The sequence below is a fragment of the Salmo salar genome, chromosome 27 (assembly GCF_965601325.2).
Source record: "Salmo salar chromosome 27, fSalSal1, whole genome shotgun sequence".
Taxonomy (NCBI): domain Eukaryota; kingdom Metazoa; phylum Chordata; class Actinopteri; order Salmoniformes; family Salmonidae; genus Salmo; species Salmo salar.
The window spans coordinates 2,992,011-3,062,507 of NC_138317.1; the positions used below are offsets into that span (position 1 = coordinate 2,992,011).

At 42.6% G+C, this 70,497-nt stretch overlaps 5 protein-coding genes across 9 annotated transcripts; 2 read left to right on the plus strand and 3 right to left on the minus strand.

Annotated features, from left to right (window-relative positions):
• The first annotated feature begins 1,900 nt into the window (after nt 1–1,900).
• On the plus strand, nt 1,901–20,627 carry LOC106588190 (histone-lysine N-methyltransferase SETDB1-B). Of its 2 annotated transcripts, none has more exons than XM_014176932.3 (20): nt 1,901–2,023; nt 3,116–3,370; nt 8,988–9,151; nt 9,276–9,334; nt 9,442–9,937; nt 10,087–10,266; nt 10,531–10,732; nt 11,154–11,227; nt 11,557–11,747; nt 11,936–12,053; nt 12,202–12,361; nt 13,978–14,191; nt 14,626–14,978; nt 15,485–15,601; nt 15,786–15,955; nt 18,871–18,999; nt 19,218–19,496; nt 19,747–19,916; nt 20,043–20,131; nt 20,327–20,627. In XM_014176932.3, exons 2-20 carry the CDS (start codon nt 3,186–3,188, stop codon nt 20,439–20,441), a joined length of 3,465 nt encoding a protein of 1,154 aa, XP_014032407.1. In that variant the 5' UTR covers nt 1,901–2,023; nt 3,116–3,185; the 3' UTR covers nt 20,442–20,627. The 2 variants fall into 2 exon arrangements, with proteins under 2 accessions (XP_014032407.1, XP_014032406.1); XM_014176931.3 differs by lacking the exon at nt 1,901–2,023 and adding an exon at nt 2,031–2,395.
• Nucleotides 20,628–20,890: 263 nt separating this feature from the next.
• Nucleotides 20,891–32,969, plus strand: LOC106588191 (dual specificity protein kinase CLK2). Of its 3 annotated transcripts, XM_045709323.2 has the most exons (14): nt 20,899–21,044; nt 22,435–23,004; nt 23,939–24,138; nt 24,367–24,655; nt 25,491–25,581; nt 26,687–26,753; nt 27,504–27,620; nt 28,289–28,455; nt 29,005–29,099; nt 29,598–29,727; nt 30,463–30,545; nt 31,033–31,112; nt 31,404–31,494; nt 31,698–32,969. In XM_045709323.2, exons 2-14 carry the CDS (start codon nt 22,924–22,926, stop codon nt 31,884–31,886), a joined length of 1,680 nt encoding a protein of 559 aa, XP_045565279.1. In that variant the 5' UTR covers nt 20,899–21,044; nt 22,435–22,923; the 3' UTR covers nt 31,887–32,969. The 3 variants fall into 3 exon arrangements, with proteins under 3 accessions (XP_082826440.1, XP_045565279.1, XP_014032411.1); XM_082970314.1 differs by lacking the exon at nt 22,435–23,004 and having other exon boundaries at nt 20,891–21,044; XM_014176936.3 differs by lacking the exons at nt 20,899–21,044; nt 22,435–23,004; nt 23,939–24,138; nt 25,491–25,581 and having other exon boundaries at nt 24,457–24,655.
• A 5,981-nt stretch (nt 32,970–38,950) lies between these two features.
• Nucleotides 38,951–43,605, minus strand: dnjc8 (DnaJ homolog subfamily C member 8). Its single transcript, NM_001141199.1, is given in 9 exon segments — nt 38,951–39,483; nt 39,834–39,909; nt 40,139–40,230; nt 40,337–40,408; nt 40,624–40,718; nt 40,813–40,879; nt 41,592–41,648; nt 42,205–42,306; nt 43,516–43,605. Coding segments are annotated over 9 exon segments (774 nt in total). The 5' UTR covers nt 43,603–43,605; the 3' UTR covers nt 38,951–39,357.
• Nucleotides 43,606–47,956: 4,351 nt separating this feature from the next.
• LOC106588192 (heterogeneous nuclear ribonucleoprotein R) lies at nt 47,957–66,692 on the minus strand. 2 transcript variants are annotated; one of them, XM_014176938.2, is made up of 11 exons: nt 66,467–66,692; nt 65,543–65,735; nt 65,299–65,417; nt 65,035–65,142; nt 51,069–51,182; nt 50,669–50,845; nt 50,268–50,403; nt 49,952–50,157; nt 49,680–49,829; nt 49,463–49,584; nt 47,957–49,353 (listed from the first exon to the last, which is right to left on the minus strand). In XM_014176938.2, exons 2-11 carry the CDS (start codon nt 65,703–65,705, stop codon nt 48,753–48,755), a joined length of 1,896 nt encoding a protein of 631 aa, XP_014032413.1. In that variant the 5' UTR covers nt 65,706–65,735; nt 66,467–66,692; the 3' UTR covers nt 47,957–48,752. The 2 variants fall into 2 exon arrangements, with proteins under 2 accessions (XP_014032413.1, XP_014032412.1); XM_014176937.2 differs by having other exon boundaries at nt 65,543–65,708; nt 66,467–66,631.
• Nucleotides 66,693–67,080: 388 nt separating this feature from the next.
• On the minus strand, nt 67,081–68,568 carry atp5if1a (ATP synthase inhibitory factor subunit 1a). The gene is made up of 3 exons (XM_014176940.3): nt 68,399–68,568; nt 67,772–67,884; nt 67,081–67,348 (listed from the first exon to the last, which is right to left on the minus strand). The coding sequence occupies exons 1-3, from the start codon at nt 68,468–68,470 to the stop codon at nt 67,207–67,209; spliced, it is 327 nt and encodes a 108-aa protein (XP_014032415.2). The 5' UTR covers nt 68,471–68,568; the 3' UTR covers nt 67,081–67,206.
• Between the last annotated feature and the right edge of the window lie 1,929 nt (nt 68,569–70,497).

The window sequence follows — 70,497 nt, forward strand, 5'->3', positions numbered from 1 at the left end:
TGCTTGCTTTCAACTGCAGCTAATCTTTTTTTACAATCTCAAGGTTGAATCACTCTACTCATCTTTTAACCTTGTATTGAATCCTCAGTTTTTCAAATTACTAAAATATTGCATCGTTAGAGTGCTATAAAAAGGTACTAATAACATATTACCATTCACATACTGTCAACACTCATCACGTTTACATCAATCCTCCTTAATATATCAGCCAATTCTTAATCAATTCAAAACATTTATTTTCCAAATGACTAGTCTACATCTCTTCCCTTAAATTAATCAGAGTTTGTTCTGACACTAGAATAGGGAGTATTGCTGATCTGCCATCAGCTGTTAAACGAACTGGGCAGTCACTGGAATTAGCTGTGTTTGTCCTGAGAATCCTATAGTTTTGGCATATTTGCCAGACATGGGGAGATGAGAGGCATAATTTGGACTTACACATGTGTAAGTGGCTCCAGTATCTATCATCATGGGTGTGCCTCTGTTCTCTATTTGAACCTGCAGCATAGGTTCTTGATTAGCTCTCGTGGATATCATTGAAAACTGACCCTCCTCTGTAGGATTCTCTGGGCATCCCTAATATCCCTGATTAGGCCCCACCCATGGGTTCAAAGGGCCCTGTGGTTGTCTCTGATTGTTTTGCCAACAATCACAATGTTCATAAACTAACTAAAACATTTTAAAGTTCATTTTAGGTTTAGTAACCTCTTTGCTAATTCTTTTACCCCTCTCTTCTATAATCCACTCCTACTATAAACTATTTTCCAAGGTAGGGCTATCCACTTCCCAGGGCAATAATTAATTAGTCATGACACTTAATACCTTGTATTAGAACCAATACTATAATGTCTGCAAATGTATTACTGGATAATACAGATGACTTAATGTCTTATTCCAGTATAGCGCCTCAAATATCACTATTATTGATAACCCACATTACCAAAACCATTCACTCTTGTCTTCCTATTTCCACATAATCTTTCATAACAGTTAAACTTTTCTGGGTTCCTTACTGCACCTTGCTCTGTCTCCCCTGTCCTTTCCAGGTCCTTTTCTTTTACCTAAGAGGGCAGAGTCTCCTTATCATCTTTCACCTCTAATTCTATCTTTATTTCCACAACTCCAAACACCAGGGGGTATTACCCCATACAGAGAAACTATAATTTCTAAAACCTCTGTCCTCCACGATCAAAAATGGCTGGAAATCGGTGGCAATAATTTTATCCAATGCAATATCAATTTGGTCTTGTTTTGCTACATAGACTTTGGCATAAACTGGTCCATAGAAGACTGCGTTGCTGTTGGTCGCGGTGTAGGCCTACTTGACTGGGTGGATACATCTCCACGTGTGGAGGTGCTGGCTCCACCACTTTCACTAGCAGGCTCGCTAGTTTCTCGAAATTCCGCTACAGCTAGCTTCACAGTTGGGTGCACAGTTCGCATATGCCGATGCAGGTTGTGCATATAACCGGCTTTATATGAGATTTTGTTTTGGCAAGTTCTACACTATGCTCTAACATGCTACTGTGCTTCCGACTCATTTTCCAGCTGTTGTTTTCACAGCTGTCCTTCCTCTCTCTCCTCGGCTGCTAAGTGTGTGACTGAGTGAGTTGGCTCAGTCCTCCTTCACTCATCTTTGGTTGACTCTGCGTGTCTGATCACAGTCAGAACGAATGTGTGCTTGAGCCTTTAGGTCTATATTATTTTATCGTTCTTTGAATTAGTTCATTCTACTCATTTAAATCTTTTGATTATTAATATCTTAATGTTTTTATATTTTTATAAATAGATTCGGCTCTTTGATATGTGAGCCAGCTCTTAGAGCCGACTCATCACTATTAACTAGATACATTAAACCAAATATATTACAGTAGATCTTTGCTCTAGCTTCGCATTCTACACTCTGTCTGCAGTGCACACATCTATCCATCGTAGAACACACCGGGGTAACGTTACCACCCACTGCCCAGTTTGCAAGCGTCTTCCAATTCATCATGGCGCCATCGTAGGAGAGCACACGGGGGTAACGTTACACTCCACTAACTACCCTGTTTGCAAGCGTCTTCCAATTCATCATGGCGGTGGGGGTAGTAATAGTTAGTTAGCCTGCACTCTCTGGTGCTTTTACTTCGACCAAAGAGAATGCACGGGAAATTGGACAAAGCTAACGTTATATACTACCTGCGTTTAAAACACAAAGGTCTAAGAACTGCAGCATGTTGAAAAAAATAGGCTAAAACGGAACACTGTGACATACCCTCCCCCTTGCCTTGGTTGCTAAAGCTAACGTTCACGTAGCTAGCTGACTGGCTAAAACTAACGTTAATTTAGCTAGCTGACTGGGCCAACGTCGTTCGCGGAAGTGGACAGTGAATGTTTTTGCGGGAAGCTTCAGGTGAGAAAATGTTTTTTTTTGCAACACAATTTGGTTAACCGAAGAAATTGAGTTATTCGGCCATAGTTAGCTAGACATGTAGCTAGCTAGCTATACTAGTTTAAAGGACATTTGGATTAGCTAGCATAGTACTAGTAAATAGCTACTAACGCTAGCTAAATATCGAGTTGAGTTTAATTTTGCTAAGCTAGCTAGCGTTACTTACTGTCTCATTAGATCCGCCAACGTCAATCTGATTAATCAGGCAATATACGCTAGCGTTTGTCTGATTAACCAGGCTGTAATACACAATTCGCGTTAATTGGTATACAAATAATAGTTTATTACACAGCCTGCTTAATCAGACTACGCTAACGTTAGCTCGCTAACGTTACCTCATAACATACAATTTATTATTCGCCGTCGTTGTGCAGTTTGGACCTTTTCATTACAGTAAAATAAGAATTCGTTTATTAATAGCTTACACTTAATACATATTTGAACTAATGAAAGGCGTTGTGTTGTTTTATCAACAACTGTGTAACAGTTCACGTGCCAAATGTGTTGATTTGTTGAGCACGCGCATATGCCATTGGCGATCTGTTGTTCAGTCAAATCGCTCAATGTTTACATTACAATGCCAATAATTAATATCTAAACAAATAATGAAAACATTTAACTGCAGGCTATGCTATGAGCTCTCAGAAAAGCGGAAGGAAATTGTCAATGTTTTGTCAACAGGACCAGATCACAGACCTTCTGTTGAAAACCTGAGAGCACCCATTAGAAAGGTGTCACAGTCTCCCAAGTGATGGAGAGTGGGGATGATGAGATGGAGATGACCGTGGGGGAGCTTCAGGGCTGGATACAGGAGGAGGTGGAGAATCAAGACTTGGTGAAACTCAGGCGGACCCAGCTGGCCCAGATGCAGAACCTAGTGCAGCGGAAGGAGAAGCAGGCCCTCTGCACCCGCACCCTTTTCAACACTGCCTGCGAGTGAGTGTTTTTCAGCCTGTTGGCTTAAGTGTTTAGCCTGGTCTCAGATCTGCTGTCATGTCGACTTTTTGTCAGTTTCTCATGCCATATAGAAATGTTTGGCTTGACCGTGAGCAGTGGCATTGGTAAGAGCACAAACAAGAGCACAAACAGATCTGGGATCAGCCTATAAGTGTTGTTTTCTTGGTCTGCAATGCTTGCATCTTATTTTTATTGCAGCTTATTGGATGACTGTCATTCATATTCCATTAACCCAGCTCAATGTAAGTTTTAGACTACTACATGATACTCTAGTTTTCCCTATACCCATCATGAGGTTGCTACAACCTAGCCTATGAATGAAAGTTTATAACGTAAGTGCACACGTCAGAGAGAAAGACAAATTGGAGTAATCAATGCGACAGTGACATTCAATACTGCCATGCACACTCTTTCCTACATCTAGCTGATCTAGGGTGTAATCATTTGTCCAAAAAGTTGCAAACGAGTTTCTATTGGAAAAATTCAGGTAGGTCTAAAAAATAAAAATAAAAAAATAGGTTCTGCAGATTGAATACTAGGGGTGTGTCGAGTACTCGGACAAAACAAGTATTGTAACGGTGTTGTAATTATCTGTGATCGGAATAATTAATTCACTCGCATTCAGTCACTCGTAACATGGCACAGGTTTCCCCTTCTCCAAACATCATGTATGAGTCAGAATCCGTAGCTAGTCGTTGTTGTTCAATACAGTGGGGGGGGAAAGTATTTGATCCCCTGCTGATTTTGTACGTTTGCCCACTGATAAAGAAAGGATCAGTCTATAATTTTAATGGTAGGTTTATTTGAACAGTGAGAGACAGAATAACAACAAAAATATCCAGAAAAACGCATGTTAAAAATTTTATAAATTGATTTGCATTTTAATGAGGGAAATAAGTATTTGACCCCCTCTCAATTAGAAAGATTTCTGGCTCCCAGGTGTCTTTTATACAGGTAACGAGCTGAGATTAGGAGTACACTCTTAAAGGGAGTGCTCCTAACCACAGCTTGTTACCTGTAAAAAAGACACCTGTCCACAGAAGCAATCAATCAATCAGATTCCAAACTCTCCACCATGGCCAAGACCAAAGAGCTCTCCAAGGATGTCAGGGACAAGATTGTAGACCTACACAAGGCTGGAATGGGCTACAAGACCATCGCCAAGCAGCTTGGTGAGAAGGTGACAAGATTTGGTGCGATTATTCGCAAATGGAAGAAACACAAAAGAACTGTCAATATCCCTCGGCCTGGGGCTCCATGCAAGATCTCACCTCGTGGAGTTGCAATGATCATGAGAACGGTGAGGAATCAGCCCAGAACTACACGGGAGGATCTTGTCAATGATCTCAAGACAGCTGGGACCATAGTCACCAAGAAAACAATTGGTAACACACTATGCCGTGAAGGACTGAAATCCTGCAGCGCCAGCAAGGTCCCCCTGCTCAAGAATACATATACATGCCCGTCTAAAGTTTGCCAAAGAACATCTGAATGATTCAGAGGACAACTGGGTGAAAGTGTTGTGGTCAGATGAGACCAAAATGGAGCTCTTTGGCATCAACTCAACTCGCCGTGTTTGGAGGAGGAGGAATGCTTACTATGACCCCAAGAACACCATCTCCACCGTCAAACATGGAGGTGGAAACATTATGCTTTGGGGGTGTTCTTCTGCTAAGGGGACAGGACAACTTCACCACATCAAAGGGACGATGGACAGGGCCATGTACCGTCAAATCTTGGGTGAGAACATCCTTCCCTCAGCCAGGGCATTGAAAATGGGTCGTGGATGGGTATTCCAGCATGACAATGACCCAAAACACACGGCCAAGGCAACAAAGGAGTTGCTCAAGAAGGAGCACATTAAGGTCCTGGAGTGGCCTAGCCAGTCTCCAGACCTTAATCCCATAGGAAATCTGTGGAGGGAGCTGAAGGTTCGAGTTGCCAAACGTCAGCCTCAACCTTAATGACTTGGAGAAGATCTGCAAAGAGGAGTGGGACAAAATCCCTCCTGAGATGTGTGCAAACCTAGTGGCCAACTACAAGAAACGTCTGACCTCTGTGATTGCCAACAAGGGTTTTGCCACCAAGCACTAAGTCATGTTTTGCAGAGGGGTCAAATACTTATTTCCCTCATTAAAATGCAAATCATTTTATAACATTTTTGATATGCGTTTTTCTGGATTTTTGTTGTTATTCTGTCTCTCACTGTTCAAATAAACCTACCATTTAAATTATAGACTGATCATTTCTTTGTAAGTGGGCAAACGTACAAAATCAGCAGGGGATCAAATACTTTTGTCCCCCACTGTATACCTATTTTCTGTCTACTTTGCTGGGGTTATATGGTTGATTTTGTCTGTCTCCTTGGCGTTGTTTAGTAGGCCTACTTTGTCTGTCTGTATAATTATTCCGTTGCTGACGACGTCTGTCATTATGCTGTGATCCAAGCCCATGCTTCCTTGCTATTATTTATTCTCGCCCAGGCATGTTTACAGAGCGACAGATCAAAATTACAAATTTAGATATTTTATTTTGGTTGTACAAATGTTGTGGCATAAGTGTCAGGAGAGAAGTTTTGCTCCTCTCGAAAGTGAAACAATATATGGGACAAGCGAATTAGCCAAGCTTCATCTAAATCTGTGTCGAATAAATTCAGGCAGTAGTAGACAGCAGTGCATTAGGGTATTTATTAGCCTATTTCAATTGCTAATTGAATAGGACTAAGTTAATAGCCTAATGTGCGTTTCACCTGCCAGGGTCGTTTACCTTTGAACAATGTGTGTGAATGAGTGAAGGAACATAGCGATGCGCTCTGAGTGATAGCGCGCTCTTAGTGATAGCGCACTTGAGGTATAGTCTTTAACGGCATTTGAAAGTGCACTTCCGGGTTTTCCGATCACAAGTAGATCCAATTATGAGTACCAACTGTGATCAAACTGATATGAGTGTGACGATCGGCACACCTCTAATGAATACATCCCTGATCACCCGCACACACAGTTCACTTTCATAGCAGCCACATACAAACTGCATCAACACTTTGCTCTGTTGAGGAAAACTCGTTACAGTGAACAGGCAGAACTTATTTATCACCAATGATAGTTTATTCAAGCACTTGCAGGGAAGATCACTCTCCGGATAAACCGGAGAGGAACTCCAAAAGTTTACAGAATCACACTTTCATTTATATACTTAATCTACACAGAGAGCTGTTTATCCCTCCAAAGGGGAGGCAAGCTTACATGAGGGATACAATTTCCCCATGCTGGGCGCTCCTTTTGGGCTCCCGAGTGGCGCAGCGGTCTAAGGCACTGCATCTCAGTGCAAGAGGCGTCACTACAGTCCCTGGTTCGAATCCAGGCTGTATCAAATCTGGCTGTGATTGGGAGTCCCATAGAGTGGCGCACAATTGGCCCAGTGTCGTCCGCGTTTGGCCGGGGTAGGCCATCATTGTAGGTAGGCCATCATTGTAAATAAGAATTTGTTCTTAACTGACTTGCCTAGTTAAATAAAGGTTAAATATTTATCTTTTTTAAAGGTATTTGGTTCTGCTTTCTTAAAGCATTGATAAAACAAGAACAGGTTCTCACCAGTTCTCACAGTCTATGGGTCTAAGGGGAGTGATAAGATCTTTAGAGCCTCAACAGATGGAACAAGAATTCAGCCTGTCTGGGTCTTTAGGAGCCAGTAATAAATCACTCCTTTGTGCGGTGTGTGAGGAGGGTACTGGACAGTTGTGGAAAATTACCAGTGACATAGTACTATAAAACCAAAAGCTTACCTTGACTCAGAGTTTGTGTTGGATAGCCTTAGCCAGCTAGCCAACATAAATATCATTCCTCTCTGTTTGAGTAGGCTAAATTAGCTAGCTGCATTAGCTAGTAAGTGAAAGAAAATATTAAATACATTATTTTGTTAAAACCTGTTAAACTATTGGCTAGTCAACTACTCACCACATTTTATGTACTGCAGTGCTAGCTAGCTGTAGAGTATGCTTTCAGTACAAGGTTCATTCTCTGATCATTTGATTGGGTGGACAACATATCAGTTTGTGCTGCAAGAGCTCTGATAGATTGGAGGACGTCCTCCGGATGTTGTTATAATTACTGTGTAAGTCTAAGGAAGGGGATGAGAACCATGAGCCTCCTAGGACTTCTATTGAAGTTAATGTACTCAGAGGAGGATGGAAAATAGTTGTCCTGCAGCTACACCATGATGCTACCCCAGAGAGGGCTGTTAAGGCCCAATTTCGTGGTTTCCAATTGGTAGTTTACAGTCTAGTCCCATCGCTGCAACTCCCGTACAGACTCGGGAAGGTCGAGAGCCGTGCGTCCTCCGAAACACAACCCAGCCAAGCTGCACTGCTTCTTGACGCAATGCCCGCTAAACCCGGGGAGCCAACCGCACCAATGTGTCAGAGGAAACACTGTAAACCTGGCGACCATGTCAGCGTGCATTGCGCCCGGCCCGCCACAGTAGTCGCTAGTGCGCGATGGCACAAGAACATCCCTGCCTGCCAAACCCTCCCCTAACCCGGACGATGCTGGGCCAATTGTGCGCCTCCCCATGGGTCTCCCGGTCGCGGCCGGCTGCGACAGAGCCTGGACTCGAACCAGGATCTCTAGTGGCACAGCTAGCACTGTGATGCAGTGCCTTAGACCACTGTGCCACTCGGGAGATAAAAGCGTTTTAATCAGTTATTTGATGACGTGAATATATTTAGTATAGTTTTATCTAAAAAGGATACCTTTTTAATATTTCACTTTTCATTTTTCAGAAATTCACTGAGTAGGATGATCCTCCCTTTCCTCCTCTGAGGAGCCTCCACTGCAGCATATACATGTGAGACTGTTGTCTGCAGCAGTGCTATTGGACTCGTGGCTGTGGATTTGTTGTGCACTGATTTGACTGACATTCCAAAGGCTGCTGTTTCCGAATTCTTCGATAGCTAAGGATCCGAAGCTTCTGTGCATGTGTCTCTACTTTATGCACAGTCTCTGCTCTACTCGTTCGGCTGCCCAGAGAACAGGCTACTCTGACAATTAAAATAAAAATAAAGTTAGGTCAAATCTAAATCAATGTCTGCAAGATCACATAATGATTGATTCTACACAGAACCGACTATAATAGCATAGTATAACATTACTGTAAAACAAACACAACCTCACTTCTCTCATGTGGATAACTCAACAGCGCTAAGCACTAGGCAAAATGTGCTTTGATTGAAACACAGGTATGCTACAGTTTGTTAAAACCCTCTGCTCTAAAATTAGCTCACTGTACATAATAATTCTAAACAATACTGTACTTCAAAACAACACTACATAACTCAGGAAGATCTAAATGCATATTCCCATGAAACTGATTTGAGATCAAATGGTTGGCACGCAGATGCTGCGTGGATGTTTCATCAGTAAAACATTAAGAATTATAATTCATGATTGAGTGAGAAATGTGAAGGCAGGATGACCATAAAAATATGTGCGTAGAGGTAAAGAAACGTGTGGCAGAATGTGGGGAAGAAGCTTCCAGGGAGGGTGGGAACAGGGCTGTTACCTTCGGGACCGCAACCTCCGCCTTGACTGTTTCTCCACAGGTCTGTGGTGGAGTGTGAGACCGTTATGAAGGCACTGTACAGCAAACTGGGCATGGAGTACAGAGACACAGACTCTGAAGATGAAGGAGTGGGCCAGCAAAGCGTCATTGAGATCGATGATGGGGAAGCTGACAGAAACGACAACACCATGGCCACAGACGGAGGTAAGAGATTGAGGGAGATGTTGTTTCAATGGGAACAGAGAGGGGATGGGATGTCTTTTGATGTGATCCTCAATCCCAATACGTTATGCTTTATTATTTCATCTCCGTTCTATCGTTTTCTCAGTTGCTGCTTCCGATTTGGCTCCTGGAGAAGTCCCAGCTACAGACAGTGACACAGAAAACGTGAGAACTTAGCCAGATAGGATGTAAATGCACACACACACACACACACTTCTACGTGTGTGGTCTCAGCCATGCTCCTGACATGCTTTTCTCTCATTCTTCCTTAGTACAATGACATGGCAGATGACATGGAAAGCATGCCATCCTCTCCAGCTGTGACCACCCCTTTTGTGACTGTAACTGTTGCTCCAAATGAAGCCTCAAACTCTAATGATACCCCAGCAACCCCCCTTGCTGAATCAGAGTCTGAACCACCAAGTCCACAAGAAGACAGCGGCGATGAGTATACTCCATCAAAATCCAAAAAGATCTCAACAAAACGTCCAGAGTCCAGCAAACGTGGACGGCCGAGAAAAGGTGAAAGGAAGAGAAGAGAATCTGTCCGAACCAAGCATCAACTTGTGTCTTACAGGGAAGACTCGCCTCCTGTCCCAACAAATCCTTCTGTGCCAACGAAACTACAAAAGCCCAAAGCAGGTGACTGTTCTGCTTCGACAAAACAGCAGAACTCAAGCAAAGGTGGTGCAGCTTCCCCACCAAAATTACAAGAGGCCAGCAAAAGTGTTTCCACCGCCCCATTAAAACAACAAGAGGCCAGAAAAGGTGACTTGTGCTTTGCATTTTGGACTTCAAATGTCTGACCTTGTTTTGCATTATCGGTCTTCTCTAAATTGCTTGCAACTTGATGTCAGTGATATATCTTTAATGAAAATCCTTAGTTCTCATGGTGGTCTTCTCGCTCTCTCTGACAGAAACGTCCACTCCATTTGTGGTGACCAGCGTGTCGCAGGCTCCGACCCATGCACCAAACCCTGCCACTCAGCCACCTCCCGGCCTCACAGAGGAGGAGATCAAGACTGATATGAAGGTCCTGGCTAGGAGGAGGACCAAGACCTGGCACTCAGGCAGGATTACAGAAATCAAACCATCAGGTAAGAACACACACAACCACTGATTTATTTCTATTCTCATTGTATTTGTTTGTAATGGTGTAGATATGTCCATTGTCTATGCTTGATGTGTTTTAATGTATGCACAGACCCGGAAACAAAATGTCCCCATGGGGACAATCTTTTTTTATCTCAAGTCACTGACATATCTAGTCATAATTCTATGCTTTTATATCAGTTCATGTCCTTTACAGAATTCTTTGTTTTCTCCATGCTCTCTATATCTCAACCATTGATGCTCCACAGAGAATGGAAGCAGGTATAAGGTGGACTTTAGCGAGAAGGGGAGGAGCATGCTGTCTGGACACCACATAGCCTTTGACCACACTGCTTCACTGGAGCGGCTGTACGTGGGCGTGCGCGTGGTGGCCAAGTTCAAGGACGCCGAGCAGTCCTGGTTCTACTCTGGCATTCTGGCTGAGCTCCCCAACCGAAAGAACCGCATGAGGTATGAGAGTGTGTGTGAGTAGGGCTGTGGCGTTCATCACATTTTGTCAGCCTTTTGAGTGTCATGCAAATAACTGCCGGTCTCACAGTAATTGAGCATTAACTAACATAAACACGTTTAGCATCACATGGCTTACACCATAACCTATAAGCCACTGATGTGGACCTTTGGAACATAAATCCATTTAATATAGCCTACATCCCTCAAACTCAACTCTGTACGTCGAAGGCAGTTCCTCTGCATTTTTTAATTGTTCCACTCTAATCAGGGACTGTGTGCATTTATCAGGTAGAACAGCCAGCGTAGCAGCCATATGTGATAATATTATGTGTGGTTGGATGATGTTAGATGTAAACATCATGCTGAATATGATCCATCAGTGTCTTAGTAAAGCTCTGTGGCGCTCCTTCTTGTGTTTCAGGTTCCTGGTCTTTTTTGATGACGGCACACCTTCCTATGTCGGTTTGCCGGATCTTCACATTGTTTGCAGACCACGTAAGAACAGCCTCAGACTTTAAAAAAACATTTCTCTCATATTTACTCAATACTTCTTGGCTCAATCTTGTTTGATCCTCCTACCAAATGTAGGATGTTTTATTCAGATCCAGCTGTAGTTGGGTGAATCCACCTGTGCAACAAGATATTCCAAAGTAATTTGAGTTATCCATTTTTCAATTAATTGGCTTGTACGGAGCAGCAAAACTCGTACTCGGTTGTTGTCATGCTACAAGTTTAATCTGCAATGCAGGTGTTGGTGAGATTCTTGCAGAAAAGCACACAGACTCACACAAGCTAAGCCTCCTGTCTCTCTCTATCGACTGCAGTGCCGGAGGTGTGGGAGGACATAGAGGATGAGGCCAACAGGGAGTTCATCAAGGATTACATCAAGGTGTATCCCAACCCGCCCATGGCCCAGTACAGACCAGGCCAGCCCATCAACGTGGAGTTTGAGGGGATCCAGAGGAGGACAGAAGTAGAGCAGATTGACTGCAGCTTGTTGTGCGTTGTCTTCAAGGTGAGAAGCTACAACTGCTTAATCCGTAACCATGAATTAAGTTGATAGTGATTGACTTGCAGTATATTGTGCCTGGTGTTCTGGATATGCTGACCTAACTAAAGTCTAATTATTCACTGACACACATAATGCCAAGCCTTTTTGCCTGTATGTCTCACTGTGTGGTAAAGTATGTGTGTTGTCCTCAGGATGACGAACATAAGGAATGGGTGTACCGAGGCTCTTTACGTCTGGAGCACATGGCCAATATGAAGAAACGTGTTGAGGAGGCAAAGGATAAACCAACAGTGACACGACCCAACAGTGGTAAGTGTCTGTCTTATCTCCTTTTTACTCTGTGCCCTGTGGGTAAATAATACACATCTACAGCCTTGTGTTTGTCTGAATGAACATCTACGTCAGTCGTCTGGACAATGTGTTTATTTAGCGAGCACACTCTTTGTCCATCACCCAGGGGGAGCAGTTTCAACTACTACTACAATCCACCAGACTAGCACGGCTGCTGCCAACAAACCTCACGTCAGCCCCTCGTCAACAGTAATACCAGCGCAGGTCACTTCCAACAATGTCAGCCAGGGCCAGCCAGCTGCTGGTAAACAGTCAGCATCCGTAGGGTGAGTAGAATTTATGTCTGTGTTTATACTGTTTCTGTACTCTTTTCAAAAGTGCGTCTTGCAAGAATTTCTTGAATATGTATTTCCTGCATACATTATTATTCAATTTTATTAGGGTGGCAGGTAGCCTAGCGGTTAGAGCAGGGGTGGGCAATTCCAGTCCTCGAGGGCCTGATTGGTGTCATAGTTTTACCCCAGCTAACACACCTGACTCCAATAATCACCTAATCATGATCTTCAGTTTAGAATGCAATTTGATTAACCAGCTGTGTTTGATAGGGGATGGAGAAAAAGTGTGACACCAATCAGGACCTCGAGGACTGGAGTTGCCCACACCTGGGTTAGAACGTTGGGCCAGTAACCCATGTGGCGGAAGAATCAGAATTAGTTGTGTAACATAGATAATTCAGATGTCTTATCAGCATAATATGCTTATATGATACTTGTTATTAGAATGTATCCCTTCGGACTCTGGTGTTGGCAGTTGCACTTCTTCCCTCAGCTGGGGCTCAGTCACCTGGGGCCCAGAGAGGGGAGAGGTCAGGCTTGTCTTTCACATGTCCCTGGTGCTATGCAGAATATCAGAAAGGGAAGAGGGCAGGAGGGAACATTGTCTTCATATGTGAATGTGTCTACCAATTCTTAAACCATGTGAAGGATGGTGTGATTAATGGGGAACCAATTACTTGTCTCCACAATGTCTGTGCACCAGTCACTCCCTCCTTTGGCATTGGGGGATGTGTGTGGTACTGTCTGGAACCATTGTATGTCATCTTTGATGTTGCACTTATCCTGGGATAGTGTATTGGGCTGACTAGAGACTCACTCCCCTCAGTGAGCTTGTCCAGGAGTGGGGTCAAGAAGGGGTTTTACTTGAGATGGGAGTATCTAGAGTTGACAATTGATTTATGCCATTGGATGAGTTGGTGTTTTTGTGCTATGAGTACCAGGAACGAGATTGGAACCTCGTCTTAGGGACCAAACTGAACTATAATTTTTAGCGAATGCTATTTGGCTACGGGATACTCCTTTCTCATTTAAAGTCTCACCTTGTGACTCGTTCAAAACTTCTGTGGTTTGTTATGTCGACTAGGGGTTGGATCTTGACTATAAAAGACCTTTGTACTTCTGTCTCGCCGCTTTCAACGAATCATCAGAGACGGTGATTCGTTGACCAGCCATTGCTATTGCAAAGCTCTCACGATTAAAGATTTAGTTTAGGTATGACTCTGACTTGTGTGATAAGTTTCTCTCCTCATTTGATAGTAAAGAAATGAACCACCACACCCAAAAGCTTGCTAGTTCAAATCCCTGAGCCAACTAGGTGAACAATCTGTCGATCTGCCCTTGAACAAGGCTACCAACTCTAATTGCTCCAGGGTCGCCGTCAATAATGGCTGATCCCTGGCTGTGCACTCTCCAAGGGTGTCTCAAGGGGAGTAGGATATTCAAAAATCACATTTCCATTTCACGCCACACGCTTGTATGGGTTACAGACAGGGCCAATATAAAAGTACCCCTTATTTAACCTTTGGATCCTTGTTTCAGGCTGTCAACCTTTCCTCCCTCGTTCATTCTCCCTCAAACCCATGTTATCTTCTCCCTGGTCACGTCAGGAGGCCCTTTGTCCAGAATCGTACGACCGACAAGGAGTCGTCTGTCATCACAGCTAAAGGTTCGGTCACCTTCACCCCCCACCGTTGCTGCCCCGCCTGCCTGAACTGCATCCGGTCAAAGGTCGAGGCCAAGCACCGTGGACGCAACCCGCTGCTCATCCCCCTGCTCTGCGAGTTCCGCCGCATGAAGGGCCGCCACCGGGTCAATAACAAGGTGGGTGTAGGGTGAAGTTGCCTCTAGATGCTGATCATGGGTTAGTTGGGCATTTTCCCCTCTAATGGTTTAGGTTAGGATTGGGGAGGTGAAGCTGATCCTAGGGGAAACTTCACCCCTGGTCAATAACAAGGTGAGCACCTAGCTAACTGGACTGTCTGGAACATCATACTTCATGATACAGAACTCTGCCATTTCCTATAGTGATTACTCAGCTCCAGGGGTGCTAGGTCGTGCCTGATGCTGTGCTCTTCTTAACTGGAGAATTTGGAGCAGAGCAATTGATACATTTCCATAGAAACAGATGAAAAAGAATGTATAATTCTGTTGTCATCCAAGATTCATACCTGTAGTTATTCAAAACTCTGGTATGGTTATGCTCTCTCTTTGGGTTTTCTCACCTCCTTCCTCCTCCGGCCCTCTGTCTTTCTCAGACGTATTTCCACATATTTTACCGGTCGCCGTGTGGCCTCAGCCTGAGCAACATGACTGCGGTGCAGGACTACCTTCAACAGACACGCTGTGACTTCCTCTTCCTGGACATGTTCTGCCTGGACCCCTTTGTGTCTGTGACCACCACCCACCAGCCCCGGCCCTACAAGATCAACATCCCAGACCTGACGCTGGGCAGAGAGAACCAGCCGCTGTCCTGCATCAACGAGCTCAACAACATCCGGCCACACTCGGTGATCTACAACAAGCAGCGTGTCGCAGCCAGTGGGGTCTCCATCAACACCAGCTCAGACTTTCTGATGGGCTGCGACTGCACCGACGGCTGCAGGGACAGGTGTGTGTCACAGGGGTTAACATTCTCCGTCACTGCAACGTATTTCCTTAACCTTTTTTTAAAGGACTGGACAAGCAGTTTAATACATGTACAAAATATTCCTCTTTCCCTAAAAGCATGATGGTCATTATTTTTTGTTTTACATGAAAGGGGAGGTTAACTTGGCCCCGCAGACAATCGATCTAACATCAACTTAAGTTTCAGTCATGGTATTTTTTTGTGGTTGCTTTAACCCCTGGTGTGTCATCATGGTGCCATGTTTTTGATACTCCTTGATTTCTGTCATGCAGAGTATGTACCAAGAGGTGAAGGTAGTAGCCAATGAAGAGGGGTGTAATTCCCTAATGTGGCACATCAAAAAAAAATAAAAGACGTCAAATTACAGCTCATCTATATCCATTCACCCAATGGTGATGTCTTATTCGGATTATATTCAGGGGTATTTTGGGTATGTAGAGGTTGTTTTGACATATGTATTTATGGACATGTGTATTGTGTTGTTGTAGGTCAGCATGCTCCTGTCACCAGCTGACCATCCAGGCCACAGCCCTGTTGCCAGCGGGCCCTGAGGACGTCAACGCTGGCTACACACACAAGAGGCTGGAGAAACGCCTCTCCACAGGGTGAGGCTGTTAATTGACAGATGGAAATGATCCATCAATCGCAATATCCATTTGACTGTTGGTCTCAGTTTTCTCCTTCTCAGCTCTTTCTCTGCATTTGTTATTTGTGACATGCTTTGATAGCAATGTCTGAAAAGCCCTTATTATTATTATTTCTATATTAACCACCTCCCTATGTCTGCAGTATATATGAGTGCAATGCACTGTGCCGCTGTGACCCACGGGTGTGCTCTAACCGGGTGGTGCAGCATGGCCTTCAGCTGCGGCTACAGCTCTTCATGACTGTGGGGAAGAGCTGGGGAATCCGCTGCCTGGATGACATTGCCAAGGGCACCTTCATCTGCACCTACACTGGTGAGTGAGCTAGGAATCTAATCTACCGTAATATCCGGACTATAAGCCGCAACTTTTTTCCCAGGCTTTGAACCTCGCGGCTTAAACAATGACGCGGCTAATATATGGATTTTTCCCGCTTTCACATTTTTTTTTTTTCAAAAAAACACATTCTGTGACTTGCTCCGTTTTTTGCTGGCATGAAGCTTTCATTAGACCAATGAAATTGCCGAACGGGTTACGGTCAAACATCTTTTTTGTTTACTGTTTAGATTAAATCGAGCGCTCTCAAACTTCCCATCATTCTGATTATGGTAGTAATTTTGTCACCCTGATTCCTGGGGGCACAACAAAGTATTTGCAGCCACTCGACATCAGTGTAAATCGTGCATTTAAGGTGGCGCTCCGTGTTCAGCGGGAGGCTTGGATGACAAGTGGGGAGAAATCCTTCACTAAAACGGGCCGCATGCGAAGAGCAATTTATGGTCAAGTCTGCCAGTGGGTCCTGACAGCGTGGAGCATTGTCAAAAAATCCACTATCATCAACGGGTTTCGAAAGGCTGGACTGCTGCGTGTTGAAGAGGGCTCAGCGGGGGATTTGCCTCCAGATGAAAGTGACGAGAGCGACAATGAAAACGATCCAATATCGGATGAAGCAATTCTGAGGCTATTCAACTCCGACACCGAAGGAGATAATTTCAGTGCACAGGAGGAGGAAGATAGTGATCAATGACTTTCTTGGTAGGCTACTGTTTACTGCTAATTTTTTGTTACAAGCCGTGTTTCGTTAAAGCCTGTGTAAAGTTAATTTGTTTCAATGTACGGGTAGGCACCTGCGGCTTATAGGCATGTGCGGCTTATTTATGTTCAAAATAAAATATTTATTTTTTAATTCAGTGGGTGCGGCTTATATTCAGGTGCGCTTAATAGTCCGGAAATTACGGTAACCTAATTTAACCCAACACAGACAGACTGCTGTTAAGTATGATTTCTGTTAATTACATACTAGAGCTGACCCCTTTAGTCGACTGGTCAATTGTTTGGTCGATAGGCTGTAAGTTAACCAGCATATTGGTGTTGAGAACAATGCAGTGGAGACAGCAGCAGAATGACGAGATGAGAAAACAGCCCTTGCCTTAATTGTCTTAAGTGTGAAGAGGAAACCGCAACTTAATTAGGTCTATAGTCAGTTAGGTCTATAATCAATAGCCTAACTGTTATATGTGCCTGGCTTTATAAATCATCAATATATCTACAGAAATAAGGCAGATCCTGCTTCTGTTGCCTGTTTTTGTTTAATAGACTACTGATTCTGTGAGCACCAAGCCTCATGCAACAAAATGTCAAGTAAACGATTTCACAAATTGATAAAAAAAGTTTTTAATCTTTGTTTTGCTGTAATAAAGACTTTACACTTTATTTCGTTAGCACAGGCTCTCTGGTATTATTTATAATTTATTTAGTGTTTACACCAAATTGTCCCAAAAATAATATTTATAATAATAGCGCTCCTTTTTCTTGATCTCCTTGTTGCTATTATAATAATAGTAATAATGTTATTAACATTAGTAGGCTTAGTATTGCCACCGTCAATAACCACCATCGAGCTGTAGGCCTAAAAGCACATCCTGTTTAGAAAACAAACTGATTCGATAAATTGAACGAAGTGCTGCGCGTAAGGGATATATGAATCGCCTACAAGTAGCCTATCAACTTTCACAGTGAATGCTTTTGTTTATGTTTTGTGCGTATGAATTGAAAATTGCCAAATGCATCAGTAAAAAAAAATATTGAGCCTATTTAATGAAACCCTTGCTGTTAATAGATGGCAAAGCAGCAGCATACAACTGACCTAAAAGTTTGGAAATGAAAAGTTAACTTTCTCATCCATAGCCTTAAAATGCATCTCAAGTGCAATTGCACTGTTTAGCTGACTCTGAAAGCTTGAGGGCATTTAGGACGTACTGCAGATCACTAAAATATCCTAATGATTATGGTCACACTTTCTCAATTCAAATATTATGGCGACACTAAAGGAAATATGGTTTAGGAACTTGGGAACCAAGCTCGAGTTATCAGTGTGGCCTAATCACCTGGACATGTTGAAATACTGCATCTTCACGCCGAGAATAAAAACCTCTAGGTTTCCGTCATAACGCAATTCATTGGAAAAAAAGAGAATTACTGGGGCCTGTTTGGAGAAAAAAAATAAATAAATCCCGTCCGAATCGTTATCTGGAATAACGGACATTCTAGTAATACTAATCCCGCGTGAATAGGACTTTGGTCACGTGCATGCGATGCATACATGTGTCATCTAAAGAGAGCAAGGGTTGAGGGAGAATAGGTCATGTTTTTCCTAATCAAATGAGGGATTTTGGAACTTTTCAGTCAGAAATGTTTAATTATCAGACCGTGCGATAAACACTTTGATGTTCTGTGGTGGTCGCTACAGCAGGGAGGAGAGGGACCACGGGTGCTAGTCAGTCACACACTGTCTTTTTTTTACACAGTTCAGCAAGTCTGAGCCAGGCGGCACAATCAAATCAATTGCTGTCGGACTCCCGCTAGTAATTTGTGTCTTAATTATTTCATCAAACAGTTCGCCTAAAGCGTCAGACAAGCTCAGTGCATATAGTTGATTTGATTCAAACGCATAGGCTGTCTATATGGAAAAAACATGTTTAAACATTTCTACCAATCAATTGGTCAAAAGAACAGACGGCTCTTGGTCGACCAAGATCTGTTTTTGTCGGGGACAGCCCTATTACATACACTATTAGTCTTATTCTGCAATATATATCATTTTTGTGCTCAATACAAGCCCTCTAGCAGTGTTGCCCTCTTCTTCTCTCCTTCTACTATTGTAATGTCATTCTTCCTGTTATATTCCACACAATGCTCACAACTTTTTCCTTTGTCATCTCTCCCCTTAGGGATAATCATGAACAAGAAGAGTTTGAGCACAGAGGGAAACATGTACATGGTCAACCTGAACCACATAGAGGGAGCTGAGAGCAAGGAGGGTTACGAGAGTGAGGCCCACTGCTCTGACAATGAGTCAGGTACAGACATGCAGAGCCTGGCCTCACCTGCAGCCATAGCATCAGATCTACCCTATCTGTGTATTATGTTTATATGAATGTGAAAAAGATATACTGGGTTTCCATGTCGATTCATTAACTGTAAATGCACATACCCAGTGGGGACACAGAGATCAGGGAGTGCAAAGAGAAACAAGAGAACTGATCTCTGTAATGTTGCGGCCTCTGTTCTCCATCAGGTTCAGAAGAAGAGCCCATAGAAGAAGACAACAGTGAACATGATGATGACTGTGATGAAGGTGGTGGTGAGGGGGAAGAGGGAAACCACGACAAAGAGCCGCTATGTATGAAGAACTCGTATGATGAAGAAGAACCCAGTGACTATGAGGACAGTTATGAGGACAAGGATTACGATGTCAGTGAAGATGATGGCGGCTCTGATGATGACTTCAGGCACAACGTCTCCTCTATGGAGAGGAGCTACGTCACCCGTAGGCATGCCAAAATACTACAGGAGGGTAAGAGGAAACGGTATATACAGAAAAGTATACTGAGAGAAAAAACAAACATGGAGGGAAACTAAAAAGGTTAGAGGTTCAGTAGAGGATTCATTCTTATTTGGTTTGATAAATGTTGGTTTCTCAAAATACTGTAGGAAGGTAGAGGAAAGTAAAGCACAGACAAATCTAGACACAGACATCTTTATGAACTCCACTATTTTGGGATTTTTTTTGTTCCCGGACTAATCAAATGACACTTCTCTCATAGACCCAGCGAAGAAATCGGGCTCTGACGCCAAATCTTCTGACCAGCAGGATGGTACAGCAGAGGGAAATGACAAGGAGGCCTCAAACGCCACTAGGCATTTCTTTGATGGGGAGGAGTCATGCTACGTCATCGACGCAAAGCTTGAGGGGAATGTGGGTCGTTACCTCAATGTGAGTCATGAGGAATATTCAGAGGGTATCGTGTGTTGGATAGTATGCCCTGACTGTATTTTACTTATATCCATACTTCTCAGAGATCTGCCAACTATACATCTTATGCTGTTTTTCTCTCTACAGCATAGCTGCCAACCAAACCTGTTTGCGCAGAATGTTTTTGTGGACACACATGACCTTCGATTCCCCTGGGTGGCCTTCTTTGCCAGCAAGTTAGTGACCTTCTCTTATGATATTATCTATTGCTTGTGCTAATGGTTGGTCTTTTGAGAGTCCAAGCCAGCATTAATATGGGTTCTGCTCATGCCTTTGGCTCTATAATAAATGCCCATGCCCAGGTGGACTAAAGCATGTGTATTATAATATGCACTTCAGTATATTCATCAAATTGTCTTTTTATTTTTCAGGCGCATTAGAGCTGGTACAGAGCTGGCGTGGGATTATAAATGTGAGCTTGGTGTGAAAAGGTCCTCAAGAGTCCTTAATTGTCGTTGTGATCCAGAGTGCAGGGAAAAGTTATGAAAGCCCATACTACTACTTCCAGCTTGACCGCTGCAGTAAATGTATGAATATACTGTAATAGGTAGTCTTAACCTTTTTTCAATAAAAAAAAATGAACGTTTTTGTATTTTAATCATGCACTGAGTTTTTTTTGTTCATATTACAATTCTTAAATTGTGCTTTAATAAATTCAAGTATTTAAATGTCCTTTATAGCATTCCTAATTTATTCTGCCAGAATATTTCTAAACTATATTCACATGTTGAAGTTATTTCTGAAGAACTTTAAGGTATTAAACATTAAAGGCACTAGCTCGCACCTGAAGAAGGATCTCGCCAAAGACAGAACAGTAGCTCTGTGGTCTGGCTGCGGTTGGAAGAGTGTTTCAATTAGGAGTTGTTTACTTGTGGGGAGCAGTGCTCGTAGCTTCGAACCATCCTGATATCGCGAGCTTACATTCTGTTTCTCTAAAGCGAAACAGAATGTAAGCTCGCGATATCAGGATGGTTTGTACGAGGTTAGAGCGCTAGCTAGCTGAACAGATAGTGAGAAGTGAAAACTAGGAATTGAAGCGCAAACACGGATTTCCTGTGGGATAAACGCACAGGCCTGGCTGATATAACGGTAAAATAATATGGAAATACACGTGTGCATACATTGTATTCTGGTTTCAATGATATGTTGATCCACGCGAGTCCAATTATAGTCAGCTAGCATCAAAGCTAACGAACGCGAGTAGCTAGGTAACGCTAGGTAAAATGGCGGTCAAATTAGCTAGCTAGCCAATGTTATGCTAGCATTAGGGAGCTAGCTAGTCAGCCGATCTAAATAACTATTAGCTAACGTTAGGTAAATATCAGAAATAGTTAACCAAACATGTATTCGAACAAAATTACAATTTATGCAATTCTTCACGAAAGCAATTCGTGTGCCTGCATTTCTGCGAAATATCATGGCGTCGGCTAGCTAGTAATACCTTACGTTAGCCAGCCAATTCGACAATGTCGTAGCTAGCTAGTCTCGGTCAACAAATTGCCATTTATGAAGATGCTTAGTTTACTAGTTGTCTAACTACACATTTTTGGTAATCCCATGTCTTTAGCTATCACATTTAGCTAAACTGGCACAGTGATTAATTCACGTAATTACTTATCTAACGTTAGCATTTAACCAGGTGACATCAACTAATTAGGTACAGTACGTTAGTTGGCTTATTAGCTAACGTTAGCTAGGTAACGTTAGTTATAAGGCCACCCCCAACTTATCAGTGCCTTCAAGTATTCACACCCCTTGACTTTTTCCACATTTTGTTGTTACACAGCCTGAATTTAAAGTTCAATTTAGATGTTTACCCAATCATGTCAAAGTGAAATTATGTTTTTTTTTTTTAAATTTGTACTAATTACAAATGAAAAGCTTAAATGTCATGTTTTAACAAGTCACATCAGTTGCATGGCCTCACTCTGTGAAATAAGTGTTTACTAGTGGTGTAAAAATACTTTAAAGTACTTAAGTCGTTTTTTTGGTTATCTGTACTTTATATTTTTGACCACTTACTACATTCCTAAAGAAAATAATGTACTTCTTACACCATACATTTTTCCCTCACAACCAAAAGTATTTTGAATACTTAGTAGGACTGGAAAATGGTGCAATTCACACAACTTATCAAGAAAACATCCCTACTGCCACTGATCTGGCGGACTCACTAAACACGCGCTTCGTATGTAAATGGTGTTGGTTATCCGTAAAAAGGAAAATGATGCTGTCTGGTTTGCTTAATATAAGGAATTGTAAATGATTTATACTTTTGATACTTAAGTATATTTTAGCAGTTGCATTTACTTTTGATACTTAAGTACATTTTAAAACCAAATACTTTTAGACTTACTCAGGTAGTATTTTACTGGGGGACTCACTTTTACTTGAGTAATTTTCTACTAAGGTGTTGTACTTTTTCCACAACTGGTGTTTACCGTGATTAAATGAGTACCTAATTTTGGTGCGTACTCAGCATCCTCCTGTACTCCCTGTTGACTCATGACTCCGTGGCCACGCACGCCTCCAACTCAGTTATCAAGTTTGCAGACGACACAACAGTGGTAGAACCTGATTACCAACAATGACAAGACAGCCTACAGGGAGGAGGTGAAGGCCCTGGCAGAGTGGTGCCAGGAAAATAACTTCTCCCTCAACGTCAACAAAACAAAGCTGATCGTGGACTTCAGGAGACAGCGGAGGGAGTTCGCCCCTATCCACATCGACAGGACCGCAATGGAGAAGGTGAAAAGCTTCAAGTTCCTCAGAAGAAATTCGGCTTGGCACCGAAGACCCTCACAAACTTTTAAAGATGCACAATTGATAGCATCCTATCAGGCTGTATCACTGCCTGCTACAGCAACTGAAATGCCTTCAACCACAGGGCTCTCCAGAGGGTGGTGCGGTCTGCTCAACGCATCACCAGGGGCACACTGCCTGTCTTCCAGGACACCTACAGCACCCGATGTCACAGGAAGGCCAAAAAGATCATCAAGGTCATCAACCACCCAAGCCACGGCCTGTTCACCCAACTATCATCCAGAAGGTGAGGTCAGTACAGGTGCATCAAAGCTGGGACCGAGAGACTGAAAACAGCTTCTATCTCAAGGGCATCAGACTGTTAAATAGCCATCACTAGCCGGCTACCACCCAGTTACTCAATCCTGCACCTTAGAGACTGCTGCCCTGTGTACATAGACATGGAATCACTGGTCACTTTAATAATGGAACACTAGTCACTTTAATGTTTACAAACTGTTTTACTCAATTCATATGTATATATGGATTATACTGTATTTTAGTCAATGCCACTCCAACATTGCTTGTCCCAATATTTATATATTTCTTAATTCCATTCTTTTACTTTTAGATTTGTGTGTATTGTTGTGAATTGTTACATACTACTGCACTGTTGGAGCTAGGGGGACAAGCATTTTGCTACACCTGCAATAACATCTGCTAAATATGTGTATGTAACCAATCAAATTTGATTTGATCTCTGTACCCCACGCATACAATGATCTTTAAGGTTCCTCAGTCAAGCAAATGAAACACCGATTCAACCACAAAGACCAGGGAGGTTTTCCAATGCTTCACAAAGAAGGGCACCTATTGGTAGATGGGTACAACAAAAGCAGACATTGAATATCTCTTTGAGCATGGTGAAGTTATTAATTACACTTTGGATGGCGTATCAATACACCCAGTCACTACAAAGATACAGGCATCCTTCCTAACTCCGTTTCTGGAGAGGAAAGAAACCGCTCAGTGATTTCCCCATGAGGCCAATGGTGACTTTAAAACAGTTCCAGAGTTTAATGGCTTGATGGGAGAGCTGAGGATGGATCCTCACTTGGTTTTCTTTGACTAGTTTTCCTCCTTTCCCCCACCATGCAGCTGTTCTGTATCCCTTCCTTACTGAGTGCAATCCAACCCCTCACCAACGGCAATGAAATACCAAGTAACATGTCTTGTCACAGATGCCACACTCGAGACGGTACCCGTCCTCAGAAAGGGCCAGCCGGAGCAGCTATCAAGACCGGGACAGAGACAGAGGACGCAAGCAGAGGCACCGCAGATCGCCCTCTTTTTCCTCTAGCAGTGACCGGGAGAGGGATCGGGACAGGGACAGAAGGGGACGGGGAAACCGACAGGAGGGAAGCTACGCTCGCTCCAGGAGGTGTGTTTGTATGGCTGTGTTATATTTGTGTACTTGCAAACTAAATAATTGGTATGTAAGCTTTTGTACCGTATGATAGTTTCTGGTAGAAATGTTTTTTAAACTCTCAATAGGTTCATGAACCAGTATCAAAGTGCTCTGATGGCATTCATTGAATAATGTGTAACCTGAGTTGGTGGTCAGAGACACCACCGCTCTAACCCATTGTGTTGGGCGCCTCTTTTGCAGCTACGACAATCGCTCGGCAGACCGCAGGCCATACGACCGGCGCTACTGTGAGGGCTACCGGCGCCTGGACCAGAGCCGCGAACGAGACCGCGGAAACCGGGAAAGGGAACATGGAGGTGCACCAGCAGCAGCTGACGGCGGTTACTACGCACGTGACTTCTCACCGAGCATGTGCGACTACCGGAGGGGGCGCGAGAGGGAACGGGAGGAGTCGTACCGAAGGAAGGGCAGCAGGCGTAAGCACAAACGAAGGCGGCGTAGAACCAGGTCCTATAGCCCATCCTCCTCGGTGAGTACAGCCCGGCCCGAGCTTGTCCTTTAACCCTCCCGCTCCTTTCTATCTTTCTCTTCTCATGTCTTTCTGTCTCTCTACTTCTCTATTACCTTCTCTTGTCCACAGCTCCTGGACTTGGTAAGTAGTACAATCTTTTGTTTTGTTTTTGCCAGCAGGATTTGAGTAGCTGTTTTGTCTTAGTTAAATCCAGATTTACCTTCTACAGTCTTCTCATAAAATGAGTTGTGTAGTGAGACATTGACTGTTTTTGGACCCACGTGGATAAAGCATCATCCACATTCTCGCCTTCTGCGTTAAGTAGACATAAATGAGAGAGAGGAACATAGGGTGGCATGTATCTATGTATCTCTGATGATTTTAATCTTGAACTATTTTTTGCTTGATTGCCTTATCATCCTCTCATTTTATTTGTTTTCTTGGGAAGTACTCTGCTTCGTTTTAAGTGGGCAATATCATAGTTTGATGTAGATATTTTTGGTATTTTCTGAATTGGCTTTTTGTTCATGAATGGATATGCAGGTTGCTTCCTTATTTGTAATAGCACGGGTTAAAAGGTAGAGGGGGAGAGAAGCAGAGGACAAAATGTGATCTTTGACTTGTTCCCTTGCACTATATCCCTATCGTTATATATTTCCTCACGTGGTGTCATACGAATCGCCCTATGACCACCACACCCACCTACAACCACTACGTCAACTACAACATCACCCTCCTCCTCCCTCCTCTACCTGTGCCGCCTTCCATCGCCGTGGCTACGGCTGCCCCCGAAAACCCCCTGTCCCCTGTCGGTCGTGTCGTGACCTGCTAATGCTGTGGGGGCTGCAAACAGCGGAGTGACAGCCGGACGCGGGCACTGAGTGTGAGGGACGACGAGGAAGGGCACCTGATCTGTCGGAGTGGGGACGTCCTGCAAGAGAGATGTACTCACTGCCACTACTCTATCGTAACCCTTTCTCCATATGAGTATTTAAAACCATAGAGCATTCACTGACAGGGGAGTGCCTGATGATGATGCCATGGTAGAATGCTGTTCGCTCTAGCTCAAAAAGCAGGGTGGATAGCACACCATTTTTTTTTTGAGGATATCGGTTTTAGATAAATACTGCTCGTTGTGTTGAGGCTATCTAGCTGTGATTTTATATCAGAGATATTAGAGTTTTCCCCTAAAACAACATTTCCCCAACTTCTTAATTGTCTCTTGCGTTTTAGTTTAAAGTCCAGGTCTAAAACAAATAATTTTTTTGTAATACATTAAGTGGGAAAAGCAATTCGTTTTGCAACCCCTCATATCTATCCCTTTACTTCAAAACTAACATGAGACCTACCTAGTAAACATCCATAGGGCCTTAAGTTGTCTGCGGTGTTGCATTTTTTGACCTTTGACAGTGTTGCATCTTTTATAATGCTACACTTTATAGAAGTATTTGTAGTGGTAAATTAAGAGCATGATTTGTATGCTTAAAAACCACAGTTATTATGATCCATGATCTCATAACATCCACCCACTTAACATATAGTTTTACCATTTTCCAGCTCGTATCCCTGGCATGACTTGTATGTTCTTCTAGTTTTGAAACTAAATTTATTTGCTTAGTCTGCACATTTACACTTATTTCAGAAATTTAGCTTGAGTGGGTTTTTCCAATTACATAGGTTAACCAGTAAAACCCAACACATTCCTCCCTCCCGATGCCCTTGCTCTAAAATAGGCACACCACCACAACATCTGTAGGAATATACTTTTGGTTTTCCTTCCTATAGGCTGCTGGGGGGCACTCAAAATTTTTCCCATAATTTGTTCTGGTAGTGTGTGTACCCCAATTATCATAGGTTATCTAGGACCGTGTAAAAGTAAAGATTCTTTTTGGCATCCCATTTGTCTACAACCTGAAAAGGGGGATGGGTGCTAGTATTGAAACGCCTGTCACTTTTTTTGCCTTGATGTTCCTGCTCCGGTCCACATGTCTAATTCTTCTCTTCCCTTCTTTCCCACTCTCTTTCCCCATCTCTCTGTCTGTCTTCCAGATGAGATTGTCAGCACTCTGGGAGAAGGCACCTTTGGGAGGGTGATGCAATGTATTGACCATCGTCGGTATGTATCCGTATGAAAACAACGGCTTTGACTGTTAGCTGGTGGCCCTTTTTTAAAGCCTCCGGAGTCCTATTTTTTTCTTTGTGTTCCCTCTACCTGCACTAGGTGTTTACTATTTACAAATAGTAGTTCTAGAGTTAGAGCCCTCCTCCTTCGGCTAATCCTGTTATTCCATAATGTCGTGGCCGTTTGCTATGGGTGTATTAGCGCCTGCACTTAGGCTCACTATAGACGTCTGTGTGCTTCTCTATAGGGCATGAGTTTAGCGGGTAGGGCAATGATACCCCATGCAAATTTGTTCCATGCTAATGTCCCTGCCTCTGCCCCCTGAAGCACAATACAAGTTTGAACTTGAACGTGATAAAGTCAAAATTCTTTTTGGGAACATAACATGTTGCATTATCAAAATGCAAGGACAAGGGAATAGAATGTACTCATCACAATACAGTTTGCTTGTATGAAATAAGGTGGAATTTCATGGCTCAACAAGGTTGGACAAATGTATCATGTTAAAGAGACTGAAAAATCTGTTTTCAAAAGCTATCCTTAGGGTATCCATCTTATTTTAGCTACCAAACCTGTGACACCAGGTTCCCAAGCAACAGCACGAACTCGGGTTATGTAGATGGACCTAACTTAGGGAATCGCAGCTTTGCACCGTAAGGTATTCCCTCATGTGTTTTGTGTCTATATTCATCATGTGGTGTGGTTAGTTATGTCTTTGTCATTCATACTGTATGTGTCTTACAGGGGAGGGGCCGCTGTTGCTCTGAAGATCATAAAAAATGTGGAGAAATACAAGGAAGCAGCTCGTCTGGAGATCAATGTGCTGGAGAGAATCAATGAGAAAGATCCGGAAAACAAACAGTGAGTAGCCTACTACTGACTCAGACCACTACGGTGTATTGTTCATTACCAGGGATTTTTCTCCAATTTTTCTCCAATTGAATTACTTTCTCCAAACAGTGTAATTACATTAATTTTCGGGAATGGAAAAACACTTTCCGTGTAAACTTAAATGACTAAAATCAGGTATGAAGTATGTAGAAAAGATAATGGGCCTATATATTTTGAAATAATATAATCTTTGAGAACTAACAATCACCAAAATAAAAGCTAGACAATCAAGGAGACTTGAAAATTCCAAAAACAATGAATTTAGCAGTATTGATTTTATTAGGTTTAACACGTTGAGCTTTAAAACTACACAATTTTCTCTCAGCTCCATGGCCAACTGTGTAGAATTGCAGGAAATTTGCTTTTAAACTGCAAAAATATCTCTCGGATCCATGGAGAAATCTATAGATTTGCATGAAGTTGGCTTAATAAATGCAAACCTTTCTCTACATCACTGAGATGGGTTGGCCTCAGAAATGTAGCCTTGCTTACCATGCCCATTCCCACACCCACCACCTAAGCCTCCTTTTTGATCCTGAAGAAAACCCCTAATTACACAGGAACCTGTGTATCATTTTGTTTTTATTGGCTTATGTTTACTTTGTTAGTTATGTAACCCCTCTCATCTTTCCTCCCAGCCTGTGTGTGCAGATGTATGACTGGTTCGACTACCACGGCCACATGTGTATCTCCTTTGAGCTGCTGGCCCTCAGCACCTTCGACTTCCTCAAGGAGAACAACTACCTGCCCTATTCCATCGCCCAGGTCCGACACATGGCCTACCAGCTATGCCTGTCCGTCAAGTGTAAGTTTATATATTTATTTGTATATAAAAAAATATATTGCCTTTATTTAACCGGGTAAGTAATTGAGAATACATTTTCTTTCACAATAACGGCCCGACATAAGTGCAGAAACTAGCAGTCAACTTGTCATAATTGCCACTCCACAGCCTGGCTGTCAAGTGTAAGTGCACTCCGATATTACGCTACTATCTTGTATTTATTGCCTTTGTTTAACCAGATGAGTTATCAAGAGCACATTCTCTTTAACAATTTCAACATGACCTACCAACTGGTCTCACTCCAACAACCAATACCCTACATAGACCCCTATCACTACCGTGACACAATCCTTCATTCATTCCTTTTTGTTGATTTAGCTATCCCCCTCCTTACTCACCTAGAGAGGTTGGAATTGGAATATAAGGCCACCATTGTTTGCAATAAGAAGCCTTTAGCCACATGAGGGCATCGTTGGTTCAAACACACCTATCAGAAGAGTGTTTTTTTTCATTGACCACCATCGAATGTGAATGGCTGTTGGGATTTTAACTGGTATTTTTTCCTCACAGTTCTTCATGATACCAAGTTGACGCACACAGACCTGAAGCCAGAAAACATCCTGTTTGTCAATTCCGACTTCACTATGACCTATAATGTAGAGAAGGTGAGACGAGGAGTTGGGCCTCAGGATACTAGGCTTTCTGCAGAGCCTGTTTTGCTTTCAGAGGCTACCTCCCAAATGGTACCATATTCCCTAATAGTGCACTACTTTTAACCAGGGCCTGTTCAAATGTAGTGCTCTATATAGGGAAAATGGTGCCATTTGGGACACAGCCTGAGTGTCATCGCAAATGCTTTGGCAGTCAGCTATTGCCTGAAGTGCAAATGACGATTAGGCCTAAATGTACCAAATCAAAACAAATGGGAATCATTTTCAGTTTGGATACAGGTATGGTTTAATGTCAGAAGCATGAAAATGGATCATGTCAATGTTACTAGATATCAGGAATGGACTAATCAAGGTGTCATTCACTGGCCAATTGTCTAAAAGTTTAGCTTTACACATTTCATGAGGTTTGAAAAAAAGTACCATTCTGCCTTTTTATTTTTAACAAAACTATAAGGTTCTGAGCCATGTCCTTTTTCACCTTCCTCCCTACAGAAGCGCGACGAGCGGACAGTGAAGAGCACGGACGTACGGGTGGTGGACTTCGGTAGCGCCACATTTGACCACGAGCACCACAGCACCATCGTCTCCACACGGCACTACCGCGCCCCGGAAGTCATACTAGGTGAGTGACGTTCCTCTTCAGACTCAAGAGTTAGCCCTATCTTCCTTCAGGCCAGTTAGCTGAACAATTGGATGAGGACTATTCTAAACTAAGGGTGGTATAGCCACTACATTGACAATGGACTGCTATAGTCTGTCTGGTTGGGCTATGTCTGGGCTATTCTAAAACAGAGGGGGTGTTCCTTGGCAGTGGCATTGAACTGCCATAATCTGCCAGTTCGGTTCCAGTCAGGTAGACACTGAACAGCAACCCACAGTCAGACACTAAGCACAGTTGACTGGCTTTGTACTCACTTTGCAGTATGTGAGACAATTAGTCAAGTGTGCTTGCTCAGAGTTGAGCTGGGTTGATTGTCTTTTCACATACTTTCAAAGCTCAATGTGTAAGCTTACCCATGGTCTGTTATGTGGCCTGTATGAGTCCTTGTTCTATTTAAAGAAACTAAATCTTCACCCTCTTGATCTATGATGCTAGTTGTGAAGTCACAACCAATGTTAAGACAGAAAGCTGCTGCTGCCGAAACTTTGGTTGTTGCTTTTGATAAATCGAAGCACTGGAGCAAGCGTGTGAGGCTAGGGTCTTACATTGAGCTTTTTCATTGTTTTATTAGCCTACACACCACCAATTCAGATGGAGAATCCCAATTGACAATACTTTTAGTCTAGTATTAGGCTTAATCTGTGTCTGGGGAAACCAGCCCAAAAACATTCACCCATTCTGTGTTTTGTCCTGTAGAGCTGGGCTGGAGCCAGCCGTGTGATGTGTGGAGCATCGGTTGCATCCTGTTCGAGTACTACCTGGGCTTCACCTTGTTCCAGGTAAAACCCCACTTCCCTTCCCAATCCCATGCTGTCTGTGGCGACAGCTGCCTTCCAAGATGACTCTCCGTGTCTGGTGGATTCAGGTTGTCAGGAAGGACTGAACGAAGCCCAGAATGGCTTTCGCAGCGAACACACACTGAGCCAGAGAGCGCAGCAGAGAGACACAGCTGCTAATCCAATTGGGATCAACCCTTGGTTGACGTTGTCCTCTGTGTTCTGAGTTCTGCCTGGCTATGCGAACACCATAGGTGATGGCGCTCTCATACTATTCCGCTCATTTTATTCAAAGCTTTCGGCTTCAGCCACATTTTACTCTGAGCTATCAGTCAAATAGTTGCAAGATAGATGAGGTCTCTGATAATGGTGTGTGTTGGCATCAGTCTAGTTGCTGATATCCACTATTTACATTTATGGCCATGTATACACTGAAAGAGATGCAATTAAGATTTACCTTTGCTGTCTTGTTTGTTCATCCCTCCCCCAGACTCATGATAACAGGGAGCATCTGGCCATGATGGAGAGAATACTGGGGCCGGTGCCCTCCAGGATGATACGCAAGACAAGGTCAAACCTCACACATACACACACGACCAGGTGCATCGGTGTAGTTGCAGGTCAAAAAGTCATCCATCAAACACACCCATAGTGTTGCTTTGTCTAGTTGTTGATGCAGAGCATCAAAGTAAAGTTGTGGGTTTATGCCACATCAAAGGGCCTGTTGGTGATCTTTGTCTGTGGGTATTGAACCCTATGGCAACTCTTCCATGCTGCTGCCCCTGCGCACACACTGTTTTTATCTATATATGCCGCTCTTCCTCAATCTTTGCAATAATTTCTCTCTCCCCTTTAACTCAGGAAGCAGAAATATTTTTACCGTGGCCGTCTGGACTGGGACGAGAGCTCGTCAGCTGGGAGATACGTAAGGGAAAACTGCAAACCCTTACGGGTAAGCGAGCAGCTCCTTTTCCCTCCCTTGTGTAGCACCCCACTACTTATCTTCCTTCCCATTCACCCCCCCATGTCAGATTAACCAGGGATTTCTGATATCAACCTCTATTTAGACATTATTGAAATGAACCTTAACCCCAAATATAGTATTCACATTTTCCTGATTTTCATTATGTTGATCACATCTCTGTATGTTCTCAGAGGTACCTGTTGTCGGAAGCCGAGGAGCACCATCGGTTGTTTGACCTGATTGAGAGCATGCTGGAATACGAGCCCGCTAAGCGCCTGGCCCTGGCAGACTCCCTAAGACACCCTTTCTTCGAATCGGGGACAGCAGGCGATGCGGTGGGGGGGAAGAGCTGGGAGGGCAATCGCGACATCAGCCGGTGACCCGGGACCTCCACAGACTCTTAATGGTAGAGCGGTTTTTTTTCTCCAGGTGGAGCAGACTGATACGACCACTTAAGGCGGTACGGCCAAATTTGATGGACCTTACCAGTCTGTCTGAAATCCTTTGGCCATTCACAGCATGGACCTGTTTCCTCCTGCTTACTGTACTGCCCCCACCCATCTCCACAGTTAGGAGAGAGGCTCATGCTGGCAGCTAGAAAACCAGAAGGACTTCAGAAAAAGACAGCCCTCCTTTTAGTCCTCTCGGCTTCTGCTCCACAGAAGGCAAATGACCAAGAGAGGAGTTTTTAGCCCAACCTTACATTACCCAGACCCAGCTCCAGTCTTCCGCATGTAAAGGAAAGGACCGGCCTCGTGTAGTGGAACACTAGTGAGAGCAAGAGAAGCCTTGCTCTGAAAGCCAATATCGTGACCTCTTCATTTGAGGTGAAACGCTTGGAGAAGGGTGGCACTGTCTTGTATTTATTTGGAAACTCTTGCCCATGCCACAGCTATCGATCTTGGCTAATGTTAGCCAATCAAATGGCACGTTTCGTCAATGAGTGATTGCCACTCCACATTTATTGCTTATATAGGCCTCTCCTATTGATATAATATATCTACTGTATCTCTGTTACGTTATGCAATGCTTTTGAGGAGAGGGATTGATGCCATATTAATGTAATAATAGTACTCACAACTGGACATGTTTTCTCAGCTGGTCTTCATCTAGTCTGGGGAAATGACAGACACTCACACAAATCAGACCCCATACAACACAAACTGCAAACTGCCTTTTACATGTGTGATAGTATCAGGCCTGTGGTCTGAGATGAAGCACACACAGGGTCATAATAGTAACGTATGGCATCCCAACGCCACAGGCACACAGCAGCACATGGTTTACAGTATTTATTATGAGACGCTACCGCTGTTCATCTCCCTGTACATTTATTTTTTTGTATAAGATTTCAATGTATAAAACTATGTATGATTCTGTCGAATTAAAGTTAAGTCCTCCTTTGCCAAGGCTTGTAGCGCCGTTGGTTGAGTTATGGGGAGGCGTTTTTGTCTTAAATACTCGACTGTCTTTGAACCCTGATTTATTTAATGACAGAAGTGTGTTCGTGGCCAATGATATAGAAGGCTGTCAGGAAACCCTTGACTGACCCTGGCCTATTGCTCTATTTAGTAGTGTTGTACCATCTGCTGCTGCTGCTACCTAAATAGTCTGTAGATGAGTAGTTTGGACATGGGCTCTCTCAAATTATCTTCTCACCTTCTCAACCCTATTAGAGGAGAAGGACCAAGGTCCCTCCCCTCGGATGTGTTTTGAGAAGGAGTAGAAAAGGGTTTGCAAGAAAATATTAATTGACATTCACCCATGGCCACTCCTCTGTAAAGTCTGCCGTGTCACCCACAGGAAGGGCCAAGGACAGGAGGATCAGCTGTGGCAGCCATGCAGGTGTACCTACCATCATGGGTACTCATCCATCTTTCAGTAACTCATGATCTTGCCTTTGTGTCTGTTGGCCTCCCAGGCCTGCTTTCCCTCGCTCCCTCTCTTTTCCCCATCTGCTACCATGAAAACTAGAGCAAAGCCTATACAGAATCTGTAGATGTGTGCCAGTAAACTAAGGTTAAGTTCACTGGGTGAATCGGAACAATTAACCTTTTAATAAACGTCTAGCTATAGAAACAAAAAATAACCCAGAAAATATGTTTAATTGGATTTTGTAAAAAAGCTTTATTTCCATCAGTCAAAATGTATAGACATGATAAAGGGTGGTGGGGATTGAGTGACTTTTGTGCTATTTGGGTACAAAGTAGTGGACGGCTGGTGGCTCAAGGTTGCGTCAATGAGTCACTATCAACTTCAAATGGCAGCTATTCTAAAGAAAAGCAGATATCCCCTTTCTGACATTGAAAACAAACGTGATTCATGCCTCAATGCGGTCTTCCTCCAGACTGTGATTTCTATCTCTGCCCCCTCACTCTTTACTTATGGTCAGAACTAACAGATATCACCTAGCAACACAGGCCTATAACTATACCTACACTGACAGTTCATTACAAACTAACCAAATTCAAAGAATGGGAATGGGTCATTCCATATCGTCATTGAAAAACTACATGACATGATGCTTGTTTCTTTCCTATACTAGTTTGTTTGCATCCCTGTAGGTTCTAATGAGATTAGTGTTTATGTCTTTAGCTAATTTGCCTGAGAAGCAGGGAGGGTTGTCTGTGAAATCCCAATAAGAGGAGACAAGGCACTTTACCGGACAAATGCACAGAAGTCCATCAACCGGAGTACATCAAAGCAATACTGTTTTGCCACTGAGGAATGTGGATTACCTGACTTTTTTGCTTACAGCAAATAGACTATTTACAGGTATGTGCCAAAAAATTATAATAATGCGGGTCACACTTGAAATAGCGTTGCATTGATTTTTGTTATGTCTTTATTATCAGTATGGTTGGCTGTATTGTAAAGAATGTAGTTTACATTGGTTCTATTCTGTCATTGATAATGCCACTTTTCTAAGACTGTTCAGATCAACTTGCAGAGACAGTTCATGTATTAAGTTGTGTAGTTTCCCTCCTTTGTACTAGCCTTGTGCAGAAAAAAATCTTCCCAACCTAATAATTTTATCTTTGCCGTTGACAGGTTTGAAAAAACAGGCCATTAGTTGAGTTCCTCCAGCTCTGAGTGAGAGATGATGAAACTCTACTGTAGCGCTCAAAGCAGCGCACACAACTAGAGATGGATTTTAAGTCCCTGGGTGATCCCATCAAGCGGTTCAGCAATTGTGTCGGGGACAGGGACAAAACTGGACAACAAAATACGCACGAAAAAGTGCATGGGGGACCGACGGAAGAGCATAGTGGTGAGCATGGGCTCAACGGAAGAGTGTAGTTTTAGTCCGGAGGCACAGTATAGTCAGAAGGAAGTGTCCCTTGCACCAAATCTTGCAGAGAGCTGTACCAGACTCTTGGCTCAGAGCATACCAGGCTGACATTCAAAAAGAAAGGTGGGGATGGTTGGCCATTGTTTTTAGTAGATATCAAATAATTAAAGGCCAGTTTCCGGGACAGAAATTATGCCTAATCCTGGACTAAAAAGCACTTTCAATAGAGATTCTTAATTAAACAGGCTTTTTAGTCCAGGCCTAAGCTAAATCTTGTCTGGGAAACCGTCCCTTAGAGCTTACTTGGATAAGTATCAGCATTTAAGTACAGTGCATTTGGAAAGTATTCAGACCCCTTTACTTTTTTCTGCATTTTGTCACGTTACAGCCTTATTCTAAAATGGATTGAATACATTTTTTCCTTCATCAATCTACACACAATAGCCCATAATGTATTTTAAAAAAATGTTTAAACAAATACCTTTTGCTATGAGACTTGAAATTGAGCTCGGGTGCATCCTGTTTCCATTGATCATCCTTGATGTTTCTACAAATTCAATTGATTGGACATGATTTGGAAAAGCACACATCTGTCTATATAAAGGTCCCACATTTGACACTGCATGTCAGAGAAGAAAAAAAATCTGAGGTCTAAGGAATTGTCTGTAGAGCTCCAAGACAGGATTGTGACGAGGCACACAACTGGGGAAGGGTACCAACACATTTCTGCAGCATTGAAGGTCCCCAAGAACACGGTAGCCTCCGTCATTGTTAAATGGAAGAAGTTTGGAACAACCAAGACTCTTCCTAGAGCTGGCCGCCCGTCCAAACTGAGCAATCAGGGGAGAAGGGTCTTGGTCAGGGAGGTGACCAAGAACCTAATGGTCACTCTGACAGAGTTCCTCTGTGGAGATGGGAGAAACTTCCAGAAGGACAACCATCTCTGCAGCACTCCACCAATCAGGCCTTTATGGTAGAGTGGCCAGACGGAAGCCACTCCTCAGTAAAAGGCACATAACAGCCTGCTAGGAGCTTGCCAAGAGCCACCTAAAAGACTCAGACCATGAGAAACAAGATTCTCTGGTCTGATGAAACCAAGATTGAACTCTTTGGCTGAATGCCAAGTGTCACGTCTGGGGGAAACCTGGCACCATTGCTACGGTGTTGCATGGTGGTGGCAGCATGCTGTGGGGATGTTTTTCAGCGGCAGGGAGACTAGTCAGGATCGAGGGAAACATGAATGGAGCAAAGTACAGAGAGGTCCTTGATGAAAACCTGTTCTAAAGCGCTCAGGACCTCAGACTTGGGCGAAGGTTCAACTTCCAACAGGACAACAACCCTAAGCACACAGCCAAGACGATGCAGGAGTGGCTTCGGGACACGTCTTTGAATGTCCTTGTGTGGCCCAGCCAGAGCCCGGACTTGAACCCGATCAAACATCTCTGAAGAGAGCTGAAAATAACTGCAGCGATGCTCCCCATCCAACCTGGCAGAGCTTGAGAGGATCTGCAGAGAGGAATGGGAGAAACTCCCCAAATACAGGTGTGCCAAGCTTGTAGCGTCATACCCAAGAAGACTCGAGGCTGTAATAGCTGCCCAAAGGTGCTTCAACAAAGTGCTGAGTAAATGGTGTGTGAACTTAAATATCACATTAAGATAAGTATTCTAAAAACCTGTTTTTGCTTTGTCATTTTGGGGTGTGTGTGTGTATTGATCAGGGGGAACGTAATACATTTTAGAATAAGGCTGTAACGTAACAATGTGGAAAAAGTCAAGGGGTCCGAATGCACCGTATACCTGCTTGGGAGACTCTCACAATGCCACTGAAGCATCTCTGTTTCTGTATTGTGTTATTGTAGGAAACAGAAAGAAAGATTGTAGAGAGGTCCGTCAGGAGAAGCCAGCACTGCCTCCCTAAGGTAATTCTGTGTGTGTGAACGGTCATAATAACAGATGGAAGTCACTCGTTCAGTGGACGGACATCTGATCTGACAATATACCCATTTCATTTTGACGGACTAAAGGAGTTTATGGATGAAACTTGGGAATCACAAGAGACATACGAGGTCAGTTCAATTAGAATGTCTCTTGTTTACAAAGTGTTTACATGACTACCATTGGCCAGGATTTTAGAATTGAAACTTAGATCATTTAACCTTTTTTTTTTTTATTTTTTTTATCCCCATGTAGATTAAGAGCAACCAGAAAGCTGCGAAGGATGATTAGTTGTTTGGTGCCTTCAAGGGGCTCAGTCTGAATGTGACAGGAGGCACCCAGAGCTCTATGGCCTCTAGCGGGGACCAGTGTAAGGTCATGTGAGACAAAAGACAACTTGTATCACCTGGCCTCTGCTTCCAGGCTTCGTTCATGTGCGTGAAAGCCTGGGCCGAAGCTACATATCTAACACTTTAATCTGGTCCACCAGGCTCTATGTTCCTATATTTATGTGGTAACAAAAAAAGACTGGGGATGAGGTTACCTACACTTGCCCTTGTGAGACATTGAGAAGACACTGAACTCTAGGAAAAACAACACTTGTGGTGATAAAGAAGCCAAAGTTGTAAAGGTAGACTCAGCGGTATGACGTAGATGCAGAAAGTAAACAGCATAGTGGGCCAATTCCCGCAACAACTAAGCGTGAAGCTCAACTCTGCTGTTTTTGTCCAGTACCTACCACGCTCTAATGGCATGAAGCAAGCTGTGCGCATGTGCAGATACTGTGTGAGCTCATCTTGCATCTCCCTCATCTCAATATCTGCTGCTCGTGGCAACGTCATTTCGCTGAGTCTACCTTTGAGTTTGTTTAAAGATGAAGGGGGTAGGTGCACTGGCATACAGGACACCCCTGCAGCCCCCGCAAAGCCGGGGGGTCCCACGCGCCTGTTATCGAGGTCTACTTTTTATTTTAATCATTTTGACAGTAACCCTCCAAAAAGAACTCCGACCTTGCGGGGGTTCAGAGAAACTGTTACGCCAGTGGGTAAGTGAATGTGAAGATGCATTTCAATTGCTTGATCTTTTCTTTGCCCCTGTAGCCATGGAGATCACTGTCATTTGGTGCTGGTAGTCAGTTCTGTCTGCATTGTCGTACGCTCACTTGTTTTTTATTTATTTAACCTTTTTAACTAGGCAAGTCAGTTAAGAAAAAATCTTATTTACAATGGCGGCCTACCCCGGACCAATTTGCGCCGCCCTATGGGACTCCTAATCACAGCCAGATTCGAACGAGCCTGGATCACAACCAGGGACTGTAGTGACGCCTCTTGCACTGAGATGCTGTGCCCCTCGGGAGCCCGACCATTGTTAATGTTCTCTGGACTAGAACATCCTCATGTATCCTACATATGTGCATACTTGATAGGTTTGTCATTGAACTGATTTACAGCTTATGCACTTTGTGTCAATTTGTCTGTCTGTCAAATGCAATTGATTGTCTTTAATGTTGCATGAGCATAAACTGGTGAATCTCTTTGGAAATGTATAACTTCATCACTTACCTATTTAAGAATATATTGGACATAGTGTAACAATTAGAGTTCAACTGATAGACTAGGCCCCGGCTTTCTGTGCTACTGTAGATTAATTGCAGCAACGTTGCACTCAAACACTTGATATGAAAACAGAATGGATGCACAATGCTATGGAAGAACACTGTTCTTATGACAAAGATGATGTCACGAGCAATGGTAAATCGGGGTAACTCTTTCAATGCATTGAAGAGGGGGCATCAACATAGGAATAGTAGTGGACTTTCTGGCCCTGTCCCAAATGACACCCCATGTCTATTGCCCAGGATCCATATGGTTCTGGTCAAAAGTAGTGCACTACATATGGAATAGGATGCTTTCTCTGTCTAGTGGATTTGACATTCTGATGAAGGCAAAGCAAGAGGGATACTTGAGATGCGGAACATTGTCGCTACCTCGCTCGCCAACCAAAGTGCATGAATAGAGGAGTAAACTGAAGGGAGACTATTCAGGCACTCTCAGAAATAAAGTATTTCTGAAATCTACTTCCATTGTCCTCCAAGAGCGGCTGGACGCCTTCTTTCACAGTAAGGGAAGAATTCCTTCATATGTTATAGGATCTTGTACCTATAGACGCAGTCGTTACCTAAGGATGTCATTGTTCTACCCTGAACTAGACTGCGTTGTTACAAACAAGCTTTTATTTAAAGGTATAAAAAAATAAAACAGCACAAAAAGTCCAGGCAAACTAAGGTGGTTACAGAAATGGAAGATTTCCTGTTATCTTTCCTACTTTAATTGAGGCCAGTCAGTGTGATGCTCTCATGGAGTTTGCATGTCACAATTATATACATTAAAAAACAAGCACAAAAGTACATTTCTCAGGACGGTGGATGCACTGTCAAGAGTAAGTAAGAATAATGGGTCGAGTCTCGATTCTCCACCCTTCTTCCGAAGTGTGCACTTCCAAACTTCCTCGCATGGATTTTTACAATGGTGGAAACTCCCTTCGGCCAATGCTTTTAAACATGATGTGGAGTGTGCAAGTGCACACTTTGGGTAGTATCCTTAACCATCACACCTCAACAGACATCACTCTCTCTGCTCCATCTTGACTTTAGGAGGCTTCAAGAACGACCGGGGTTTCTTCTCTTTTTTAGCTTTGCCTTTGCCTGCCTGGAAACTCCTCCAACTATCCACTCGGCCATCCCTTGTTTCCTTGTGACAAAAAATGTAAGGTATAGTCAGCTATGCATGAAGAAAACAGCAATATCGGGCCGACTTCTACAACAACTGACTATCTGCAGTTTACCCTGCTGCTGGTGGTTAACAACAAATTCTTATTTTACAATCATGGCCTACCCCTCCCCAACCCGGACGACGCTGGGCCAATTGTGCGCCGCCCTATGGGACTCCGGATCACGGCCGGTTGTGATACAGCCCGGGATCAAACCAGGGTTTGATGCAGTGCCTTAGACCGCTGCGCCACAGGTACTCCGTCCCTCCTCATCCCAGCTTATGTTGGTCGTTTATTGCTTAAATGTAATTACAACCTTTTTTTAACATACCTCAAAGTTCTTCTGCCATTCCCTCTCTCGCTTAGCTTTCTCTGCTGTCTCAATCTCTTCCTCTCTTGCCCTTTTCCTGAGGAGAAAAATAACACGAAACATTGAATTGTATTCCCTCCTTATGGCCACCAAAAGACCAAAGACATTCTGAGGGCCATGTATTCCTATAATTCAAATATTAAGCAATACACACATTTCATGCAATTACACTGAGCGGTCTGTGCTGATGTGTTCTGTATTTCACCAACGATATACCTCCAAATGCTTCATGTACAATATTCAGTTGACTGAAATGGCACTGTTACCGTTCATGCATGTCCTTGGCTTCCCTCTCCTTCCTCTTGATTTCAAGCTCTGCAAACAACTTCATAGTCTGCTTGTACACCGCCTGTCTGAACTGAGGGTCAGATCAAGAGAAGAGTGGTTTCCTTAGTAAAATAATAAGCCCAATATCAAAACAGCCTTACATCTGTTACAAGTTAAATTTAACCACTTGTCAATACCATTTCTGGGTCATCCTCCTCCACGAATTGAGGCTTCCCATCCTTCTTCAGCTGTTTCTTCTTCTCTTTCATCTGTTGCAATAAAAGATGCCACAGCACAACATTTTTACTGCAATAAATGAACTTAAACTGTAATAGTAGCATCACTAATATTAATACAGTTGTACATTAAATATACATCCCAAATTGCACCCTATTCCCTTTATAGTGCACTACTGGAATAGGGTACCATTTGGGAAGCTACCTCTGAGACGTATGAACAGAGGGACCAGCGGTCAGTTACTTACATTATGCTCAACATATTCCCTTCCTGCTTGGATTACATCAACTGCCCTCTTCTTCTGTTCTGGTTCCAGCAGGTTTTTGTATGCCTTGTCCACAGCTAGAAATACAGTGGGATTGGGGGTTGATAAGAACTCTTTGAATGGATTCGGCTAACTGATGTAGACATATTGTGTCTGCAATCATATTTCTACCTTCAAAGGCTAGTTGTGCTCTGTCTGGATCATCCTGGTTCTTGTCTGGATGGACCAAGATGGACAACTGAAATGGAAAGAGTACATATTACTGCACTGTCGGAGCTAGAAACACAAGCATTTTGCTACACCCGCAATAACATCTGCTAAACATGTGTATGTGACCAATATAATTTCATTTAATTTACTTTGAGACAAAGGTTAATTCAGCACTTCCTGTTAATTAGTGTGCTTGTGGTGTTTCAGGACAAACTCTTCTGGATTCTTATCCACTGCCATTCCACCTCTAAAAAAACTATAAATCGGCAGCTATATCGATGCAAAAATCGATATCGGACCCAAAACTCCCATATCGGTCAGTCTTTACTTCGGACATCATTGGGTTTTTTTGCATTAACTTCTTTGTTGTTGCAATATCTATCGCAAACGGACGTGGCTGTTTCACCACTAAGGTTTTCAGTTTTAAGATATGATGGGAAATCGAAACTATAAAATAGACAGTACGTACTATGTAAATCATTTTACAGTTATTTAAAGTAGATAAATTGACCAGTACAAATAAATAAAAGCAGCAGTGATGGTAGTGAGTGAAATTGTGTGTGTCAGAGTGCATGTATGTAATGGGTGTAAAGAGTCAATGCAAATAATCTCTTAATAGGGTGTAGGTGGACACCTAGGGTTAGCTGTTCAACAGTGGTATGGCCTGGAAGCGGTCAAGGAATCTGTTGGTCCAAGATTGGATACTTCGGTACCTTCTGTCAGAGATGTAGTATACCTACCGCTCGGAATCTCTTCTTCAACTCCTCATCTGTTGCCTCTGGATCGATTTGTAACACCTGCAATTGAAATTAGGCATTTCACTAGAACCAAAGTTGACACTGCATAGCCTAAGCAACACAGATGAGGCTGTCAGTAAAATACCAATTTACGTCAAGCAATCCAAACCTCTTGACAAACTTGCTGGTGTTGTACAAAGAATGTTACACTACCCCTTTTCCTTTGAGAAACACACTCTTGCACTTTACCATCTTGCCCAGACAATGGTCACACAACGTTAACACCATTTAACTTTGACACCATTGCAGCACATTCAGCAAGTATATCAAACGGGTTGAAACCTGCAACGATGCGTCGGTCAGCACAACACCTAAGCCATTATGCCAAGAGGCCTGAACCTCTTGATGAGGTCGCTGGTGTTGTACTAAGGACCCTTCAATGCAGATCTACATATCAATCTTGTCACAATAATAATAGATTAATAGTACAAAAAAAAATTGCATGTAATGAAATATATGTATTCACTACTGTAAGTCACTCTGGATAAGAGCATTTGCTAAATGACTAAAATGTAAGATCAACTACAGTTGCATGTGACAGGAACTAGCCACTTACCTCAAAGGGGTTTAAATTGAAGTAGGATGACCCGGGTCTGAGCAGCCTGTCTATTTGCTGCTTTGAGGTTAGCACAGAGTCTCTTTTCTCTATCTGCTTTACCTGTTGGACAAAGTAATGTCATATTAGTTAAAGTCACAGAAGTTCACTCATGATCATTTACATAATCTTGATCCCTCTCACTGGCCAGCTGGCGTAGCATTATCTGTCAGGTCTCAGGAGTCCACTTGGGGAAGGTTGGATAGATGGAACTGAGCATGTTTATATTCATTCCAGAGCACTAGCCGGCAGATCTGACCTGCTTTCTTACAGCTGCACTAGGGTCTGACAGGCTTCCTGTGTAGATTAATGCTGTGTTTACATGGTATGAGGTAGATGGCAAACCGGATGTCATTGTTTTCAATGAGAGCACGACGGTAAATGCCATCAGCCACTACGGTAGATGGGACTTGCCGCCAGAGTTAAAATATTTTGCCGTCCGCCATAACGTTGTTTTCTTCCAGATGTTGATTTGCACCTTTTGTTTAGCAACGCATACCTTCGCACTGGCTTGCTTTTGCCCTCAGTCTTTCTTGCCCCACTATGCGGACTGGTATGACGGCTTTTGCATACCTTGTCTTAACCCAGCATAAAACACCGCAGAGCGAGATTAACACCTCAATCACACCGACAACGTCATTGCGTTTTGGTACACCAGAAGAACATTAATTTCTAATGTAATGCTGCATTTGCCTTGCAGAGGCTGTACGTTCTACGTTTTCCAAGCCATATTTTGCCCTGGCTCTGCAGTGCCTTAATCTACACAGGAATCCTGTAAGAACCAAGTACAGCTGTGAACAAGCGGGACGGATCTGCTGGCTAACTAGAGCGCGTATTGTAATAAAGCCTTCTGACGAATACGTTGGGGGCGTATCCATAAGTGAAATACCGAAACTAATACTTGAAAGACTACAGATCAAATACAACCATTCACCACTTTAAAAAAGGAAACACAATTTCTCTACATTTTCAAAACAAAATAGCGGTTTACCAAACTATATGCGTATTAGGATCACTGAGAATTGTTCTGGCGAATCAACACCACAGCTGTTAGTGTTAACAATTGCTAGTATTGCTAGCTAGCACATACACACACCGTGTTATACGAGCAAACGTTAGCTAGTTAGCGTCAGCTACTGAGCTAGCTAACGTTAGCCTCTCGAGCTTTTTAGCCAGCAGGTGCTTAAAGGCCTCATACATACAAATCTAGAGCATTAATGGTCGGAATTTGTCAACACCTTAAGTATCATATATTTCCTAAATGTATCCTACCTCTGTGTAGAAATGATTGAACAAATCATCCGGACCACTCTGGGCAGAGGGCTCTCCTCCTGCAGCCGCCATCTCGGCTTCATTCATCTGACGTCACAATATCCACTATCACGTGACTCAATGCAGTTTTTTTGCGAGTATACGCACATACCTACTCATTCAAGAGTTTTTCTTTATTTTTTACTATTTTCTACATTGTCTTCACTATTATTCTACATCAATTACACACCACACCTCCAGGCTGTGTAAGGGCTATTTGACCAAGGAGTGATGGAGTGCTGCATCAGATGACCTGGCCTTCACAATCACCTGACCTCAACCCAATTGAGATAGTTTGGGATAAGTTGGACCGCAGAGTGAAGGAAAAGCAGCCAACAAGTGCTCAGCATATGTGGGAACTCCTTCAAGACTGTTGGAAAAGCATTTCAGGTGAAGCTGGTTGAAAGAATGCCAAGAGTGTGCAAAACTGTCATCAAGGCAAAGGGTGGCAACTTTGAAGAATATAAAATATATTTAAATTTGTTTAACACTTTTTGGGTTCCTACATTATGCCATATGTGTTATTTCATAGTTGTGATGTCTTCACTATTATTCTACAATGTAGAAAATAGTAAAAATAAAGAAAAACCCTTGAATGAGTAGGTGTGTCCAAACTTTTGACTGGTACTGTACATAAACATAGGGACCTTCAATAAACATTACGGGCCGTTTCACAGACATATTAAACCTAGTCCTGGACTAAAAAATGTTTTGATAGGGAATCAAAGCTGGGGCCAGTTGTACTGTTAGAGGGGCCAGTTACATTAGACATTGTTGTCATATCGTTTTCTTCACTGCATTGCAGGCAAAAGACCATGTTCATAATCATTCAACAATTTATTAGCATTTTCTGTCTAATAACGGATGTAAAAAAAAAAAGAATGATAGCAAAAATAAGTTGTGTAAAAATTATTTCATACTCCACATTTAGGGGGGGCCACAAGGGGGTCCAAAATTGTCACAGGGGCACTGCCCCCCCCCCCCCCCCAGAACCACTAGTGCAGCAGTTGACATAGTCATTTTTATCTCAATCATTGTTCCAAGTTATATTCATTTTTCTTCAATAATAATTATGCTGATGTGTATAGTCTACTACTGATACTGTATGGATAAATATCTTGTAAAGCCCCAGACAAATTATGAAACCTATTGGTTAGTCACCTAGTTTTGATTCATCTTGATGATCTCATGAAGAGGATAAGCAAGACCACAACCAGAGCAAAGGTGACACTGGGCCACTCATGAAGTGTCCAGAACATGGCATCACAGCAAGCTCCATGGCCAGATGGGTCCCGAAACTACATTCCAACTTGAGATCACGCCATATCCTTCAATTGATGAGGTGTATGCTCATGAGAAACCAGTTTGTAAATGCAGACTTAAGATGAAATGACACAACCTCAACCCCTATTGTAATGTAATGCTAGACAAGTGATTCACATTTTAGTCATTTAGCAGACGCTCTAAAATTTAGCGACTTATAAAAATGTGCGAGTGCATACATTTGTTGTACTGGTCCCCCATGGGAATCGAACACACAACCCTGGCGTCGCAAGCACTATGCTCTACCAACTGAGCCACACAGGACCCTGTGTTATTAAGGAGTACATGTTCAATCGAAAAGGGCACTGTCACTTTTTGCAAAGTCATATCCCACTTTTCACATACATCAACACCAGTCTTGAAATCCCAAAGTATAACAAAAGTCAATTTACTCCAACAAAAATAAAATATGTCTGCCTAAATGGTGAAAGCAAAACATGATCCAACTTTCCTCTCATATTTAATTGTCTCTGCTGGGGCTCTGGCTGGTGTCCTGCAGGCTGTCTTCAGGGTGTCAGGTGGAGGAGCAACAGCGACAGTGGGTGGTGACGGTGCCTGCCCCGGGCAGCTCTCTTGGCCTACTCCAGGCGCTGGATGGCCTCCCTCACCCGTGCAGCCAGGCTCTCCTTAAGGTCCAGGTCTTGATGTAGTTGCTTAGACAGGGAGTCTGCCTCCAACCACTCCTGCACAGGGATGTGGACACATCAAAATATTAAAATCACCAGAACAAATCCACAGAATAATCAGTGCAACTGTCCATAAAAATAAATATTCTTTGTAAAATAAAGATTTTATATTGAAGAAATCAAATATTATTTTCACCTTCCATTCTATGACACAGACCAGCATCAGAGACAAGAGGTATGGGGACAGGAAGATCAACGTAGTAGAGTAGCCCTGGAGTCTTTTCATCAGCCTGGGCTCACAAATATGCCAAGAGTTCATCAGGGGAGGTGTCTATGCCCAGGCTCAAAGTTTGGGAAAAATAACAGAGGTCTCCTTTGGGGAGAGCTGTAAAAGGGCCACATAGAGAAAGTCATCTCAACCAATAGACATTCCTGTGAAACAAAGCATAAGTTTGGCAACACCTCAATAGAATCTTTAAAAATATATATGGAATGCTAGGTTATCAATGGAATATTATAGGCAAATATCAGTGAATGATTGACATCACATCTCAGAGCATCTTCAATGGATTTACTTCTAAAATAATGTAATATATATTAAGGGCTCCTATTTCAAATGTTATAGATGAATAATACACAACAGAATAGAATTGGAACAAATGACACCTTACCCATAAGTCTATTCCATTTGTATGAGCCCAACCTAACTGGTCCACAGGTAGGGAAGGGTGGGGGCTAGCTTGAGGGCAGCTCCCCTACAGTCTGGTGACAGAAGCAACATATAAAAACACACAACTCTTATTAAATAGCATCATTTTAATATACCTTTGATTAGACATTAATACAGTGCTAAATTGTTGGCAACCTTAATTCACATTTGCTTGTGCGATAAGGCACATCTGTGAAACAAATGCACTGCCCAATTTCCAGGCACCATCTTGTTCTATCGCCATCTTGTTCTAAATTATAATCTTGAAATACATTGGGATCAGTGTTGTTGTCAATTACCACAGTAGGAACAGGTATCCATCGTACAGAAGGTCAATGTCAGAGTTTCTAATTGCCCAATAAAACATATGCTTAGCCAGAGAGAAAAAAAAAAAAAGGAATTCTAGTGCCTCTGCTTTCCTCGAGAAAGTTGATTTGAGATTAAGAAAGGAAATCCTTTTTCAAAAGAATGTGGCATGGGGACAGTTCAATCAATTATCACAATGGGGTGTAGCTAAGGCTGTGTCCCAAATGGCCCTCTATTCCCTATGTAGTGCACCGCTATTGACCATGGTTCTATTTGCTGTTTACAAAGTTTTGAATTGGGTGCCATTTTAGACGGAGCCTAAGTGACAGGTGTTCGTTTGGTTTGGAGGTTTAGACCCATCTCCTTTATAAAAAGCCTAGAACCTGACTGTTTGCTTTTGTCCATTTCATTCCATGAATTAACAGGTCTAATCTGCTTCAGAGTAATGTAGCCAAATGGCTTTAATACTACTGTGACCTACCACGCCTTGGTCAATCAGGATGACTAGGCTAACTCCCAAGTAAGGGGGACGAGAATTACTTTCTCCAGATTTGAAGTTGTCTAGAGTTCCAATAACAATGCAATTATATAGAAGCTTCATTGCCCTAGTTTGAGGATGCAAGGGTTGATGTCATTGAGACCCACAAAAATAATCCATTTAAAATGTATAACCTACATCATTCACAGTAGTATATTACTAGCAACAATAACAACAAGTGTGGCATGACTTTAGCTTGACTTTAGCCGCTGTTGTAGGTGAGGAGAGACAGTACTCTAAACTAGCTCACCCGGGCCTTTTGTAAGGAACACCGTTCAGGGCGAGTTCTTTCCTCACTCAAGCGATGCAGCTCTCGCTTCACCACCTGGGTAAGTTGGAATAAAAGGACAAAACAAAAGACAAATAATAATAATCATGGGACCAAAGGCATTTGATATTAGCATTTTGCTATGGAAAGACAGCAGGGCTTGAAGGGTCATTGCTACAGCAGCAGCACAGACATTACTTCTGATATATTGCTTTTTTTTTTTACTGTGTAATTGGGCCTCATGGTGTTTGAGAGGTGAGTTGCAACTGATCCAATGCCTTCAGGGAAGGGGAATGCATTGACATGATTAGCTGTTCTGGTCTTGATGTTGAGTCCAATGTAAAAGATTGAGGTAAAAAGAAAAAACAAATGCATCAGTATACAAATGTACAACTATTATGTTAATTTCCTTTATATATCTTTTAACTTTCATCAGATCATAAGAGGGTGGGATATCCTGGAAAATAAAGTGCTAATCTTTATTTGTGCTCTCTGTCATCCATTCTTTTGGTATGACAATTTCATTGTCTCTTGATTTATTCTTGGAGCAAAAAGCAGACAAAATCTTGTTTCAACTGTGAAATTTGAGGTAGGATTAGAAGTAGACTCAAATACTGAATGACACCATTGAATTTGAAGTTATCTGACAATTGAATGATACTCAACTGAGTTTTATTGAAATGGAACAAAGGTAAAAGTTATAAATACAAACATCAGAGAACAAACTGCTATGGCTTTTAAGGTAAGCCAAACCAAATTCTAAAGGGCAAGTTTAAAGAAAACATAGGAAGTTATATAATAATATCAGTTTTAAAAAACACAATTGATCTACCTCTAGAAATGCTAGACATACACTTTCAACGTTACAAAACGTTTAAATTCTCTCCTTCCTGTGGATTTTCTCCATCACGGCAAAAATGTTTTATATGAAGCTCTAGCCATAAGCAACTATTTACAAGCAAGTCCCTATGCTACTGTTAGAAAACAGAAATAAGGGAAACACAGGTAGGGGAGGGAGGGGCTTGGACACAAACTTTCCTGCAAGGCAATATCATGATTTTAACAGCCTCTCAGACTTTGAAAATTAAATGTCCACATTTAAAATGCTCATTGTTGGCTTTAAAAGAAACAAACAAAATGTTGGAAGGTAAAAGTGATGTGCGTTTTAAGACATACGTCCCATGTAACCGTAAGAAATGATTCAGCAAAATGGTTACATTGACATCTTCAGGCCAAAATGCTATTCCAGCCAATCATGTTGTGCCAATTCTGGGGGGGTGTCCATTTTTTCTCTCTCAGTGAAATATTTTTCCCCATGAAGGGATAAAAAAAAAAGAACGAGAAAAAAAAAGGGAAAAAAAAGTGTTGCCAAACTCCTTACGTTTTTTTTCTGTCTTTTTATTTTGCCAAATAATGATTTTGACACGTCTACTTCCACTGCTGCCCATAAGAATCCTGTGAAAACTCCAGGGTGTCATTACTGTAACCATAGTTACCGGAATAGTCGGCCCCTTGCTGCAGGGGCTGCTGGGCGATGGGCTGAGACCCCCAGTTCTGCTGGTTGGTCTGCCGGCGTTTGGAGTCAGGCTGGTTGAAGACGTCCGCCTTCCTCTTCCCTCCCACATTGCCCCCGCGGTTCCCCCTGGCTCCTCGGGTACCGCGGCCCCTCTGTGGCTGGAAGGGTCCACCCCGGCCTCCTCTGCCACCCCTGGGCCCTCCGACTGGTGGCCCCCTCTGGGCATAGCCCCCTCGGCTTCGTGTGAGTGGTGCTCCGCGGGCCCTGGGTGGGGGCGGACCTCCCCTGCTTGGCCGGCTGCCACGGCCCCTCATGCTGTACACGTCGTCGTAACCGTAGTAGGGGTCCTCGTAACCCCCACGGTAGTCGTGATAGTCATAGTAGTCATCGTAGTAGTCCTCGTAGCTGTAGTAGTCTGGGGGGTAGGCAGCATAGCCTCCGCGGCCACCACGGCCCCTGCCCCTACCTGGTGGAGGCATGCGTGGCGGTGGGTAGTAGTAATAGTCATCATACCTGCAGAATACAGGAACAACATATCAGCTTCAATGTAATCCCATGATGGGAGATCTACTCAATTAGATAATAGAAATTAGTCAAGCACAGTCTCTCTCTGTGGCCTCACCCTGGGTTTCTGGTGGTCTGGCGATGAGCCTGCCGCTCTTTCCTCTTCTTGTCTGGGGGCTTGGCTAGGACTATCTCAATCCCCTCTCCCCCAAGCTCCTTCCCATTCATTTCTGCCATTGCCTGAGAAAAGCAGCAACAATGTTAACACATACGAAGCAAGGTAAAAAAAAAAAAAACACAAAAACAGGAGCATGTTTTTACTGAGAGTAACCCACCTTCACAGCTGCGTCCCTGTCCTCAAAGTGGACAAAGGCATAGTCTTTGAGCTTCTTCACCCGCTCCAACTTTCCAAACGCAGAGAAGGTCTTCTCCAGTAGCTCTTCTGTGACCGGGATGGCCAGCTTCCTGACAAACAGGACTTTCACCTGATGACATGCAAACATTACAATTCAACTCCATATTGATCTCAGTTTATGCAGAAAGAGGTTATTGTAAGATAAGAAAAATGAAAGTGAGTGTGATTGTGAGAGAGCGAGCCAGGACTCACCTTAGCCATGACATCCGGATCGGGTTCAGCGACCGGATCGGCCCACTCAACAGTGACCGGGTTCCCCCACACCTTCACCTTGCCACTCATGAGGCGGCGGCGGGCCTGGGCTGCAGACTTGTGGTCCTCGTACTCCAGGAAACAGAAGCCACGATTCTTCTTCTTGTCGTCAGGCTGGTGGTAGAGAATCACTTCCTGAAGCCCCTCTGGAGGAAGAGCGAGAGACCTGCGTCACATGACTGATATCTGACTAATGATAAACCACAGAACATAAAACAACGTAAACCTAAATTGGGGTGTTTACAATTTCACTGACCTGTGACTTTGCCGAAGTCCTCCAATATGCTCTCTCTGGTCTTGTTCTTTGGGATTGATCCAACAAACAGGCGGTTGTTTGCTACAGATATGCACACTCCAAGGTACTTCCCAGACCGGATTTCATAGTTATCACACTGAAAACAAGAAGAGGAAAGATTGCTTTGCATGGTTGATATGGAAGCTGGAGAAGGTCCTATGATTGGTCCAAAATGAAATGTTGCGCTGGTTTCCCCAGACACAGATTAAGCCTAGCCCTAGACCACAAAAAAACCCAAACACATTCAATGGAGATTCTCTATTGAAAGTGATTTTTAGTCCAGGTCTAGGCTTCATCTGTGTCCGGGAAACCAGCCACTTGGTTCTCTGAAGATGAAGACTTGACTGAGTGCAGGGACTTACAAGTTTCACAGCCTCAGCTGCTGCATCCTTGCCGCAGAAGGTGATGAAGGCGTAGCCCCGGTTCTGACCCGACAGGGGGTCCATCATTAGCCTCAGGTCCCAGATAGGGCCCGCCTTTTCAAACAGTGGCACCAGCTCGTCTTCATACAGATCTCTGGGGATCTTTCCCACAAACACCTGAATTCAGAAAACAGAGACTAGATCAGTGAGGGTTCCACAATGTGATCGGATGAGCTCCTTTGATACTTCAGCAGGGGAAGACTGCTGTAGTGTTGCTGTAAATTTCTCTGGTGACATCCTTGGGGCCACAGTCTTTCAAACGCCGCTCTCTTCTCTACATCCGTCAAAGGCTTTACCACGATGACCCTTTCAAATAATGTTACATCTCCGGCAGCTTTACCTCAGTTCCAATCCCAGGCTGTCCTCCTTGGAACACTTCCTCTGGTGGAGGCCCGCCGTATTTCCTCTGTCCCGTAGTTACGTCCAGGGTGTATCCTGTCCGCTCCAGCAGAGCCTGGGGAACACGTAGACTTCAGCATAACCACTACATCACATGAGCGAGAACACACACACACACTAAAGCTCCCAAAAATCCCATGACAGAAACTTCCCACTGGGCACAAACTGGTTAAAGCAACGTTGTTTCAAAGTAATTTGTCAACAGTGACGTGGAAAATACAAGTTTGAGGGCGAAATTTCAAAACCACAGGATTGTCACCATGGTTACAAATTTTCAACATGTATAAAAAGTGTTGAATCTGCATCTTTCAAACATGTCAGATCTTCAACGTTATATCCACTTTAAGAAAGAAAAAAACGAAATGCTGGGAAGCACCTCATATGGGAAAGTTGGTCTCTCTACAGTACAAAAAAATAAGAGCGTCTGGATAAGAACGTCTGCTAAATGACTAAAATGTAAAATGTACAGCTATCCCATTGGGTCTCCCATGAAGGGTGTTAACATCTTACATCTAGACGTTCCGCTAGCGGAACACCTGCTCCAATATCCAATGATAGGCGTGGCGCGAAATACAAACTCCTCAAAAATACAAAAACTTAAATTTTTCAAACATATGACTATTTCACAGCATTTTAAAGATAAGACTCTCCTTTATCTAACCACACTGTCCGATTTCAAAAAGGCTTTACAACGAAAACAAAACATTAGATTATGTCAGCAGAGTACCAAGCCAGAAATAATCAGACACCCATTTTTCAAGCTAGCATATAATGTCACAAAAACCCAGAAGACAGCTAAATGCAGCACTAACCTTTGATGATCTTCATCAGATGACAACCCTAGGACATTATGTTATACAATACATGCATGTTTTGTTCAATCAAGTTCATATTTATATCAAAAACCAGCTTTTTACATTAGCATGTGACGTTCAGAACTAGAATACTAGATACAGAACTCCTCTATGCACTCGATATGTCCGACTTTAAAATAGCTTTTTGGTGAAAGCACATTTTGCAATATTCTAAGTACATAGCCCAGGCATCACGGGCTAGCTATTTAGCCTGTTAGGGCTAGGGGGCAGTATTGACACGGCTGGATAAAAAACATACCCGATTTAATCTGGTTACCACTCCTACCCAGTAACTAGAATATGCATATACTTATTACATATGGATAGAAAACACCCTAAAGTTTCTAAAACTGTTTGAATGGTGTCTGTGAGTATAACAGAACTCAAATGGCAGGTCAAAACCTGAGAGATTCCTTTACAGGAAGTGGCCTGTCTGACCATTTCTTGAACTTCTTTTCCATCTCTATCATTTACTAAGGATCTCTGCTCTAACGTGACAGTTCCCACGTCGTCCATAGGCGCTCAGAGCCCGGGAAAAAACAGAATGTCGTCATTCCAGCCCCAGGCTGAAACACATTATCGCCTTTCTCAAGTGGCCGATCAAGGGACTCTGGGCTTATGCGCGTGACCCGACCGCCCCCGCCTTTGGGATTTTTTCCTCTGTTTGCCGAAAAGGAGATTCCCTGTCGGAATATTATCGCTTTTCTACGAGAAAAATGGCGTAAAAATTGATTTTAAACAGCGGTTGACATGCTTCGAAGTACGGTAATGGAATATTTAGAATTTTATTGTCACGAATTGCGCCATGCGCGCGACACTTCTTTACTATTTCGGATAGTGTCTGGAACGCACGAACAAAACGCCGCTATTCGGATATAACAATGGATTATTTTGGACCAAACCAACATTTGTTATTGAAGTAGCAGTCCTGGGTGTGCATTCTGACGAAGACAACAAAAGGTAATCAAACTTTTATAATAGTAAATATGATTATGGTGAGTGCTATGGTGGCTATCCGGGCAATTTTTGGGCTTTTTAAGCCCGACAACAAGCCATCCTCAACAAGGTTGGAAAGTGACAGTGAAGATGAGGCCTCAGAGTCTGATGTTCAAGAGGTGGACATTGAGGACGTCCAGGGTGAAGACATGGAAGCCTGAGAGGAAGGCAACCAAAGCTTTAGTTTCTAGACTATAATTTTACATTTTTGGGAGATGCGATGGATCATTGGGGATCATTTAATATTCCCTTTTGTTGTTCAGTGAAATCATCCCATGTGAAGAGTCTATTCATTCAATTAAAGTTCAATTCGTAACAATTTTTATTTCTAGTGGAAGGATTTAATCCTTTGCAATTATGTCTACTTATGATAAGGTAAAAGGTTTATGTTTCTGTCTCCATATGATACGGTAAATATATCCAATGCAAAAAACCATCTACATTTATATGGTATTAATTCTAGAGGTCGACCGATTAAATCGGAATGGCCGATTAATTAGGGCCGATTTCAAGTTCTCATAACAATCTGTAATCAGTATTTATGGACACCGATTTGCCGATTTAAAAAAAATTGTATAAAAATAAAATGTATACACCTTTATTTAACTAGGCAAGTCAGTTAAGAACACATTTTTATTTTCAATGACGGCCTAGGAACGGTGGGTTAACTGCCTTGTTCAGGGGCAGAACGACAGATTTTTACCTTGTCAGCTCGGGGATTCGTTTTTGCAACCTTCCGGTTACTAGTCCAACGCTCTAACCACCTGCCTTACATTGCACTCCACGAGGAGCCTGCATGGCAGGCTGACTACCTGTTACGCGAGGGCAGCAATAAGCCAAGGAAAGTTGCTAGGTAGCATTAAACTTATCTTATAAAAACAATCAATCAATCTTAACATAATCACTAGTTAACTACACATGGTTGATGAAATTACAAGTTAATCTAGCGTGTCCTGCGTTTGCATATACTCGATGTGTTGCCTGTTAATTTCTCATTGAATCACAGCCTACTTCGACAAACGGGTGATGATTTAACCTGTTGGCTATAGCCGTTCCACTAGCGGAACACCAACATCCAATGGAACAGCAGGGCGCGAAATACAAAACATCAAAAATCTAATAATTTCAATTTCTCAAACATACGACTATTTCACCCCATTTTAAAAATAAACTTCTCCTTAATGTAACCACATTGTCCGATTTCAAAAAGGCTTTACAGCGAAAGCAAAACGTTAGATTATGCTAGGAGAGAACATAGACAAAAATAACCACACAGCCATTTTCCAAGCAAGGAGATATGTCACGTCACAAAAACTCAAAACACAGCTAAATGAAGCACTAACTTTTGACGATCTTCATCAGATGACACTCCTAGAACATCATGTTACACAATACATGTATGTTTTGTTCGATAAAGTTCATATTTATATCCAAAAACAGCATTTTACATTGGCGCGTGATGTTCAGAAAATCTATTCCCACAAAACTTCCGGTGAATGTACACAACAATTTACAAAAATACTCATCATAAATGTTGACAAAATACAAAAATTATTTTAAGAATTATAGATACAGTACTCCTTTATGCAACCGCTGTGTCAGATTTTAAAATAGCTTTTCAGGGGAAAGCACATTTTTCAATATTCTGAGTACATAGCTCGCCATCAAAGCAAGCTATACAGACACCCGCCAAGTTCTGGGGTCAACTAAACTCAGAATTAGTATTATAAATATTCTCTTACCTTTGCTGATCATCAGAATGCACTCCCAGGACTGCTACTTCCACAATAAATGTTTTTTGTTCAAAATAATCCATATTTATGTCCAAATACCTCCATTTTGTTAGTGCGTTCAGGTCACAATACAAAGGCATAACGCGCGAGCGCAATTCGAGACACAAAAAGTCAAAATGTTACATTACCGTTCTTAGAAGCATGTCAGACGTTGTTTACGATCAATCTTTATGCTATTTTTAACGTAAAAATGCGATAATATTCCAACCGGACAATAGCATATTCATTCAAGAAGAAAAAGGAAAGGCGCGCTCGCAGGAACGCGCATTACCAATCCCTTTGTCCCCAGGCAGTCCACTCATTGACTGAGCTCCTTTTCTCTGCCCAGTTTCAGGAGATGGATGAAAAAAACTTTCTGAAGGCTTTTGACAGCCAATTGAAGCCTTAGGAAGTGCAACGTGACCCCACAGACACTGTAGTTTCGATAGGGATTAGAAAGAACTACAATTCTCAGGTCTCCCACTTCCTGGTTGAATTTTTCTCAGGTTTTTGCCTGCCATATGAGATCTGTTATACTCACAGACACCATTCAAACAGTTTTAGAAACTTCAGAGTGTTTTCTATCCAAATCTACTAATAATATGCATATTATAGTTTCTGGGCCAGAGTAGTAACCAGTTTAATTTGGGTACGTTTTTCATCCGGCCATGAAAATACTGCCCCCTATAGCGAAGAGGTTTAAACTAGCGCATTTGCGGAAAAAAAAGCACTGTTGTTGCACCAATGTACCTAACCATAAACATCAATACCTTTCTTTAAAATCAATACACAAGTATATATTTTTAAACCTGAATATTTAGTTAATATTGCCTGCTAACATGAATTTCTTATAACTAGGGAAGTTGTGTCACTTCTCTTGCATTCCATGCAAGCAGTCAGGGTATATGCAGCAGTTTGGGCCACCTGGCTCATTGCAAACTGTGTGAAGTCCATTTATTCCTAACAAAGGCCGTAATTAATTATGACATAACATTGAAGGTTGTACAATGTAACAGCAATATTTAGACTTAGGGATGCCATCCGTTAGATAAAATACGGAACGGTTCCGTATTTCACTGAAAGAATAAACGTTTTGTTTTCGAAATGATAGTTTCCGGATTCGACCATTTTAATGACCAAAGGCTCGTATTTGTGTGTTATTATGTTATAATTAAGTCTATGATTTGATAGAGCAGTCTGATTGAGCGATGGTAGGCACCAGCAGGCTCGTTAGCATTCATTCAAACAGCACTTTCATGTGTTTGCCAGCAGCTCTTCGCAATACTTCAAGCATTGTGCTGTTTATGACTTCAAGCCTATCAACTCCCGAGATTAGGCTGGTGTAACCGATGTGAAATGGCTAGCTAGTTGGCGGGGTGCACGCTAATAGCGTTTCAAATGTCACTTGCTCTGAGACTTGGAGTAGTTGTTCCCCTTGCTCTGCATGGGTAACGCAGCTTCGAGGGTGGCTGTTGTCGATGTGTTCCTGGTTCAATTCCAGGTAGGAGTGAGGAGAGGGAAGGAAGCTATACTGAACCCAAAAAATGTGATCATATCACTGCAGTGCTAGCCTCCCTACACTGGCTTCCTGTTAAGGCAAGGGCTGATTTCAAGGTTTTACTGCTAACCTACAAAGCATTACATGGGCTTGCTCCTACCTATCTTTCCGATTTGGTCCTGCCGTACATACCTACACGTATGCTACGGTCACAAGACGCGGGCCTCCTAATTGTTCCTAGAATTTCTAAGCAAACAGCTGGAGGCAGGGCTTTCTCCTATAGAGCTCCATTTTTATGGAATAGTCTGCCTACCCATGTGAGAGACGCAGACTCAGTCTCAACCTTTAAGTCTTTACTGAAGACACATCTCTTCAGTAGGTCCTATGATTGAGTGTAGTCTGGCCCAGGGGTGTGAAGGTGAACGGAAAGGATGGAGCAACGAACCGCCCTTGCTGTCTCTGCCTGGCCGGTTTCCCCTCTTTCCACTGGGATTCTCTGCCTCTACCCCTATTACAGGGGCTGAGTCACTGGCTTTGTGGTGTTCTCCATGCCGTCCCTGGGAGGGGTGCGTCACTTGAGTGGGTTGAGTCACTGACGTGGTCTTCCTGTCTGGGTTGGCGCCCCCCCTTGGGTTGTGCCGTGGCGGAGATCTTTGTGGGCTATACTCGGCCTTGTCTCGGGATGGTATGTTGGTGGTTGGAGATATCCCTCCAGTGGTGTGGGGGCTGTGCTTTGGCAAAGTGGGTCGGGATATATATCCTACCAGTTTGGCCCTGCCCGGGGGTTTCATCGGATGGGGCCACAGTGTCTCCTGACCCCTCCTGTCTCAGCCTCCAGTATTTATGTTGCAGTAGTTTATGTGTCGGGGGGCTAGGGTCAGTCTGTCACATCTGGTGTATTTCTCTTGTCTTTTCCCTTTTCCGGTGTCCTGTGTGAATTTAAATATGCTCTAATTCTCCCTTTTTCTCTTTCTTTCTTTCTTTCTCTCTCTCGGAGGACCTGAGCCCTAGGACCATGCCTCAGGACTACCTGGCTTGATGACTCCTTGCTATCCCCAGTTCACCTGGCCGTGCTGCTGCTCCAGGTCCATCTGTTCTGCCTGTGGCTATGGAACCCTGACCTATTCACCGGACGTGCTACCTGTCCTAGACCTGCTGGAACACTGACCTGTTCACCGGACGTGCTACCTGTCCCAGACCTGCTGTTTTCAACTCTCTAGAGACAGCAGCAGCGGTAGAGATACTCTCAAAGATCGGCTATGAAAAAGCCAACTGACACTTACTCTTGTGTTACTGACTTGTTGCACCCTCGACAACTACTATGATTATTATTATTTGACCATGCTGGTCATTTATGAACATTTGAACATCTTGGCCATGTGCTGTTATAATCTCCACCCGGCACAGCCAGAAGAGGACTGGCCACCCCTCATAGACTGGGTTTCTGTACAGCACTTTGAGATATCAGCTGATGTAAGAAGGGCTATATAAATAAATTTGATTTACACTGGCAATACTAAAGTGCCTATAAGAACATCCAATAGTCAAAGGTATATGAAATACAAATCGTATAGAGAGAAATAGTCCTATAATTCCTATAATAACTACAACCTAAAACTTCTTACCTGGGAATTTTGAAGACTCGTGTTAAAAGGAACCACCAGCTTTCATATGATCTCATGTTCTGAGCAAGGAACTTAAATGTTAGCTTTTTTTACATGGCACATATTGCACTTTTATTTTCTTCTCCAACACTTTGTTCTTGCATTATTTAAACCAAATTGAACATGTTTCATTATTTATGAGGCTCAATATTTTGATGTATTATATTAAGTTAAAATAAGTGTTCATTCAGTATTGTTGCAATTGTCATTATTACAAAAAATAATAAAAAAACAACAACAATTTAAATAAAGAATCTGCCGATTGATCGGTATCGGCCTTTTTTGGTCCTCCAATAATCGGTATCGGCGTTGAAAAATCATAATCGGTCGACCTCTAATTAATTCCCATATATATATTCCAGTTAATTCCCATATATTCCCACAGAAGGTTTCCACCTCTGAATATTTCCCAAAATGTACAAACCTATGCAGCAGAGAGAACAGCCTATGACTAGGGTGGCTGGAGTCTGACACAGCCTGGTATAGAGGTCCTGGATGGCAGTGATCCTGGGCCGTACGCACTACCCTCTATGAGGCCGACCAGTTGCCATACCAGGCGGTGATGGAACCAGTCAGGATGCTCTCGATGGTGCAGCTGTAGAACCTTTGGCGAGTCAGTTTAAAGGCCTCTTTAGTGTCCTAAGTTTTCATAACTGTGACCTTAACCTGTTGGGGCTAGGGGGCAGTATTTGCACGGCCGGATAAAAAAAACGTACCCCATTTAAACTGGTTACTACTCTTGCCCAGAAACGAGAATATGCATATAATTGTTTGATTTGGATAGAAAACACCCTAAAGTTTCTAAAACTGTTTGAATGGTGTCTGTGAGTATAACAGAACTCATATGGCAGGCCAAAACCTGAGAAGGTTCCATACAGGAAGTGCCCCGTCTGACAATTTGTTCTCCTTCTGTGGCATCTCTATCAAAAATACAGCATCTCTGCTGTAACATGACATTTTCTAAGGCTTCCATTGGCTCTCAGAAGGCGCCAGAAAGTGGAATGACGTCTCTCCAGTCTCTGGGCGAAAAACAGCAGGAGATTTTGTGAGTGGTCAGGCTGAGAACATTGACACTGGAGATGCGTGTTCATGTGAATTCTCCATGTTTTTCTTTCTCTCTTTGAATGAATACAACGTCGCCCGGTTGGAATATTATCGCTATTTTACGAGAAATCGCATAAAAATTGATTTTAAACAGCGTTTGACATGCTTCGAAGTACGGTAATGGAATATTTGGAATTTTTTTGGTCACCCTTCGGATACTGACCTGAACGCACGAACAAAACGGCGCTATTTCAATATAACTATGGATTATTTCGAACCAAAACAACATTTGTTGTTGAAGTAGAAGTCCTGGGAGTGCATTCTAACGAAGAACAGCAAAGGTAATCAAATTTTTCTTATAGTAAATCTGAGTTTGGTGAGGGCCAAACTTGGTGGGTGTCAAATTAGCTAGCCGTGATATCTACTCAGAATATTGCAAAATGTGCTTTCGCCGAAAAGCTATTTTAAAATCTGACACCGCGATTGCATAAAGGAGTTCTGTATCTATAATTCTTTAAATAATTGTTATGTATTTTGTGAATGTTTTATGCTGAGTAATTAAGTAAATTCACCGGAAGTTTGCGGTGTGTATGCTAGTTCTGAACATCACATGCTAATGTAAAAAGCTGGTTTTTGATATAAATATGAACTTGATTGAACAAAACATGCATGTATTGTATAAGATAATGTCCTAGGAGTGTCATCTGATGAAGATCATCAAAGGTTAGTGCTGCATTTAGCTGTGGTTTTGGTTTTTGTGACATATATGCTTGCTTTGCAAATGGCTGTGTGATTATTTTTGGCAGGGTACTCTCCTGACATAATCTAAATGTTTTGCTTTCGCTGTAAAGCCTTTTTGAAATCGGACAATGTGGTTAGATTAACGAGAGTCTTGTCTTTAAAATGGTGTCAAATATTCATATGTTTGAGAAATTGAAGTTATAGCATTTTTGAGGTATTTGTATTTCGCGCCACGCAATTCCATGGTTGACTAGGCTGGGACTGGCCCAGGGAGGTTAATTGCCTACCGTCTGTAAGCTGTAAGTGTCTTATCGACCGTTCCACAGGCTCATTAATTGTTTATGGTTCATTGAACAAGCATGGGAAACAGTGTTTAAACCCTTTACAATGAAGATCTGTGAAGTTATTTGGATTTTTACAAATGATCTGAACGACTAGGGTCCTGAAAAAGGAACGTTTCTTTTTTTGCTGAGTTTATATTATCAGATGTGCCATTAGCAATAAACATGATCAACTGTAGCGGCATAGTGGCTATAAATACATAGGCTGAAGCATGGGGTTTGTAACGGTCGTCGTATGTAGTGGACCAAGGCGCAGCGGGTTGAGTGCTCATAGTGACTTTATTTAACACTGAACAAACAAAACAAGAACACGATCGAACGAACAGGATTGCAGGCTAAACACACAGCTATGCAACAACAACTTCCCACAAAGGGACAGGTGAAAACAGGGCTACTTAAGTATGACTCTCAATCAGTAACAACGATGTACAGCTGTTCCTGATTGAGAGCCATACCAGGCCAACAAAGAAATACACAACATAGACAGAACATAGAGATACGAAATATAGAACATAACCCAAAAACCCCAGAATACTCTAACCAAACACCCCTCTACATAAACACATATACTAACACACCCTGAACCACATAAAACAAATACCCCCCTGCCACATCCTGACCAAACTACAATAACAAATAACCCCTTTACTGGTCAGAACGTGACAGTAGTACCCCCCCCCCCCCCCCCCCCCTGACCCCTCTACATAAACACCCCTCTACATAAACACATATACTAACACACCCCGAACCACATAAAACAAATACCCCCCTGACCAAACAACAATAACAAATAACCCCTTTACTGGTCAGAACGTGACAGGGTTTGTCAATCTGCATTTATCCCATTGGACCACATCCCAGGGATTTTTCTGCATAGAAAAACGTTCAATGTAAACTTAAACGACTAAAACCAGATAGAGTACGTAGAAAATATGAAGGACTTATATACACATACTTTTTTTTATAAATTATGTGGACACCCCTTCAAATGAGTGGATTCGGTTATTTAAGCCACACCTGTTGCTGACAGATGTATAAAAATTTTGCACACAGCCATGCAATCTCCATCGACAAACTATTTGGCAGTAGAACAGCCTTACTGAAGAGCTCAGTGACTTTCAACGTGGCACAGTCATAGCATGCCACCTTTCCAACAAGTCAGTTAGTCAGATTTCTCCCCAGCTAGAGCTTCCACGGTCAACTTTAAGTGCCGTTATTGTGAAGTGGAAACATAGGAGCAACAACAACTCAGCCGCGAAGTGGTTGGCCACACAAGCTAGCTCTCAATTCACTGCTTCATTGACTAGGTTTTTTGACCGGACAAAGATCCGTTTCAGATCGAAACGTAGTCAAAGAGGTGCATTGGGAGCTTAACCTCTTACATCTAGACGTTCCGCTAGCGGAACACCTGCTCCATTATCCAATGATGGGCGTGGCGCGAAATACAAACTCCTCTAAAATACAAAAACTTCAATTTTTCAAACATATGACTATTTCACAGCATTTTAAAGATAAGACTCTCCTTTATCTAACCACACTGTCCGATTTCAAAAAGGCTTTACAACGAAAGCAAAACATTAGATTATGTCAGCAGAGTACCAAGCCAGAAATAATCAGACACCCATTTTTCAAGCTAGCATATAATGTCACAAAAACCTAGAAGACAGCTAAATGCAACACTAACCTTTGATGATCTTCATCAGATGACAACCCTAGGACATTATGTTATACAATACATGCATGTTTTGTTCAATCAAGTTCATATTTATATCAAAAACCAGCTTTTTACATTAGCATGTGACGTTCAGAACTAGCATACCCCCCCCGCAAACTTCCGGGGAATTCGCTAACATTTTACTAAATTACTCACGATAAACGTTCACAAAAAGCATAACAATTATTTTAAGAATTATAGATACAGACCTCCTCTATGCACTCGATATGTCCGATTTTAAAATAGCTTTTTGGTGAAAGCACATTTTGCAATATTCTAAGTACATAGCCCAGGCATCACGGGCTAGTTATTTAGACACCCGGCAAGTTTAGCACTCACCAATATCAGCTTTACTATTATAAAAGTTTCATTACTTTTTCTTGTCTTCGTCAGAATGCACTCCCAGGACTGCTACTTCAATAACAAATGTTGGTTTGGTCCAAAATAATCCATCGTTATATCCGAATAGCGGCGTTTTGTTCGTGCGTCCCAGACACTATCTGAAATGGTAAATCAGGGTCGTGCGCATGGCGCAATTCGTGACAAAAAAAATATAAATATTCCATTACCGTACTTCGAAGCATGTCAACCGCTGTTTAAAATCCATTTTTATGTCATTTTTCTCGTAAAAAAGCGATAATATTCCGACCGGGAATCTCCTTTTAGCTAAACTGAGGAAAGTAAACAAAGCTTTCGGTCGACGCGGGCACGAGCCTGAGTCTCACAGTACTGTAACCAGCCACTACCCAAACGCGCTACTTTGTTTCAGCCAGAGCCTGCAAAGCCACGATTCAGCTTTTTACCGCCTTCTGAGACCCTATGGCAGCCGTAGGAAGTGTCACGGGACAGCTAAGATCCTCACTCTTCAATAAACAGAGACAAGAAGAACGACACCTTGTCAGACAGGCCACTTCCTGCCTGAAACCTTGTCAGGTTTTTGCCTGACAAATGAGTTCTGTTATACTCACAGACACCATTCAAACAGTTTTAGAAACTTTGGAGTGTTTTCTATCCATATGTAATAAGTATATGCATATTCTAGTTACTGGGTAGGAGTGGTAACCAGATTAAATCGGGTATGTTTTTTATCCAGCCGTGAAAATACTGCCCCCTAGCCATAACAGGTTAAAGAGTGTCTACCTTTCTGTTCCTTACTAGCCCAGTACCTATGTTTTTAAGGAAGTGCATATGACCACAAACTTTTCTATAGGCCGCATAAAAATTGTCTGTCCTCAGTTGCAACACTCACTACCGAGTTCCAAACTGACTCTGGAAGCAACATCGGCACAAGAACTGGTCATCTGGAGCTTCACGAAATGGGTTTCCATGGCCGAGCAGCCGCACGCACACAAGCCTAAGATCACCATGCACAATGCCAAGCGTCGGCTGGAGTGATGTGAAGCTTGCCGCCACTGGCGCAGTGAAAATGCGTTCTCTGGAGTGATTAATCACACTTCACCATCTAGCAATCTGACGGACGAATCGGGGTTTGGCGAAAACCAGGAAACCTACCTGCCCGAATAAATAGTGTCAACTGTAAAGTTAGGTGGAGGAGGAATAATGGTCTGGGGCTGTTTTTCATGGTTCGGGCTAGGCCCCTTAGTTTCAGTGAAGGGAAATCTTAAGGCTACAGCATACAATGACATTCTAGATGATTCTATGCTTCCAACTTTGTGGTAACAGTTTGGGGCAGCCCCTTTCCTGTTTCAGCATGACAATGCCCCCATGCACAAAGTGAGGTCCATACAGAAATGGTTTGTTGAGATCAGTGTGGAAGAACTTGCCTGGCCTGCAGAGCCCTGACCTCAACCCCATCAAACACCTTTTGGATCAGTTGGAACGCCGACAGCGAGCCAGGCCTAATCGCCCAACATCAGTGCCCGAACTCACTAATGCTTGTAGCTGAATGGAAGCAAGTCCCCACAGCAATGTTACAACATATAGTGGAAAGCCTTCCCAGAAGAGTGGAGGCTGTTATAGCAGCAAAGGGGGGGGGAGCAACTCCATATTAATGCCCATGATTTTGGAATAAGACGTTCGACGAGTAGGCGTCCATATACTTTTGGTCATGTTGTGTATTAAGATCATGTTTGAGAAATAATAAATCACCCAAATAAAAGCTATAGTCAGGGAGAATCAAAGATTTAAAAAAATATGGCATTCAGGAGTATTTGTCATGGCCCCCATTTATTTTTGTTATGTTTGAGTCACTCAGATAGGGACAGGGGATATCTAGTCAGTGGCACAACTGAATGCATTCAACCAAAAATGTTTCTTCCACATTTTACCCCAACCCCTCTAAACCAGAGAGATTATGGGGGCTGCCTTAATCAACGTCGTCGGTGTCCATATGTAGAATGGCAGGAAATTAGCTTTAAAATGTCAACTTTTTCACTTAGCCTCGCAGCAAAATGTGTTAAATTGTGAGAAATTAGCTCTAAAACAGCTCAATTGTATCACTGTAGTCAACAGGAGGGCCTCAAATGATAATTATTTACAATTGTTATTCACAGAGAAATATTTTGTGGTTTCTATTACAAAGTATGTCATTGCCCTTTTAAGACACCATTGACCCCTTTAGGCGCAGCAGATCTCTTAAACCATGCTTTAAACTCCGGTTGTAACTGCATTTTTCTTTACGATGGCACGCGCAATTGTACGAGTAAAGAAATAAACGTGGTAGCAATGGAAACCTGGGATCCCCTCTTTCTTAACAAAGGCTAAAGTGGCTTTCAAAAGTGCTCTCCCCCTCCCAATTGCCGTAAAAAAAAAAAAAAAAAGTGCATGGTCTGCTTGTAGGAATACATGTTTAACCCTCCCTGTGGGCCTCACGATAAATATTTATCCCGCATTGAACACAACAAGCAGACTAGGTAAACTATTCTACTACGGGGCTACAGTAGGCTACACAACACTGTTTGAGTTGAGCGCCACGGTGGTGCGCATTATAAAACTATTTCATTCCCTTTATTTGAACATCAGCAAACAATCATGCATGTCAGTTCAATACACAGTAACAGAGAAAATAAAATATTTGAAAATACATTTTGGATTTTTCTCTGTCTGTAGAACAGACATGCTTCTGTTGGCCTATTGGGCTAAGTCATTGCCAAACCAGCCCACCTAGAGATTTTTATTGTGGGTCTACACCAATCTCAAAAATGACCTCTCCAGAATCCATATGATGGAAATCCATCGCAGTGACAGAGAACTTTAACCCCTACACACACAGAACAGGTTATATCTAAGCAACTGAATCAACATTCAAAAATATTAATCTTACCTTGATCTTGGACTCATCAGGCCCCTTGGTGGATTCTTGTACTTTATTTCCTTGCTTTTCCCTCTGTCTGTAAGTCTTCATGACTCCACAAAGGAAAGCACTTTTGTTCTGGAAAGCAAACCACGGCACAGTTGATTCATGTATTGGAGTTATGAGCAGAGGAAAATGTATAGACCCCTCCATGTCAACTTCTTAAGACTAATGATTCATCATCCAAACTGACTTGCATATATTCCCTTTCAATCGGCTTCCTCTGTAACTCACCTGCACATGGGACAGGTCACTTTCTTTGAACTGCAACAGTACAGACAGCGCTCCCTCTTCATTGAACTCCCGCAGAGCATCGATGGCCCTCTCATCCAGGTCAGCATACGCCACCAACCCTGGTGGTACAAGACAGATTCCTACCATTACAACCTGGCCTATCTTCACTTCATGGAACCTCGAGCAACATCACGCTTCTTTGGAAAATGGATTAGACTCAGCTATTGTCTGACAGATTCCCCACCGGTTGAGAATACGTTGTCGAGACTCTCTGCCACTTTCTGCGGCAGTCCGGCATCGATTAGTGTCTGGTAGTTCTCTGTGTGCTCGCATTCGGCGGTGACTTCCATAGGCTCCTCTTCCTCCCTCACCTGGGCAGAACTACCATTCACCTCGGCTGCAGCCATTTTCTTGAGAGAAAATAGACAATACAAAAACTGGATTTCAGTTAGAATGTTCCACATTAGAACATAGATTTGTTTCAGCTGCCTTTACAGATCAAGACATTAGCAACTTGTATGGAACAAACTTGAACATTTCTAACATACATGTAACATGGTTTACATTTGGTCCTGCTGCAATAGTAACTTCTATTATTCTAAATAGTTCAGCTAGCTAGCTCACATTGGCAAAGATATTATAAATCTATTAGAAAAGTAAAACTATTCATTTTAATGCAGGCAACCATGAGGTCTGAAAGATCAAATACCTGGGGACAAGTGAACAATACGTTTATATCGCAGGCAAGCTAGCTAGTGAACGCCAACAGCCAGTAAACAAAACAAACAGTGATTAAACTAGCTAGCTGGTTTAACAAGCAGTTTTTTGTTGTTGTTGAAGCTAGCTTGGCTGGTGGTGTGTGTTTTTTGTCTAGCGCCGTCCCGCCCCCTTCCAATAGCTAGCTAGTTATTAGCTACATAGCTAGACAAATGCGACTGAATTCACATTTGTTAATATTTACAAACACAAAAACAAACATTTGGCTTTAGAAACACCAACATAAAAAAAACATAAAACCCTGTATCAAAGTTCATAAACTTAGCCGAGCAAATAGCTAACGTTAGCTAGCAGGGTTGGCTAAAGGCCTTGTTAGCTTGCTGGACACCTTTCAGAATTCAAACAAATCACCCGCCAAGAGGTGAAACACGAATAATTCGCAAACGCTTACCGATCTTCTCCAGGAAAATAACAGTATCGAAAAAATATATTTTGCAACAATTAACCAAAATAGTTATCCAATATGAATAGTATGGTTGAGTCTACCCACGAGACAGTTAGACTGTCCAGTCGCTCGCAAAACACCAGCACCACTCTGCGACGAAAAAGTACGCATCAACCTAACGATAGCCCCTTACAATCGTAACCAATCGAAGTGGTTAGTCAGGGATTGACATGACTTTCAACCAATAAAAAGTCCCAAATTCAAATTTATGAGAATATATTCGGATTTCGACCCTGCACGATGTGATTGAACTACAGCATAAACGTACTGAACGGAATGAGTGAAAACAAATTATGTGCCGATTTAGTTACCAAAGCTTGGCGATGGACATCAGATTTATTTGAAATGGATGAGGAAGAGATGTGATTATTGTAATCAGTGTTAGAACTGGTTTTGATTTGATTGGGCGGCCTGTCACAGCTGAATGTGTGCAGTTCAAAACTCAGACTTTCAAAAATATGGCACCCCTGAAATGAAATACTCAACTGTCAATAAATGTGCCTGATTTCAAGATAAACATTCTACAGTGGTATTGAAAGTAATCACAAAAAAACTCCCAGTTGGAAAACAACTTCAGTGTTTTATTATTGTTTTGAATGTAACTCTTATACAATTGCCTACAAACACCAAATCAGGCAAATGGGTGATATTTGGCATAATGTAAGCAGTGTGACTGAAGACTGAGCTCAGTCATCATGTTTCAGTTTCTTGATTTTGCCCTTGTGACGGTCAATCTCACGCTGCAAACGCTCAATCTCTTTCTTGCTGTGGTCAATCTCCTCTTCATGGTGCTTCCGTAGGGCAGACAACTGCTCCTTCTCCTTCTGACTGAGGAGCAAGAGGGAGAGAAAAGTGTGGATGATTTCTCTAATGAGGCAAAAATGAAACCAGGGGTGTATTAATTATGCCCATTATGTTGCAAAATGTTTTGCAACAGAAACAATTTACTCAAAACGGAAACCGTTTTCCAACGAGAACAATAGTTTATATTGGACAAATTTAGGTAGGCCCCTCCGAGTTTCATCCCGTTTCATTCATAAATGGTAAACGGTTTCCGTTGCAAGACGACATGAAAACACCCCTGTGTTGCGTTCATGTGGACTTAACATGAGGCATATACTATGATCAGACATTGTCCACTGGAGTCAAAAGGCAAGAGCTGTGCATACCTTCCTCCAAAATGGATAGCCTGGTTCATAAGCGTAGTAGTAATATGTCTGGTCATCCAGGTTACAAAAATAATCCACTTACCGAAAATAACGCTCCTCCTCTGCAGCCTGCCTCTTTCCAAAGGCACCACCTGCCTCCCTCACCGAGCCTCCTCCACCACCTCCCTTTCCTGCTCCTTTGCCCAGCTCACCCAGCTAGAGAGGGAGAGATATCATAAATCACAGGCGGAATCTGAACTCGGGTCTCCCACGGGAAAAAAACAAACATGTCACTATCTGACGTCAGGTCGAATATCTGACCACATCACATACCTGAATATATATTATGGAAAGAGAGCATTGGGTTAAATGTAACAACATAGCCTTTCTTAGACATCATCCATGGTTGGACTACGCCTTCATGGTGGTCCTACCATCCTAAACATTCCAAATCCCCTTTATTATTTCCTGACAAAACATATACAACACTGCCACCTACTGAGTTACTTACTACAGTTCAAGATAGCTGTCTCGGCTGGTCTACAAGTTAACCAAAACAATGAAACGGAAACATGATCAAACGTTTGTAATATAAAATGGATCAATAGAAGACAAACAGTACAATGATTCATTCGAGGAAAATCGCTACTTACTAGCTATGGGAACAGCAAATAAATTAACGAGCAAGCTATACAAAACAACACCACTGTCAGTGCGTCATTACATTTACCTGGTCGGATGTCATCCTGAATTGGGTGGCAAAGAAGTCCCGAAAATTGGATCTTAATAGTAGCCTCGCCATTACAATTTCTCAACTACGCAGATTAACAGCCCCACTGCAGCAAAAGTACTTTCACATGCGGAAATGTGCAATTTCACTGTGTGGGCGTGGCTGGAAAAACGATTTGCTGCCATCTAGCGACAGTGTGGGGAATCTTTGTTTGAATCTTTTATTGATTTTTATTTTTATTTTTATTAAACAGTAACATGCGAAACATAAACAGAACAGCCAAACGGATTCCACAAATAAATAAGAGAAGAAAAAAAACAAATCCACATTATATCAATTAAAATACAGACGCGTAGCGAATACATTTTTTTTACATTTTCAAATCAAATCAAAGTTTATTTGTCACGTGCGCTGAATACAACAGGTGTAGACCTTACAGTGAAATGCTTAATTACAGGCTCTAACCAATAGTGCAAAAACGGTATTAGGTGAACAGTAGGTAAGTAAAGAAATAAAAACAACATTAAAAAGACAGTGAAAAATAACAGTAGCGAGGCTATAAAAGTAGCGAGGCTACATACAGACACCGATTAGTCGGGCTGATTGAGGTGGTATGTACATGTAGATATGGTTAAAGTGACTATGCATATATGATGAACAGAGAGTAGCAGTAGCGTAAAATAGGTGGTTGGCGGGTGGCACACAAAGCAGATAGTCCGGTTAGCAAATGTGCAGGAGCACTGGTTGTTCGGGCCGATTGAGGTAGTATGTACATTTTTATTATTATTATTATTTATTTATTTCGCCTTTATTTAACCAGGTAGGCTAGTTGAGAACAAGTTCTAATTTACAACTGCGACCTGGCCAAGATAAAGCAAAGCAGTGTGACGCAGACAACAACACAGAGTTACACATGGAATAACATGGAATAAACAATAAACAAGTCAATGACACAGTTGAAAAAAAGAATGTCTATATACAGTGTGACACTATACATGAATGTATAGTTTAGACTACGTTACCCAGCAGGCTATGCGGGTGGGCAGGTGGTTGAAGAATGCCTTGCATGGCTAAACAAGGAGTTTTCTTGCTGAAGTATATGTTCATTGAAAGTAGTTAAACCTACGCCCCGGTTTGTCATTATACAAGGAACAAGTGTCAGATTATCAGATTGGTAGTTGCAATGACGAGACAGAGAAAAGAAAGGAGTAATTCTGCAAATTTCCGCAATGAAAATTGAACATTCTACCACAAGTTAAGTGACGTGAGTAGTCGAAGACGCTAGCTTGCCAGAGCAAGGGCAACGAGCCACGGCAGCGAGAGCGAAGCTGCATTGGAATCTGTTGACGAGCGAGTTGATGAGCAACATAAGAGAAATTGACACTCTTTCTGTTATCCGTCATGAATAGGCTGGGTCCTCCTATTCCTATGCAGTTAACCGGCAATCTAGCTGACAATAGGAAATGTTTCAAGCAGAGATTCAATATCAACCTAGCAGTCAGTGGAGCAGGGGGAGATGATGACAAATTGAAGGCTTCCATTTTTCTCCATGTGAGAGAGAGGAGAGGATGCATTGGACATTTATAATAGCTTTCAGCAAGACGAGGCAAACTTGACATTGACTGTGCTAATGGCTAAATTTGAGGGGTACTTTGTACCAAGCCAGAACGTCACGTTTGAGAGTTTTTCTCTCATGATCAGAAACAGGGAGTCAATTTTGACCAGTATTTGGCTGCGCTGAACACTCTGAGCAAAACGTGGGAATTTGAAAATCTGAAAGACTCACTAGTGAAAGACAGGATAGTCTGTGGCATACTTGATAATGGACAAGGAGAGATTGCTGCGTGAGCAAGGTTTAACTTTGGATAAAGCAGTGAATATGTGTTGAGCAGCTGAAACCACCAGAGCACAAGCTAAAGAGCTGTGTAGGGATGAGACGTCAGTGTATGCAATAAAAAGAGAGGAGCACCACACACAACACCTTACAAAACAAAAACAAGCAAAAGAGAGAAATCAAAACACTACAATGTGGAAAATGTGGATTCATCCACAAGCCAAAAAATTGCCCTGCATATGGAAAATCATGTAACAACTGTGGG

What these genes read in the sequence shown, in the direction of transcription:
- atp5if1a (XM_014176940.3), bottom strand. Translation starts at nt 68,470, where the DNA reads ATGGCGAGGCTACTATTAAGATCCAATTTTCGGGACTTCTTTGCCACC. An exon ending in TCAGGATGACATCCGACCAG is followed by an intron (nt 67,885 to 68,398) that starts GTAAATGTAATG and finishes CTCCCTCTCTAG; the next exon opens with CTGGGTGAGCTGGGCAAAGG. An exon ending in GAGGAGGAGCGTTATTTTCG is followed by an intron (nt 67,349 to 67,771) that starts GTAAGTGGATTA and finishes CTTGCTCCTCAG; the next exon opens with TCAGAAGGAGAAGGAGCAGT.
- LOC106588192 (XM_014176938.2), bottom strand. Translation starts at nt 65,705, where the DNA reads ATGGCTGCAGCCGAGGTGAATGGTAGTTCTGCCCAGGTGAGGGAGGAA. An exon ending in CGACAACGTATTCTCAACCG is followed by an intron (nt 65,418 to 65,542) that starts GTGGGGAATCTG and finishes TTGTACCACCAG; the next exon opens with GGTTGGTGGCGTATGCTGAC. An exon ending in CTGATGAGTCCAAGATCAAG is followed by an intron (nt 51,183 to 65,034) that starts GTAAGATTAATA and finishes CGTGTTCCCCAG; the next exon opens with GCTCTGCTGGAGCGGACAGG.
- LOC106588191 (XM_045709323.2), top strand. Translation starts at nt 22,924, where the DNA reads ATGTCACAGGAAGGCCAAAAAGATCATCAAGGTCATCAACCACCCAAG. An exon ending in GGACGTCCTGCAAGAGAGAT is followed by an intron (nt 25,582 to 26,686) that starts GTACTCACTGCC and finishes TCTGTCTTCCAG; the next exon opens with ATGAGATTGTCAGCACTCTG. An exon ending in TGGGCTTCACCTTGTTCCAG is followed by an intron (nt 30,546 to 31,032) that starts GTAAAACCCCAC and finishes TCCCTCCCCCAG; the next exon opens with ACTCATGATAACAGGGAGCA.
- LOC106588190 (XM_014176932.3), top strand. Translation starts at nt 3,186, where the DNA reads ATGGAGAGTGGGGATGATGAGATGGAGATGACCGTGGGGGAGCTTCAG. An exon ending in AGTGACACGACCCAACAGTG is followed by an intron (nt 12,054 to 12,201) that starts GTAAGTGTCTGT and finishes TCCATCACCCAG; the next exon opens with GGGGAGCAGTTTCAACTACT. An exon ending in GCCACCGGGTCAATAACAAG is followed by an intron (nt 14,192 to 14,625) that starts GTGGGTGTAGGG and finishes TGTCTTTCTCAG; the next exon opens with ACGTATTTCCACATATTTTA.